At 35.8% G+C, this 54,936-nt stretch overlaps 1 protein-coding gene, 2 long non-coding RNA genes and 1 pseudogene across 6 annotated transcripts; 3 read left to right on the top strand and 1 right to left on the bottom strand.

Annotated features, from left to right (window-relative positions):
• The first annotated feature begins 223 nt into the window (after positions 1 to 223).
• On the top strand, positions 224 to 6,161 carry LOC101253828 (uncharacterized). 4 transcript variants are annotated; one of them, XM_004247311.5, is made up of 11 exons: positions 224 to 425; positions 1,165 to 1,259; positions 1,876 to 1,940; positions 2,317 to 2,360; positions 3,442 to 3,519; positions 3,620 to 3,773; positions 4,448 to 4,627; positions 4,966 to 5,025; positions 5,109 to 5,223; positions 5,408 to 5,453; positions 5,781 to 6,161. In XM_004247311.5, the coding sequence occupies exons 1-9, from the start codon at positions 283 to 285 to the stop codon at positions 5,217 to 5,219; spliced, it is 930 nt and encodes a 309-aa protein (XP_004247359.2). In that variant the 5' UTR covers positions 224 to 282; the 3' UTR covers positions 5,220 to 5,223; positions 5,408 to 5,453; positions 5,781 to 6,161. The 4 variants fall into 4 exon arrangements, with proteins under 4 accessions (XP_004247359.2, XP_025888557.2, XP_069145115.1 ...); XM_026032772.2 differs by having other exon boundaries at positions 226 to 425; positions 4,448 to 4,648; XM_069289014.1 differs by having other exon boundaries at positions 226 to 425; positions 3,427 to 3,519.
• A 286-nt stretch (positions 6,162 to 6,447) lies between these two features.
• Positions 6,448 to 7,685, bottom strand: LOC101254130 (uncharacterized). Its single transcript, XR_183130.5, has 2 exons — positions 7,411 to 7,685; positions 6,448 to 6,799 (listed from the first exon to the last, which is right to left on the bottom strand). It is a non-coding gene; the product is annotated as an uncharacterized lncRNA (long non-coding RNA).
• A 5,368-nt stretch (positions 7,686 to 13,053) lies between these two features.
• On the top strand, positions 13,054 to 14,313 carry LOC138338216 (uncharacterized). The gene is made up of 2 exons (XR_011211642.1): positions 13,054 to 13,876; positions 13,956 to 14,313. It is a non-coding gene; the product is annotated as an uncharacterized lncRNA (long non-coding RNA).
• Positions 14,314 to 24,733: 10,420 nt separating this feature from the next.
• On the top strand, positions 24,734 to 26,713 carry LOC138338660 (uncharacterized; annotated as a pseudogene).
• Positions 26,714 to 54,936: the final 28,223 nt, after the last annotated feature.

Below are 54,936 nucleotides of genomic sequence, written 5' to 3'. Positions count from 1 at the left end.
TAAAAGCATTTTAAAGCACGAATCAACTTTATTTCTTTTCTTAAATCCTATTCTTTAAATCTAGTAGGGAGTAGTTATAAGCTCATATATAAATACATCGAATCGAATTAAATAGTTAGTTACTCAAACTAATATATTTGTATTCCAAAATGGACCAAAATATAATCATTATCGATAAGGGGCTATTCAAGTAAATATGCCTTTTGCAGACGGTTATATAGAAGAGAAAAAAAATAATTAAAAAGTTGCATTTCAACTGAACCGAATACTTCGGGAAGCGAAATGGAGGCTAATTTCGTCGCCGGCGATCGGCCGACAATGTTAGTGACGAACGACGATGGAATCGATGCGCCGGGATTGAGAGCTCTAGTTAGTCTGCTTGTTTCCACCAATCGCTTTCACGTCCTCGTTTGTGCTCCTGACTCGTATGATCTCTCTCTCACACACATGTTCAGTCTTCTGCATCTAATTGCACCTGTTGATACTGTTTTTAGCTATTTAAATGTGGAAACTTCAGAGGTTTGAAATATTGTGTTGAGCTTAAGTTTACTTTCTTAGTTCGGTTTGCTCCATAGTGCAAATTTGTCTCTATGATCCAGTCCTTTTCTGGGCGGTATGGACAGTTAAACTAGGTAACTCTCAAATTTGAAGAGTGTATTAGGGAATTCGAACTTCTATTGGCGTGTAGGGAGTTCTACTACTCCATCCCAAATTTAGTGTTTTAGCATGATGACATAGCATGATATTTGAGGTGTGCATAGGAGTAGGTATGTAGATATTGATCTAAAGATGTGTGTCTGTAGCGCTTCTTTTTTATGGTTAAAGGGGAAGAGTGCAAACAAATATTAGTTTCTGTTGTCTAAAATTGCTCAATGTGGAATTGTGATGTATAATGGTTTTATTGATCGTAGTTTTGGAACATTCCTTAATTGAAAGAAGGATGTTGAAGTTATCATACTGTTAAGTTATAGTGATGAAGCATGAGATGCTTTATGTCCAGATACACTGTTGGTAATCTTAAAGTTGGGAGTTTTGACTGACTGTTAGTTGATTACTTATTCTTATAGTTTGTAATTTGTCGCCAAATCTGTTGCTTGCACACACACAATTTTGAATTAAGTAATCACGACATGCTATTTCTAATGTGCTTATTACTACTTCCAGTGAAAAGTCAGCTGTTAGTCATAGCATTACTTGGCGTAATGCCCTTTCTGTTAAGCAAGTTGACATCAGCGGAGCAACAGCATTTGCAGTTTCAGGTTGGTTGTTATCTTCAACAAATTACTAATTTAGATTTCTGGACTGACCTAGAGTACTTGACTTTAAGTTTATTGGATTATTAACTCTAATGTTATAGTGTCACAGCCTTCTGTTTTATTTACTGCTATGGCATGTTGGTCCTCAGGATTGAACGAAACAAGTACTGTACCTCTATACCAAACAATTATGGAATTGAAGTGACAAATATATGAAGAGATCTTACTGGCTTTATATATGAATTATGAGAAATCTTTTCTTTCTGAAATAAATGAGGTTTTATGATATTATGCCACATAATTTGGCATTCTATTTATTTTCTATTAGAATAGATGTTACACTGATGAATGTAACCTTTTGACTTTAGACAGAGAAATCTAATTCAGGAAAGTTGTAATATAGATTTTAGACAGTAGAGCTTCTCTGACAAGTCCTCTTAGAACCTTTCTTCAACAGGAATCTGTCATGTGATAGTGGACTAGAAATGGTCAACCAAATTCAACTGAGAGCATGATATTGCTTAAGGTGTCATCCTTCAAGATCCCTGATTTGAAGTAATAGAAGAAGATGTGAATGATGACCTCCCTTTCCTTTTCCTTTTTCTTTTCTTTCTTACAGGAACTCCAGCAGACTGTACTTCCCTGGGAATCTCTAAAGCTCTTTTCCCTTCAGTACCTGATCTGGTAGATTAACTTTTCTAAACTAAGATAATCCTTCTACTCACAAGTCTTCTAATTATATTTCTCTTTGGAAAAAAGAAGAACATCAGTAATATGTGTCCAGACATACACATAAAACTCTCTTTCCCTTAGCTTGTATCTTTAATATGCCCTTTTAAGTTATTGCTTCCGTTTTCCTCGTCATGACATCTTAGAGTTCAGTTATTGGCACCTTACAGGGAGATTTTCCAAATTCCCAATACTTCAAGTTTTTTATCTCCCTTATATCTCGATTACTAATTTATCTATGCAGGCTTTAGGTGACAATTCCTTGGGACGTTGCATAATTAGAAGTTATTGGTTAGAACACACTAGCAATAATCTTAATTTATGGTTTCAGGTTATGAGTGGTGTTAACATGGGTGACAACTGCGGCTATCACATGTTAGTAGATTTCCTTCATTAGATGCTCTTTTTGACCTATTATTCAGGTCTCACACTCTATAAAGAGAGTGAGACCACTCTCAATGCCACTTGCACTGCAGGGTTTTCTTAGATAAAAAATGTTAAAGTTCAGGAGGTAACATCAACACGCCATAGTTTACTAGCAAAATGTGGATAGTCTATGTTTTTTTGAGGTATTAACTTTAAATAAGACGACTTTTATCATCCTATGTTCTCTGAGTTTGTGTTTTTCACCTTTGGTCTAATAATTCTTCTCATCTCTAAATTATTCACAAGAACTTTAACTTTGGATTGTACCAACCAACAATAATTATTTTAAAAACTGAGCACATTATCTATCTATCTAGCTATCTATCTATCTATCTATATATATATATATGGGTCAAATGAATCCACAGTCAGCCTGCATTATTTTGTTGCTTTTTAGATGATTCCTAAATGTAAAAATTGAAGAATAATGTTTTATTCAAGTTAATTTAATTTTATGATTAAAACTCAAGCGAAGTCAAAATGTTAAATGTAAAAGAATTTTACAAATAAAATATATTGATTGTCCTAGATGGCGAGTCTCCATCAGCTGAGTGAATTCGGTTTGATTACTTAAACGGCTCATACAAAATAGTTTCATTTTCTTTCTTTTGCTCTTCTGGAGTTTTGGTACAGACCTGACTTAGGGACAGGAAGTTTAATACCTGAGGAGCAGTGACTAGTCCAAAAATATAAATGCTGAATAAATTAGAGTATCTTAATCTAATAAAGTTGCTGTGAATTTTAGCTTCTTAAACTTCATCTTAATATTATAATCTGAGTCTTAACATGAAATGTTAAAATTCTGCCTTGGATAAATAGGGACAGAGCCATTTCCAATACTGAATGTCAAAAAGCAAACCTCAGATCACATAGAATTGATAAAGAGCCATTATCATCAAAAGAAACTCTGAACATCAAGGACATATATTGGGATTCCCCACAGAATAGCAGCAACTATGGCTACTTTCCTAATATTACAACCATGTAATTTTGTAGTTGCTTACGTGTGAATTAGTTTGTGCCCTTTCAGAGTATACTCGGGTACAGTGGCTGGCGCTAGGGAGGCTTTCTTCAATGGTATTCCTGCTGTGTCTGTATCATATAATTGGTAAGCATTGGTGATGCTCCAGAAATTCTACAATTGTTTGGTGCATCATTGTTTTGTTCTTTGTTCCTTGTTCCTTATTCCTTGGGATTGCTAAATTCAGGATTCGTGGAAAAAGCAATGTTAATGACTTCACACTGGCTGCTAAGGCTTGCTTACCCATCATCAGTGCTATATTGGCTGAAATCAAGACAAAACACTATCCCAAGAATTGCTTTCTCAATATTGATGTGCCAACAGATGTCGTCAATCACAAGGTAAATTTTATGCTAGCTTGATTTTGTTATTTAGGATAGACAATCACCTAGAAAAGGGAACTTTAATGTAAACGTAGATCTTGGGATTTACTTCTTTCTTCACAATTGGCAAAAGTATCATGTAAAAGTTGGTCTTCACCTTGATGATTTTTTCATGTATGTAATCTCTTTGTGGCCCTGTCAGCAGTCAGGTTTTTTTGGCTTCATTCACTCACTGTTGGACTCTTGTTTCATTGAGATTTCTATTGACAGCTGAAGCTTGGCTAGATGAGTCATTTCAGGTCACTGAAGCGTGTCTCTGTATAAATGAAGTAGTTAAGGATTGACAAGGTAGTTTTGAACAAACTGCACCAAATGTCTCCTCTGTATAAACAAAAATGGAATAGTAGTCTCTTCATTGTTGTCTTTATTTGCTATACATTTCTATTAAATTGTACTTGTAAATAAATAGCTTCCCTAGGGTTGTGGTTTTCCTTGTTCGATGTACAAGTTATAAGACAAACTTGCAAGCCATCATAATGTGCCTGTCTCAACTTACTTTTGAACACTTGTCTATTTTTACTTGAGTTTTCCTTTGATGAAAGGTAGATCATCAAACTTGAATTCTTTATTATACAAATTGTTATCAGTGACCATTAACCATTTCATCAAAAGGTTTATCTTGGTTTTCGTAGGGATACCGTCTAACCCGACAAGGAAAAAGTTTTGTGAAAATGGGATGGAGGCAAGTTACTTCTGATAGAGAAGGAGGAAACGTTTTGTCCACAATGACTATGGAGACGAATTCATCAGAGAGTACACATGCTAAAGCCTTAAAAAATGCACCATTGGATCATCTACTGTTTAAGAGACGAGTATGATCCCTTTCACAATAGGTGCTTGCTCAATTGCTGTATCCTTAATCTCTCAGATTCCCCTCCCTCCCCCCCACCCTCTCCTCCCCATGGGGCCCTTTACAACAAATACAAGACAAGTGTTTATGAAACCAGGCAACTGTTCCTTACTAAAATAACCAGACAACCTTTGCAAATCGTAACTTCACTAAAATATCCCTTTGAATGATTCTACTCTGTTTTTGTATGACACCGGATTTTCGTTTTTCCTACTTCTTTGAGAGTTAAATAAAAAATATAGAAGTAATTTATACAGGTTTTAATGGAGTAATTTGTTGGTATTACTCTTGCCTTTCTAGGTTACAGGAGTTCTAGTGGGGAATGGTGATACAGACTACTGTTCTCTCCAAGAAGGATACGTATGTACTATTGTTTTATATGGTTGTTAGTTTTTCAATGAGAAAGACCTATGATTGTTATTTTTCACGGTCATTTATCACAGATTACTGTCACACCCCTTGGCGGCTTGTCTCCAGCAGAGCTAGATGCTGTTTCATTCTTTCGGAATTGGCTGCCCGGTGTTGTTGATCATCATCCTTCCTCTGCTTTGTAGTGCTGTAAGTTGGTCCTCCTAGTGAAATCAAATTCTGATGTTACCCTAAGGCTAGTTGTTATATCATCCGTTTTTATCTTAACAATAATATTCAATTGGCTACTGAAGCTGGTGTTTCTATGAGTTTGATTTTGCCGTAAAGTTTGACTAAGTGGGACAAAGTTATGATCGTTGTGATTCATTTGCAGGGAACTGAATATCTGAAAGCAGGAGGAAAGAAGTAATTAACATCAAGTATGGATGCATTTCTCTTTTGTTTTTGTGGTGTACCTTGGCAATTGCAAATGACACAAAAGACATGATTGATTTTTTGAGCTTGTTTCTTATTTTCTTGTAGTGTGGCTATCCCCCCTGTATACACTTGTAGCACTTCGCTGCACATCAATAAAATACCTTTCACTAATTAAAAATTTATAATCATCGTACTATCTTACTTATATACTCCTCCAAAATGAAAAGAAACTGTTTTTCATCGTTTCGATTATTTTTCGTCTTCATTTCTGGTGATTATATTCTTCATTGTGGTTAATCTGTGTCTGAACTTGCTCTATTATTATGTAGGTTATCATTGATCAATTTCCCAGATGAAAAGTTTTAGCGATGAAACGTTTCCTCAACAATTACAAAAAGTTTGTAGAGACCTTAATGATTTTGCATGGAATGGAATTGTGCATTTGCATGTCATTACAATGTGGGCATCCTCTCCCTGGTTAGAATCAGATGTATCTTTATTTCATTTTCTGCAAGATATCCTCTATGATGTTTCATAGACATTTACTAAGATCATTAAGTAAGTAATGTAGCCCTGTTTTTAAGTTTCATACGCAAGGGAGAAGTAAATATAAGTTGCCTGTTTTTAAGGAGATCAAATCTGGAATCAAATAATAAATGGTGTGGCTTACCATGTGTTTATTGTTTAATGATAAACCTGTTTGGTGGTTACAGACTTGTCCTTAGTCAATAGAGTATAATTGTTAAGTCAAAAGTATGAAGAAGTATGTCGAAATGGCAATCACATCTCAATCTAATATCCTTACTTTAGCCCTTAAGTCAACTTTATTTAATAATACTAGTAAGTATGTCGACTCATTAACTGTTGAAACTGACAGGGCAACAAATAGAAAATAAGATAATGAGACTTTACTTTAAAATAACTTTTCTATCCTCTTGGAATAGGTACTTTTGATTCTCTTATGAGCATGTAATATTGCAATTGCATTATGTATGATTTCTTTTTCTTCCTTCTTATCAATAAAAGTTACTTATAAATATTTACCACATCTTGAAGAATGTACAACTAAAATAAAGAGAAAGACATAAGTTTCAATAACTTAAAAACTTTTCAGATGGACCTCACTCACAAAAGATAGAAAATTTGAACAAAGAAAACCTAGGTTGGGACAAAAGTGGTGTGATATATATGTACATGTGACTGTAAATTAAATCTCCCCTCCCATAAGTCCCTCATTTTCGTGGTGGCAAAGAATGTGGATGAGACTCCACTAGTATGGACCAAAGCACTTGAACATCTTCACAAGGGCAAGATTTAACATCCTCGTAGAGTATATATATCCCTCTTCCTGAAACATCAAGAATAAGTAAGTTTAGTACAAGCAAAAAAGTTACATTTTTGTAGATCAATAGCTGAAGAATATACAAGTGGAAGTTTGCATTTTTCTTGAGCAAGACTAGAGTTTTGTAAAAGAAAACATGTAGGTATGCAAAGGAATCAACTCATCATTGATTCTCTATTGTGGGATGGATGGAATACGATACATAATTAGTTAGTAAAAGAATGGAAAAGGCTTCAATTGAAGAAGGCTGATTCCCCTAAGCAATTAAAGCGATATGGCTAATTAAACTATTCCAGTTCAAGAACGGTTAAATTTCAGCTATCAAAATAGGGTTGACATTGATTCAAGAAGGAAATGTTGATGCTATAGATGTGAGCTTTTGCCATTGAAGGAGCAGTGGCTGATCTTACAATGAGTTCCTATAGTCGACAGAATTTAATGTTTCTGTCGACTTGTACGGATGGACTAACACACCCCAAAACTCACAACATCTAGATTCTGGATCCTTCAGGTAAATGAGAGTTAGTTATCTATGTATACATACGAAATCTTTGACAAAAGAAAACTTCACTACATAAAAGTGGAGACAATATAACTAGAAGTAATAGAAAACATACTCTTCTTCGGAGCAGAGTGAAGACGAAACCAAAGCTTCTTCAATGGAGAGAAGAGGGATTGAAGCCATCCCATGATGAAAAGAGGGAGTAGATGATGTTCATGGTAGGTAAAAATGAATGGGGGGTGAGAAATAAGAGAGACACACACTAAGAGAAAAGGGGTGTTAGTTTGCTTAGACAAAGGGTGAAGTTAGGGTCACTATCCTTATAAACATTTGCTATATGCCTTGTAGACGATATCATGCATTCATTTCATTACATTTTATTACTTTCACAATTTTTTCACTTGGTGTTATGTCTCTATCATACCTCTCTCCTTGTAGAAGAAGTTGCTACTCTACCAATCACTTGTACTTTCTACACTTTCTATGACCCCCTCTTCTTTATTATCTCATTTCTTTCCCTAAATTGACATCCCTTATTCTTCAAGTTATTTATTTGTTAGAAAATTGCAGAATTTGGGAAAACAAAAAAGACGGGCTTTGATAGGGTAATCTTTGTCCTTGGGGAATTAAGCTTTCACTGTGTTGTTGCATGGATTTTGTGACACAATTCATCCAAGATTTTACAAAGCCAATGAAAATTCATAGGAGCCGTGGGCTTGTCTAGTGCGGGTTACTTCTACCTGTGGTTTGCAAGCTACTACATATGCACCTAAAGATTAGCGTCTACGGCCATTGAAAATTCAAGTTTTAACATGGTTGTGATTTTTAGAGTGCAGTAGGAGAGGTGATAGAATTCTGATTTGTTAGTATCAATGTTTGAGGCATGGTTTTTTACTTAGTGCAGGGCGTAACTCGTAAGCCTTATGAATTTTTGAAATTTAATCTATTATTCATAGTATAATAACAAGAAAATTATAAAAGGGCATTAATAGTTTAGAACAATTAACAAAATCCATAGAAAATGAAACGTCTAACATGATTTTTACAGGTACATAAATGATACTCTTGTGGTGTTCTCAAATAGTAAATATACAACACCGTGACTTGTTATTTGAGTTACTCTGAATAAAATTACGTTTTGGAGTATGTTAATAAAAAAAGAAGCAAATAACTTGCAAGTACATCGTGAATTATTGAAATTGGAATATTGTTTTTCCTGAAATAGTTAGCATAATTGTTACACTAGGGGACTTGGTATTAATGATGAAATAATAATTTTAAAGTTGAGAGCAACTTTATTCTAGATGGGTCCCTTAATTGCATTACAAGGAAATATTATTTTTCAAGAGTCTACTTCAAGTTTTAAGCTTCTATTGGTCCATTTGCTCCATTCAGAGTTTAGTCTTTGTCACAATAACAAGCTAAGTATTAGTTTTGATGACTCAAAAGTTTTGTTCATTAATTAAAGACTTGTCAATGGCTTAATCAAAGTCATTAAAGGGAACATAAAAGAATTAATTAGCAAAATGTACTATTTTGTTTTTTATATTTTGAATGGCAATGTGGGATGGTGCGTGTATTTTGACCTAAGTAATTAATAAAGGGAAAAAGGACAAGATATTTCACATTATTATCATAAATAGTATATAGATACTCTCTGTCATAGTTTTGGGATATTAATGGTCATGCAGTCCAAAAATTAGAGTATATATATATGTCATACTAATAATATGCACATGTTAAAATTTTATCTATTGACCTGACAGTTATTAAAGTCAATACATATGGGATCGTCAGATAAATGTGTCCCTGTTTAATCTTTCGTTAGAATGAAAGACATACATGTTTTAGTTTATTGACGGCAAATGCACTAATATCTCAAAAGTATGACAGAGGATATTGCATACCATATATTATAGTTTTAGGGTATATCTTTTTCTGCACTAATAAATAATAATAATAATAATAATAATAATAAGCTTAGGCTGTGTTTACAAATTAGAAGGAAATGAAATTTAAGATAGAAGAAAAAAGGGTAAGTGAAGTGAACCTTTCTTTCCCTTCTTTGGTTAGATAACAAATTAATGTATATAAATTTTGTTCGGACATGTAATTTAGATATCAAAAGTTATAATTTTCTCACTTTTTTAGCTATAAATATTTTGGTCCAATTTGATTGTTTGTTTCGTCCACGCTGACCAAACCAATTGTCAATCTTATGTTCTCTTGATCAAATTTAATAAACAATGAAATTTTTATATCTTTAAATTGAATATTAATTTATTTATTTTCTATTATTTAAATCTTCAAAATTGGAAGTAGTAAAAAATCACAGAGTTGTTTCATCTCCGCAAACAAAAAATAAAAACATTAAATTTCTTACGGTTGTTAGTATCATGTGTTCATAATAAAGAAAATCAAGAAAAAGATATGTTAGTTTAATAGAAATATAACAAAAAATAAAAATAAAAAAAATTCCGCGACCACAATTTTTGTGTCTTTAAAAAATTTGATCCCTATCAAAATAGAATTAAAAACTTTGTTATAAAAGTGATACTTCAATTTACAGAATCTTGGTAAACTTAAATGGTAAAACAAATCACACGACTTTTTGATCTTTTTTATTTTGAAAGCAAATGCAGAGAACAGTTTAGAAGAGTGAAAGAGTTAAGATTTGTGTGATTAACATCTAAGACGAGGTACGGATTTATTTATAATTTAATATTATTTAACATAGTAAGATGATCAACTAATATGACATAATTACTTTTTGTATAATGATCAACTAATAAAGGACAGAGAGACAACAATTGATGGAGATTTCAAGATCTTCTGTAACACATAAGTTTCCGATATTGCTTTTGTTTGACTGATATTTCGAGTTTGATGACATTAATAAATCTATTTTTCATTTATAATTGGTGCTGCATAAATATTTTTTTATTTTTTAAAAAACAATTGATTGAGAAAAGAACTTTTCCTAAAATCGCTGATGACAATTAAGTTTTGTTAATTGCAACATTAGATACATTTCTAAAATATTTATTATAGTAATATGGATGGATGAAACTTGTTTGTGAATATATTATTCAAATAATTTATTGATTTTCAAAAACAGAAAAATGTTGATCAAGTTGGATAGCTTATAGACTATGAGTATGTTATTAATTTTGTTACGTTTATAACCTAATTTTAATTGTAAGTGTTAGCATCACGTCACGCATATTTTAAATTGGTGTTTTTTTTTTTTAGTTAAAATGTATATTAGAAAATATCTTTTTTTAAAGGAATAGCACATCTAATAAAGATAATAAAATTACGTAGTAAATAGGCAGTAAAAATAAGAATGGCAATGTTGGTCAAAGAATATGCGGGTGCGGAGCAGATTCAAATAATATTTTTTAAAAATAATATGGGATAACACGAATTGCAGATCTATGTGAATATATGAATTTTATGTAGGTTTATATAAAAAATTAAAGAATTAATTAAGTGCATGATACAGACTACAGAAAATTATATGTAATTACTAAGAAATTTTAATTTAAAAACTGATATAATAAAGTGTAAAATTATATGCAAAGTTATACACAGATTGTAAAAATATGAAAGATAACCCTATTAACTTTTATATTATTAAAATAACGTTGAACAAAGACTTAATATTTGCGAAACATCGACTCAATTTTTTCATTCTTCGCTACATTCTTGATTGATCTAAAACTGATCTCTTTCTTTCTCAATCTCAATTAATATATCCACACATGGCACAACTAGTAATCTGTTGAAAAAAATACTTAGGAGTCTTTATTTTCATTTATAAAAAAAAAGGAAAATTACGCGGTTAAACAAATTTATACTACTTAATTACTTATCATAACTATAGTTTGCTATAATTACTACTCACGACCAACATTATGCATTAATTATATGGGTTGACTTCGAGTTTGTAAAATTAGCCACATGTGTATTAGTATATGTATAATTCATCAGAATATACAAATATATATGTATAATATACAATTATCTATCAATATACATATACAATTCACCTCTCTCCCATTCTCGGCCCTATTTCGCCCGCCTCTCTCCTTCCTCTCAAGATCCACTCGCCTCTCTCTTCCCTCTCCTGATCTCGCTTGATTTTTATACAAATGCATATGTATAATATACAATTATCTAACCGATATAAATATACTATTTACCTCTCTCTCACTCCATGCCCTCTTTCGCTCGCCTCTCTCAATATATCGCTCGCTTCTCTCCTCCCTCTCCCAATCTCGCTCGTATTTCTCTTCTCTCTCATAATCTTGCTTGTCATATATACAGATACATATTTATACTATACAATATCTAATCAATATACATATATAATTCACCTTTCTCCCATTTTTTGATCTCTCGCCTCTCTCCTTCCTGTAACATGTGGTTACGAATTGTAATTATCAAATCATAGCTATGGAGAGTAATAAGTCTATTTTTTAGTGGTTATATGTGAAAATTTTCCAAAAAGATAGTAATTATGTGAAGCGAATTTACGGGAGTTTAATTAATGCGGAGCAAGAGTGGAAAAAAATAAAAATAAGAAGTCAATTTATGTGGAGCGGAAGTGTAACGACATGATTGATAATCAAAAGGCATCTAATATGAAATTTTGAAATTTCTTGAAATACATTGTGAATTTAAAAGTTGGGTATGCAATGAAAATTTATTAATTTGAGTTGAGTCGGGCTGACTTCAAACTCTAAGAACGTGAATTCTTTTATTTTCCTCTCACTTTATATCGATAAAATAGACGATAGTTACTCTAAAAAACACTTAAGCAACTCTAAGATGGGGAACCATGTAAGGGAGAGATTTTAGTGCAAAGGAAAGTTAAAACTCATGAATTTTTGGTCAAGGATACGCCAAAAGTTCACAATCAGAGTTGTTCAGCAATTGCTTGGCTCTCAGATGTGCTTGACCTTTAACTGAATAGTTTGAACTACCTTTATTTACATGTTATCTTGTAGGTAGAGGGACTGCACGTGTAGGAATTCTTAAGGGTTCGAATTATCAGATAGCTATAAAGAATAATTTGGTTGGTAGTTACATTTTTGAACATGTCTTGAATGGTCGTTAAATCAAGATGTCAACATGAGAATTTAAGGGAAAGTAGTAGACTGATTAGCAGAGTCAGTAGTGATCTTGTATTCGAGAAATTTCTATATGCTAAAAAGGTTAGGCTATAATTTGTTATGAGGGTGGAATGACCAAGATGATTGAGTTTGTAGCAAAATGAGGTGGAGTGAATTGAGATAGAGAATATGAGTTCAAAGGTAATACTACTTGTAGTAAGAGTGGTGATTGAAGTGTTGTGGTCCTAATTATATCTCTAAGTGTCATGTTTCTTAATTATATGCATGATATTGTGTAGAGGATTCGAATCGTTCGATGATTTCTATCAATATATGTTGTTTGTACTGATACTATTTTTTCTATATCACATGACATAATCTGGTTGAAAGATCAATGACGTTTTATTAGTGAAGAAAAAAAATAATTGTTATGTTGTTGAACATGTTTCGAATGATTTTTAAACCATGATGTCAGCATGAGAACTTGAAGGTAAGTAGTAGACTGATAAACAGAGTTAGTAGTGATCCTGTATTCGAGAATTTCTACGTGGTAAAAGGTTAGGCTATTGATTTATTATGATGGTGGAATTGTCAAGATGATCTCTTACAACTTCTACTTGTTGTTTCTTATGGTGGAAGTTATTTTATATTTCTTTTATAAATCGTACACTTTAGAAACTCTACTACCTGTTTAGATTAATTCCTTGAGGGAGAATTAAGTGTATTTTCTTACAAAGAACTTTAATTTAAATTAAGTTACAAATACTCTTCTTATTATAACAGGGTTTTTCTATGTTTTAGAAAAAAATGTCCTCGCGGGTCAATGAGTCAAATCGTGATATAGAACATATTAAAGTTTTTTTGACTTTACCCACAACCGTTACGGCTCAGTTTTTCATTCCTAAATAAAAAGTGTGTCAAGAAAATTAAATATAATAATTTGACTGGCTGAATAGTCAATGCAACTGTACCACAAAATATTTTTCGGCAAATAAATCTGTTTATATCCGTTTCAATGAATAAACAATTAAGAAAAAATACCTTTTATGAAAACAATTATAGGTAATAATTTTATTAATAGATCACTCACTACTACTATAAATAGATACCTAGTTGTACAACTTTATCACACACAACTTCATATCAATTTTGCATTCACTATGGACTCAAGCAATGTTCCCAACGCTACTACCCCCCTTGGTTTCGCTCAAGAGGTTATTATGTAAAATTTACCTTTATTTTTGTGAACATATCTAATTAATACATCTATTAATATTTTGAGTTTTGTTGTAGATACAAAATACGATTTATATCGAAAAAGTTAAGCAGTATTTTGATGCTCTTAAGAAGAAACATGCTTGCGAGATGAATCTCCTCGTTGCTATCCAAGAGCTGGAAATTGCTGAGCAAAGTCTACTTCTGAATGTTCCCAACGCTACTACCCCCCTTGGTTTTGCTCAAGAGGTTATTATGTAAAATTTACCTTTATTTTTGTGAACATATCTAATTAATACATCTTTTAATATTTTGAATTTTGTTGTAGATACAAAATTCGATCTACATCGAAAAAGTTAAGCAGTATTATGATGCTCTTAAGAAAAAACATGCTTGCGAGATGAATTTCCTCGTTACTATCCAGGAGCTTGAAAGTGCTGAGCAAAGTCTACTTCTGAATGGCGTTACAAAGATCGAGTAATATTTGTTCATCTTTAGACTTTAAGAAGATGATTTTTTTCATCAATTGTTTGTTTTAATATTTAAGTTGTTGTTATTGTCATTCTGTTCGTTGTTATATTTGATGTTATGGTTGTGCTCATGGTTATTGTTGTTATAATAATAACTCTTATTACCTATTATTGTTTTTAAAGTTTTTTGTTCATAAATCTATTGCGTTTGAAATATATTGATTATTGACACATAGTAAATAACAAACATATTTGTAGTTATTTTTATTCAGAAGTGATTTTCTTGAATAATATTAGTAGTACTCCATTAAAAGTTGCAAAATAACTTTTTTCTTATTTATTAATAAAATTGACGGCGCCTTTACATTATGTGAAAATAGGAAAAAAGAACACTTCACATATCTATTTAAAGGTTAATATTACAATTTTTAGATCTATTCTTTTTAAATTGCTACTTATAATATTTTAATTACGAGTATTAACATATTAATTTTAGTTTATAAATTAACTAATTATATTTATTAATTAATTAATTATTGTACTAAATACATTAATGAGAGAGAATTAATTTGTAATTATTTATTACATCTTTCAAAGAGTTTTTTAACTCAATTACGTATTGTGTTTTTAGCTGGATACAAATTAAATACCAAATGCATGTATAGTTAGACTTAATATTTTCAATGAACACTACAATAGAAATAACTTTTAGCGGCATTAAATATTGACACTAATAAAGAGTACTAAAGTTTTTATCGGCATTAGTTAAGTGTCATTAAAACCAATGTCGCTAAAGGCTTTAGAGACATATACAAAGAATAACAAATGCCACTAAAAATATATATTTAGCGGCAATTAAAAATTAAATGCCGCTAATGGTCATTTTAGTTACAGTGGAGATATCGGTTGGACACCACTTGAATATCTATTGCATATTGATGAACTTAATTTTTCAGTAGATACCAATTGCATACGAACATTATCTTATTTTAATTTTTTGACTACATTTGAAAAACATTGCATACATAAAGGAGTATGCAGTATAATAATAAATGTTCTGAAATTAAAATTCAATAAGTCAAAATAAAATCAAAATGTGTGTTTGTCCCAATTAAATAACTAAATTAAAATAAAAACAAATTATGACTTTTTTTTTAACAGAATAATTTGAGCATTTCTTCGTGTTGTGTCTTTTCTGATGACTTGTACTACGCGTAATTGTAGATTTCTTCAAAAACATTTCAGCAAACCCCTTTTAGAATTCAAGTTATGGTCTCCCTACCTTTCTTTTAGAAACAGATGACAACAATTTAAGCTCTAACATATTGATATATTCATGTATTATCGCATGAGGGAGGGTTAACAAGAACATATATAATTCTCTCCATCTAAAATCAATATATTTTTATGTTCCATCATAAATTATTGTGTCGAAATTACAGAATACAAAAGTATAAATAATTTTTATACATATTTTATAACATTTTCATACAAATGAGTATACAGTTTATAACAAATTCATACTATCATTATGTAAATAATATATAATGGTCACTAGTAGTATACAAATTTTATACCATTTTTATGCATATTGCTATATGAATTTCATGCCAAAAGTAAACACTGATTCATAGTAAATTCATATAAAAAAGGAATATAAATCAAACCATTTCTAATTAGTATAATTGTCTTTAATTGTATATACAATATACCAAGTTCATTCAATTATTATGCACAATTCTATACCAATATAATGTCAAAATTAAAATTGAATCATATTAAATTTGTATAAAAAAAGATATCAATTTTCTACAAGTTTGCTATAATTAGTATATCAATTTCATACAAATTTATGTCAATTTTTGTATCAGAGTCAAAAAAAAATAAAATAATTCATACAAAGAATGAACAGATTTAATTATATATACTTTTTTTTTTGATGTTCATACAAAAAACTAAAGTATACATAAAATAATAACACCAAAAGTAAAAATACTCCAATAGAAGTTGTACAAAATCTACATTTAATAATATACACAAAAAATGAAATTAGATTTTTTGTCCAGTAACCATTTTCATATCATTTTTCAATGTTTTATTATTATACAATAAGAAATTTTCCATTCACAAATTCATTACATTTTCGTTAAAAAGAATTCAAATTCTTAAAAGTTTTTGTCATTTGTCAATCAAATCTCAAGTTTTGATGTCAAAATTCGTAATGATTAAATGAAACTGAAGTTTTAGATTACGAAGACTTTTTTTTGGTTACAAAGACTTACCAAATGTTTCATCACAAATAATCTCTTTAAAATCATCTCAATGAATTTTCCATAACACACAATGGTAAAATAAGGTAAAACCTAAAAATGATAAACATAAACCCTCTTAGATCTCGGAAAGCAAACACTAGTGATCAATCTATCGCAAACGCGAGGCACACCAGTTATAAGAAAAAACAACTAACTCCCGCAACATCAAAAAAGACTCTCAGAATTCGTTTCAGAATTCAGTCAACAAATCAATATGCAAATTGACTAAACTGATGTTCCAAACTCAATGGAACCATTAAAGCATGAATTTGGGGTCTTCTTGATCTAAAATATGTGAAAATCACAATAAATGAATATAACGTTTAAAAAGTCTATATCAAGTTCATGACCATTAAAAATTCAATCAATACCTCATCTAGGCCTAAAATCACCCCCTGAATCCAATGAAAATTATGAAACTTTAATCCAAGAGTCTAAATTTCGAATGTTGACCAAAGTTAACCCTAAGACATATAATTTCACAAATTTTCAACTGTAACGACTTGTTAAGTCGTTTTGAGCAGCAGATTTTATTTCTGGAAAAACAGGCTGAGATGACGGAACCCACGACGGACCGTCATGGCACATCAGACCATCGAGGGGTCTCGTTTCAAAACACTTAAAAATTCTGAAAAATGGGTCCTGAAATCGACTCTCTGAACTTCGTGACGGAATGGCAGGACGGACCGTCACAGATTCTTCAGTAAATTTCAGTCTCTGAATTCTGTGACGGAGCAGCAGGACGGACCGTCGCAGGCACGACGGCCCGTCACAGGCTGCGTAATCCCAGGCGAGGTCGGATTTCTGTAATTATTTTAAGGGGCGTTTTGGACTATTCCTGCTTTAATTATAAAGTTAGTGGGTTAATTTTAATAAGTCTAATTACTTGGGGGTTAAAAGAGGTAACCTGAAGTTAATTAGTGGGTTATTATTGCCATCTTTTCTTCTTAATTATATGCTAATTAGGATAAAAGAAAGAGGGTTTGAATAAGAAAAGTAGAAAGAACAAAGAGAGAGAGAGGATCGAACAAGGAAGAGAGAAAACGAAGAACAAAGCTTGGGGAAATTGCTTGCTTGATCACTAATCTTCGGTGGAGGTAGGTTATGGTTTTTACACTATTCGTAGTAAACTCTTAATAGCGAATGATATGTATTGGGTAGTGTTGTAAACCCTTCTATATGCTTAATTGTGTGTTTGCATGTTGTGGTTATATAATTGTGATGAAATAAGCATGATGAAGCTATTGAATCTTAAATCTTGAAAAAGAAACTCTAATCTACTTTGTTAATGATGATGCCTTAGTGTAAAAGAAGGCTTGATGAACGAAAGTAGTGAGATTAGGGGATCGGGTGCCACGTTCCGGTACCAGGATAGTATATGAGGATCGGAGTGTCACGTTCCGACACCAGGATAGTATATGGATCGGGTGCCACGTTCCGGTACCAGGATAAAATATGGATCGGGTGCCACGTTCCGGTACCAGGATAGTATATGAGGATCGGAGTGTCACGTTCCGACACCAGGATAGTATATGGATCGGGTGCCACGTTCCGGTACCAGGATAGAATATAGATCGGGTGTCACGTTCCGACACCAGGATAGAATGAGGATCGGAGTGTCACGTTTCGACACCAGGATAGTATATGAGGAGCGGAGTGTCACGTACCGACACGAGGGGAATAAAGATAATGAATCTTGAAAGATGATAATATATTGAATCTAATGAACCTAATTCCCAAATGAGTATGATGAGGAGGCGTGATTCCTCATTGATGTGCTTGGTGTTGTAACCAAGGGTTATGGTAACTGTAAATGCTGCATGCTAAGGATATTAGTTGATTTTATGATGTTATCTGATATATACTGTTTTCTATTTTGAGTTGGCCGATGATACCTACTCAGTACTTGTGTTTGTACTGACCCCCCTACTTTTATGTTTTCTTCTTTGTTATTTGTGGAATGCAGCAAACGTGCCATCGTCTTCAACTCAACCGCAACTCTAGCCAGTCTTCATTACTCCGGATTTCAGGGTGAGCTAATGCTTCTAGCTTGGACTGGATCTTCCTCTTCATGTCTTAATGCCTTGAACTTCCGGCATGGACTAGCTTTTACTTAATTTAGCTTCTAGATACTCTTAGCTTTAGTAATTTGAAGTAGATGTTCTTGTGATGATGACTTCCAGATTTTGGGGATAATAATAAATGTTTGAGTTTTAGAAGTTATTTGATTTATTTTGTTAATGAGTTTAAGTTTTCCGCATTACTTTCTGTTGATATTATATTGAAATGTTAATGTTTAGATTGGTTGGTTCGCTCACATAGGAGGGTAAGTGTGGGTGCCAGTCGCGGCCCGATTTGGGTCGTGACAAACTTGGTATCAGAGCATTAGGTTCGTTGGTCTCATCACACAAGAACGAGTCTAGTAGAGTCTTAAGGAACGGTAGGGGGTCGCCTTTACTTTTCTTTGAGAGGCTATAAGACTTTAGGAAAATTCCATTCTTTCTTTCTTTCGTGCTATTACTTGGATCCAATTGGTATCTAGGTGATACAAATTGGTATCTGACCATCTTCACTCTATTTCGCGGATGGTTAGAACTAGAGCAACAACCGCGCCAACATCAACACCGGCAAGACAAGATGCGTCTGAACCAGCCACTGAGGCTGTAGCTCGAAGAGTAGCAGTGGCAATAGTCCATGGTAGAGGTTGCGGGAGGACGTCCTCTAGAGAAAGAGGACAAGCACCTGGCCCATCTAGTACTAGGGCGGTGACTCCTCCACCGACTGAGGAAGTAGTAAGAGAGGGGGAGGAAGGGGAGAATGAGCAAGTACAGAATGAGGAATTACCACCCCAACCTACCCCAGAGATGATTAACCAGGTTCTTGCTTATCTTAGCGGGTTATTTGATCCTGGATCCACATTTTTTTCATATGTATCTTCCTCAATTGCTACTGGTCTTAATTTACATTGTGAATTGCTTGACATGCCTATCGTGTTTCTACTCCGGTGGGTGAGTCGGTGATAGTTGAAAAGGTATATAGGTTTTGTCTTGTGACTTTTATGGGAAGCAATACTTATGTAGACTTGGTTATCTTAGAAATGGTTGATTTTGATGTAATTCTAGGTATGACTTGGCTTTCTCCGAATTTTGCGATCTTGGATTGTAATGCTAAAACTGTGACGTTAGCCAAGCCTGGGACAGATCCGTTAGTGTGGGAGGGTGACTACACTTCCAATCCGGTTCGTATCATCTCCTTTCTTCGTGCTAAGAAAATGGTTAGTAAGGGTTGTTTAGCATTCTTGGCACATCTCAGGGATGATACTACCCAAGTACCTCCAATTGAGTCGGTCTCGATAGTTCGTGAGTTTTTAGATGTGTTTCCCGCAGACCTTCCGGGTATGCCACCGGATAGAGATATTGACTTCTGCATCGATCTTGAACCAGGTACTCGCCCCATTTCTATACCCCCTTATAGAATGGCTCCCGCGGAGTTAAGAGAGTTAAAGGCACAACTTCAAGAGTTGCTAAGCAAAGGCTTTATTAGACCAAGTGCATCTCCTTGGGGTGCTCCGGTATTATTTGTGAAGAAAAAGGATGGGAGTTTTATGATGTGCATAGACTACAGATAGTTGAATAAGGTAACTATTAAGAACAAGTATCCCATTCCTCGCATTGATGACTTGTTCGATCAGTTACAAGGTGCTTGTGTCTTCTCTAAGATTGACTTGAGATCCGGTTATCATCAATTGAAAATACAGGGGACGGATGTGCCAAAGACTGCTTTTCGAACTAGGTATGGGCATTACGAATTTGTAGTAATGTCTTTTGGTCTTACGAATGCCCCTGCTGCTTTCATGAGCTTGATGAACGGGATTTTTAAGCCATACTTGGATCTCTTTGTGATCGTATTTATTGATGATATACTGGTATACTCAAAGAGCAAGAAGGAACATGAAGAGCATTTGAGAATGGTACTGGAAATGTTAAGGAAGAAGAAGCTCTATGCCAAATTCTCCAAGTGTGAGTTTTGGCTAGATTCAGTGTCCTTCTTGGGGCACGTGGTGTCTAAGGAGGGCGTGATGGTGGATCCTTCTAAGATTGAGACAGTGAAGAATTGGGTAAGACCTACTAATGTGTCAGAAATAAGGAGCTTTGTTGGTTTAGCTAGCTATTACCGTCAATTTGTCAAGGGATTCTCTTCCATTGCTTCCCAATTGACGAACTTGACTAAGCAGAATGTTCCATTTGTATGGTCGGACGAGTGTGAAGAAAGCTTTCAGAAGCTCAAGACTTTGTTGACTACTGCACCAATTCTCACCTTGCCCGTGGAAGGTAAGGATATCATTGTCTATTGTGATACATCCTATTCGGGTTTGGATGCAGTACTAATACAAGAGAAGAACGTAATTGCTTATGCTTCAAGGCAATTAAAGGTGCACGAACGTAATTTATCCGACCCATGATTTGGAGTTGGCTGCGGTAGTGTTTGCATTAAAGCAATGGAGACACTATTTATATGGAGTTAAGTGTGAAGTCTACACGGATCATCGTAGCTTACAGTACGTCTTTACTCAGAAAGATTTGAACTTGAGACAGAGGAGATGGATGGAACTACTGAAGGACTACGACATCACTATCTTGTATCATCCGGGAAAGGCTAATGTTGTGGCAGATGCCTTAAGTAGAAAGGCAGGGAGCATGGGAAGTCTAGCCCACTTGCAAGTTTCAAGACGTCCATTGGCTAGAGAGGTTCAGACTCTGGCTAACGACCTGATGAGGTTAGAAGTAAATGAGAAGGGAGGATTGTTGGCTTGTGTGGAGGCAAGATCTTCTTTTCTTGACAAGATTAAGGGAAAACAGTTTGATGATGAGAAACTAAGCAGAATCCAAGATAAAGTATTGCGATGAGAGGCTAAGGAAGCACAAATCGATGAGGAAGGTGTTTTGAGAATCAAGGGAAGGGTATGTGTACCCCGCGTCAATGATTTGATCAACACTATTCTGACAGAGACTCATAGTTCAAGGTATTTTATACATCCTGGTGCAACCAAGATGTATCGTGACCTAAAGCAACACTTTTGGTGGAGTAGAATGAAGCGTGATATTGTTGATTTTATTGCCAAATGTCCAAACTGTCAGCAAGTAAAGTATGAACACCAGAGGCCCGGAGGAACACTTCAGAGAATGCCCATTCCTGAATGGAAGTGGGAAAGGATTGCAATGGATTTCGTGGTTGGTCTTCCAAAGACAATGGGTAAGTATGACTCTATTTGGGTGATTGTTGATAGGTTAACTAAGTCTACTCATTTCATTCCGGTCAAGGTGACTTACAATGCAGAGAAGTTAGCCAAAATCTATGTCTCAGAAATTGTTCAGTTGCGTGGGGTTCCACTCTCCATCATATCAGATAGAGGTACGCAGTTTACTTCTAAGTTTTGGAAAACATTGCATGCGGAATTAGGTACTAGGTTGGACCTTAGTACTGCGTTCCATCCTCAGACCGATGGTCAGTCAGCGCGAACGATTCAAGTGTTGGAGGATATGCTTCGTGCATGTGTGATAGAATTTGGTGGTCATTGGGATAGCTTCTTACCCTTAGCAGAGTTCTCCTACAATAATAGCTATCACTCAAGCATTGATATGGCCCCATTTGAGGCACTATATGGGAGAAGATGTATGTCTCCCATTGGGTGGTTTGATGCATTTGAGGTTAGACCTTGGGGTACTGACCTTTTGAGAGAATCGTTAGATAATGTGAAATCTATTCAAGAAAAGCTGTTAGCGGCGCAAAGTAGGCAAAAGGAATATGCAGATCGAAAGGTGAGAGACTTGGAGTTCATGGAGGGTGAACAAGTCTTACTGAAGGTTTCACCCATGAAAGGTGTGATGCGTTTTGGAAAAAGGGGTAAATTAAGCCCAAGGTATATTGGTCCCTTCGAAGTACTTAAGCGAGTAGGGGAGGTGACTTATGAGTTAGCCTTGCCTCCAGGGCTGTCCGGAGTGCATCCGGTATTTCATGTGTCTATGTTGAAAAGATACCATGGGGATGGAAACTACATTATCCGTTGGTATCCCAAGTGGCTTCTTCGACTGGTCGATTCTTCCATTGAACTTTGATGGATGTAATCTCCCTTGACCTCAACTTGCGAACTTCTCTATCTAAAATGGCAACAGGCTCCTCCTCATAAGACAAATTTTCATCAAGCAGAACTGAAAATACCGTGGTTTCACGGTATAATTAATACCTTTTCCTTAAGTTTATTGTGTCCGAAAGCCTTTTTGTGCTAATTTTGATATAATTTTTTCTTTGTTTTGCAGGAAATCTGTCTAAAACTGAATGCGGAGATTTTGAGCGAAAAATGCAGAAGAGACCACCTACGGAGCTTATGACGGTCCGTCGTGCTTGTGACGGTCCGTAGGTGGCAGCGTAGAGAAGCTGCTGAAGGAAGATGGGGAAGTCTTACCAAGTGTGGGATTACGAAGCTTGTGACGGTCCATCATGGATATGACGGTCCGTCCTGCAGGTTCGTCGCGAAGATCAGAGAAGTGATCCCAGTACCCAGATTCCAAGAGTTGAAGTATTTGGTAACGAAGACCCTCGACGGACCGTCGTGCCTGTGACGGTCCGTCACACTTTCCGTCGAGGGGAATGAAGAAAGCAGCAGAAGAATTGCACCAAGTATGGGGCGACGGAGCCCACGACGGTCCGTCATGACCACGACGTTCCGTCGCGTGGTCCGTCGACCCAGCCGCGTTTTGACAGATTTCCAGTAATTAGAATCCTTGTTCAATTAGGTTTTTATTTTTTTATAAATAGTTCGAAAAACCTCGTTTTTGAGGTTAGACTCTTGGAGATTAAACACCATATTAGTAGACTTTGTTTTTCTGAGTTTTTGATTGTTGGAGATTCTTACAAGTAACTCTTGTTGATTAATCAAGCAAATTTTCAGACTTTATTCTTTCTCATTAAAGTAAGTACATGACTTCTTGTTTAATATATTTGAATATTGTGTTTATGGATATGAGGAACTAAACTCTATAACTAGGGTTGTGGGAACCATAGGCAAATAATGAGATAAACCCTAGCTAAAATAACAATTCTAGAATAGTGTCTTGCATGTATTAATAATTCTTTCGCTTAGAAATCTTTTTAACGGATGATCAATGTTAGAACTCGCCTTAATGCTACTTGCCGGACCAAGGAGGTAGATAATAGGAAAAGAATTATTAACATAGATTTAGTGTATACTATCTAATAGGCTAGTATTGATTGGTACGAGGTAATAACTGAGTCAAATATCGAATATGATGCTTAATATGAGGTAAGGATAAGGGTTAGGAAAGCAACACACGCCGGACCAAGGTGCGGAGTGAGATTTTTTAGATGCCGGACCAAGGATTTAGAAATACATAGCTTATCACTTTGCATGCAAGATACTAGGAAAGAATTGTTATAGCTAGAATTATCAAGTTATGAACCTGTGGGGAACACGTAAACCCTAGTTACTTTGATTACTTGATTAAAACTCAACATTAAAAGCTGTTAAGTGTCTCTGTCAAGTTCGTTAGTTATTTTTTTTTATTTTATTAGGAAGAACAAAACCCCCCTTTTATGCTTTTACTTTTTAAGGAAGTCATCAACCGAACAATAGTAATAACAAGTTGGAGTTAAGTCTAGACTATTTTCCTCGTGGGAACGATCCCAACCTCACTAGTTGGGTTATTTACTTGACGCGACCGCTTTACTTCTCATTTGAGAAGTAAGTTTGAGCGTATCAAATTTTGGCGCCGTTGCCGGGGAATCTAGCTTTTAGATTAACTTGAACTTCTTACTATAGTTTAGTTGATATTTTCTTGATTTTACTTTGTTTTATTGTTTTTGATTTCTTTTCAGAATTATCCTCCTTGTATGTCAAATACACGGAGAGGAAGAGAACCGTTGTTCCCCTACGATCACGAGCTAGAACGTACACTGCGAAACATGAATCGTAACTTGGGAATCAATGATGAGGATCCAAACCAGAACATCCCAGCTCCGACTGATGTTCATGGTCAGATGTTACCCGATGCTCCGGGTGAACGTCAACAGAGGGGACAGAATCCCGCTCCACGGCCCCAAGCATACTACAGAGGCTATGATAACATAGCAGATTCGGACGGACCACTGGTTTTGCCTCCTCTACCTACAGGCCACACTTTTGTGGTAACTAGTAGTCTGATGCAAATGCTCACTGCCAGAGGTTTGTTTTCAGGGCTACCTTCTGAGGATCCACATGCCCATATAGCTAAGGTAAGGGCAGTGTGTAAAAGTTGTGTGGGGAGGCCTGATTTGGATCTAGATGTAATAGGTCTCAGAGTGTTTCCTCTCTCACTGACGGGAGAGGCTGCTATGTGGTTTACTGAACTCCCATACAACTCCATTTTCACTTGGAACCAACTACGGGATGTCTTCTTAGCACGCTACTATCCGGTCTCCAAGAAATTAAACCACAAAGACAGGGTGAATAACTTTGTGGCACTACCAGGAGAGTCAGTTAGTAGTTCTTGGGATAGATTCACCTCATTCTTGAGAAGTGTCCCAAATCACCGTATTGATGATGAGTCACTAAAGGAATACTTCTATAGGGGACAAGATGATAACAATAAAGCGGTGTTGGACACTATAGCAGGTGGATCTTATGGAGAATGCCCTTATGCTAAGATTGCTGAGAAATTAGAGAAAATCTCCCGTAACAACAAAGCTTGGAGTACTAGGAAGTCTGATACAAGGAGAAATACCTTCGCAGTGCAGTCCACTCACAACCCAGCCACAGATGATATTCGGGAAGAAATGGCTCAGATGAGAACTGAGCTTGGGTTGGTACTAAAACATGTCACTGGGGGTGCAGAAAAGATTAATGCAGTCAACTACTTGGCTAAACCACCACCCCCTAACGGTGAATGTTACTATGAGGAGGATTCCTATGCAGTCAATGAACAAATGGGGGGTTTCCGACCAAGCACCCAAGGCTCAAATCAGGATAATTGGCGCCAAGGTCAAGGTAACCAAGGTCGGAACTATGGTAACTACAACCGTGAGGGTCATTATGTCCGAGATGGTAACTACAACCGCGACAACAACTTTAACAGGAGTAACTATGGTAATAGAAACGACAGGAGTGGACCCTATGTTCCTCCTCAAAATCGTGAAGTTACTCCTAGGGATGGTGGAGATAGTATGGCGCGAGTTGAGGATATGTTGCATAAAATGATGAGGAGGTTCGATGCTAGTGATGAGCACATTAAAGAATTAGGGGTGATTTAGCTAGTATTGGGCAAAAAGTGGACACACACGCAATTTCGATTAAACAGATCGAATTGCAAGTGGCCCAATTATCTGCGACAGTGAACACACGGCAACCGGGCACTCTTCCTAGCAACACTGTCCAAAATCCAAAGAATGATGCACACTGTATGGCAATTACTACTCGGGGTGGTAGGCAAACCATAGACCCACCCATGCCATCTGCTGAGAAAAATGTAAGAAAGGATAATGATAAGGTGGTAAAGGGTAGTGGTGAAACAGATGAAAGTAATGGAACAGATGCAGAAGTACCCATCAAGGTAATCCCCATGCCTAGGCCACCACCACCCTTCCCTCAGAGATTAGTGAAAAAGACTGAGGATGGTAAATACTGGCGCTTCATAACAATGTTGAAGCAGCTTTCTATCAATGTCCCTTTGGTAGAAGCTCTAGAACAAATGCCCAGTTATGCCAAATTTATGAAAGATCTGGTCACCAAGAAAAGATCGGTCACGTTTGAGGATGATGATAGATTGCAGCATTGTAGTGCTATCGCTACAAGATCCCTAGTACAAAAGAAAGAAGATCCGGGTGCGTTCACTATTCCTTGCACAGTTGGGTCATTACATTTTGCGAAAGCATTATGTGATCTGGGGGCAAGCATAAATCTAATGCCCCTCTCAATTTACAAGAAGTTGGGTTTGGGGGATCCAAAACCCACTGCGATGCGGCTACTGATGGCCGATCGGACTGTGAAAAAGCCCATAGGGATACTCCATGATGTGCTAGTAAAAGTGGAGTCATTCATCTTTCCAGCAGATTTTGTGATTCTTGATTGCGAAGTCGATTTCGAGGTGCCCATTATTCTTGGGAGGCCATTTCTTGCTACAGGTGGAGCCTTAGTTGACATGGAGAAGGGACTGATGACATTTCGGTTGAATAATGAAGAAGTAACCTTCAACATTTGTAGGACCATGAGGCAGAGTGGTGAGCTTCAATCGGTATCTGCCATATCCCACAAAGAAAAGATGAAGAAGGGGACTGAACAAAAATTTGCAAAACAAGAGTTCGTGGTTGGGGATTTGGTACTTGTAGACAGTTCTGGGGTGCCTTGTCTTCCAGGTAGGCTCAAGTCCAAATGGACTGGCCCTTACTTGATTACCCAAGTATTCCCTCATGGGGCAGTTGAGTTAAAAGCCAAGGAGGGAGTGCGGTTTAAGAAGAATAGAGATAGAATGAAACTCTATTTTGGGCATAAAGCATCGGGGAATAAAGTGATAGAGGCATGCCATCTTGATGAAGTCTGAGTAATCAAGTGGCCCCAGTCGTGCCGCGACGTTAAATCTGGCGCTTGTTGGGAGGCAACCCAATACTTATCGTCTTTTTAATAATGGTAGCATTTTTCTATAAATGGGTTTTAAATTTGCAGGCACATCACCAGGAAATTCTGCAGAAAACTACTCCGCAGTAGCCACTGACGGATACAACGACGGACCGTCGCGAGTAAAACAGACCGTCGTATGCACCGTCACACCAGTTACTTGTCGGTGCTGCTGTTTTTGGTATCTACCTTGCCACCTGAATCATTCCCCACTTGTGTTTTCTCCATTTCCAAGGTACTATCGACTATGGCACCCAAGCAAGACCGCACTTATGCACGCGGGCGATCTAAGTCTGTCGCCCCGTCTGCACGCTTGATCATCAGGTCTGATGATGAGCCGGACCCTGAATACATGCCCCTAGGCACCTCCGCTCCTTCCCGTGCTACACGTGCCCCCAGAGCCACACCCAAGACGGTGGCGTCCGGCGTAGTCACTGCCTCCCAGTCTGATGAGGAGCGCACACTGACCGGCACACCCTCTGGGTCGGCCACAAACGAGGAAGGAGCGTCTGGCTCCTTGGGAGCATCCTGGTCCGAGGAAGCTTCAGGATCTGCTGAGGTTCCCGCACCTGCCACTGCTGCAGCGTCGGCCTCGTCTGATAAGGCTGACAGTTCAGACTCCACATCCGGCGCACCAGCCCCGGTCCCCACCCCAGCCTCTGACCAGCCAAACCGGTGGTGCGTTGAAGGCCAGTTTCAGGTTTACTCCGACGCGAAGTTCTTGACCGATAAAGGAGTAATGACTCGAACACTCACCCTGGAGCGGCGGGTACTTACAGGGAGTCTCCCCTCGATGCCGGAGATCCACAACATATTCACCAGACATCGCCTAGAGTGGACAGCCCGTCCCTTGGGACGATACAGTGAGGAGATGGTCCGAGAGTTCTACGCGTCCTACGTAGCGACTCTCCGATCACAGATCGACAGGCGGGTTGCTCCTGCGAAACAGGCCCCATTGGAGCAGGTTCTAGTCCGGGGCGTGCAGGTTGACATTTCCCTGCCCGCCATCCGCCGGTTCCTATACGGCGATAGTGCAGATACTACTCGGATCCCCATCACTGCCGAGTTTGACTACCGCTGGCAGGTAGTGAAGGATGGACAGTTCCTGCGAGAGCCAGCACTGAGGGAGACCACCAAGCGGTGGATGGCCCTACACTTATCAGTCGACGGAGAGGTGCAGATTGGGTCACCGAGCCGAAGGGGGCCATCAAGAAGGCCAACCTCACGTTCGTCGCCAAGTTCTTGTGGCTGCTCGTGCGTCACTGCCTTTCCCCCACAGCTGCTGATAACATAGTCACCTGGGATCGAGCAGTGCTGATGGCGGCGATGATAGCCGGCTTCGAGGTGGACTATGCATGGCTTCTCCAGGCAGTCATGCACGAGAGGGCATTCAAGGTCACCACCACCTACCCCTTTCCGTGCATGATCTTTGCCCTTTACAGGTCTGCAGGTGTGCCCATATGGCACATAGATCAGTTGAGGACCCCGCCGGGTACCGTTGACGTCGGCCTCATCAGAGACGAGGCCAATGAGTTGGCCCCACGTCGAGGGCCCCGTCCAGAGCTGCCACCACTATCTGATGACCTTGCGGATACGGTGGCCCAGGCTCACACAGCTACACAGGCATCCACGGACACTACCCCGGTTGAGTCTATCCCGGGCAGCAGCACAGCCCCTCTACCGACACCGGCCACGCTTGCCCGAGTCCAAAAACTGGAGGCACAAATGGCCACTCTTCTGCATCATATCCAGCCGTGGATGCAGAAGTCTATTGCTGAGTCTGAGGTGCATATGGAGAGGCAGATGCAGCGGAAGATTGTTGAGGTTAACCAGCGCCTCGATGCCTTTGAATTGAGAGTATTAGCTCGACCAGCCCCTCCGGTAGATGTGTCGACTCTCCAGGCTGCAGTCGCCAGTCTTCGTGCAGACATCGACACGATCCTAGCGGCAAGAGTGTCAGAGTCTGTCGAGCCTGCTGAGGATACTGTATTGGCGGCTCTGTTTCCTACTCCAGACATTCCCCCATCTTCCCCGAGAGAGAGTTCCAAGAGGCGGAGGGGTCGATCAGAGGATGAGGCGCGAGCAAGAAAGAAGGAGCGCCGAGAGATGGAGGCCGCGAGGAGAGCCTTACTTGCTGAGGCGGAGGCACACCAGATCAGAGCATCACAGATGGCGACTGGGGCGTCTAGCTCCCGCACTGTAGAGACAGCAGGAGGCACTACTAAGGGTGCAGTTTTTGCTGAGGACATCATAGAGGGTGTCCAGATTGCAGAGGATGTGGGTTCTGGGAAACCAGACCCACCAGCTTGTTGATCGACGGCGCTATGCGCCACAGGTTTGCTTCACCTACCCCTCTAATCTTTAGATTTTTTTATGCATTGGGGACAATTGCATGCTTTTTTGTTGGGGGTGGGGTAAATGGAAAGTGAGTGTTAGGGTGAAGTCTGAGTAGCCCAACTCACTATCCTCTTTTGGGGTTTTCTTGCCTGTGTTCTTTTTCCCCAAAAGACTGATTACTTTTTCTGTTGAACCGGCACGTTATATCTTTTGTACATAGTTTAACTCTGAAGCATGATGGCTGAAATGATATCCCGATAAAACTGGAAAAGGTTGCATGAAAAGGCGTAGTAACTGATAATTGTGTGGATCTAAACATGAAATAGAGTTACACCATTGCACTACCCTAAACCTTCAAGTCGAACTAGGTGTCTGATAATCTGGTATAGTGATGAGATGTCAAGTGAGTGTGAGGAAAGTTGAATAGTCCACTACTGATACTGAGCTAGAACTTGCCTGGTTAGTCCTGCTAAAAGTAAGCTGTAACATACAATTAGGAAAGGATCATAGGCCCTTATTCAATATAGCCCATTTCTAGCCTAAATAAAACAAACCAAATGAAAGTTATCCTTCGTTGATCCAAATAATTTGAGCTTAAAATTAGACCTTTCTTTTTCACCCCAACTGATCTTTTCTGGGAACAATATGTTGGCCCTGGTCCCTCCTTGGACATGTGCACCTCAGCTTATGCCAAAAGCATAAGTTGAGGGTGGCTAATGTATAAACAACCTTCGTTATGGCCCTGACCCGATTTTGGGTATTGTGTACCTTGACTCATGGCAAAGCCATGAGTTGAGGGTGGCTGTTTTGAGGAATGCTCTGGAAAGTGGGGTTGAAAGAACAAAGAGAGAGAAAGAACAAAAGTAAAGTGACTCAAGAACTCGTAAAAAAAAGAAATATTCAAGAATTACAAACAAGAAAAGAAAAGAGTCACTTACACAAATGAAGAAAGAAGGGAAACAGCAAGGTGAAAGAATAGGAGAAACTGGGCGAGATAAAGTGATATAGAGCGGAAGGTTTAGCCGATATGTCAAGGAGGGCAAAAAGTCACTAAAGTATACCTAAATATACCCTACCTGACTCTGAGCCTACGTTACAAGCTAAAAAAGTCCTATCGTGATCCTAAGGGTTGTATAGCGAACTTAAGGCAGTGAAAATAAGGGCAAGCTTATGGCAATAGGTATGAATGAGTGTGACTTTGTTCTGAGAGCGAGTGTTGAAATGTAATCCTTATACTCAAACTGAAATCATTGTGTGAAAAATGAGGATTTTGTTCTAAAGTGAGGACACTAGTTGCAATACCGGAATTATTAGCACCTCGGTGAGAAATTGAAGAGGATAGGTGTTAGTGCATGATGAGTCTGTGTCATGTTCGAATCCCACAAAAGTCAAGCCTAATAATGATAGCATGCATATATTTGATGGGATTAGTCGGGGTTGATAGCCAAATGATTGCAAAGGATAAAACATGAATACTATTGTACAAAGATTGTGTAGTGAGTCATAGTGCGTCGCTTGAGGACAAACAACGAATTTAAGTTGAGGGTGTTGATATACCGTGGTTTCACGGTATAATTAATACCTTTTCCTTAAGTTTATTGTGTCCGAAAGCCTTTTTGTGCTAATTTTGATATAAGTTTTTCTTTATTTTGCAGGAAATCTGTCTAAAACTGAATGCGGAGATTTTGAGCGAAAAATGCAGAAGAGACCACCTACGGAGCTTATGACGGTCCGTCGTGCTTGTGACGGTCCGTAGGTGGCAGCGTAGAGAAGCTGCTGAAGGAAGATGGGGAAGTCTTACCAAGTGTGGGATTACGAAGCTTGTGACGGTCCGTCATGGATATGACGGTCCGTCATGGATATGACAGTCCGTCCTGCAGGTTCGTCGCGAAGATCAGAGAAGTGATCCCAGTACCCAGATTCCAAGAGTTGAAGTATTTGGTAACGAAGACCCTCGACGGACCGTCGTGCCTGTGACGGTCCGTCACACTTTCCGTCGAGGGGAATGAAGAAAGCAGCAGAAGAATTGCACCAAGTATGGGGCGACGGAGCCCACGACGGTCCGTCATGACCACGACGTTCCGTCGCGTGGTCCGTCGACCCAGCCGCGTTTTGACAGATTTCCAGTAATTAGAATCCTTGTTCAATTAGGTTTTTATTTTTTTATAAATAGTTCGAAAAACCTCGTTTTTGAGGTTAGACTCTTGGAGATTAAACACCATATTAGTAGACTTTGTTTTTCTGAGTTTTTGATTGTTGGAGATTCTTACAAGTAACTCTTGTTGATTAATCAAGCAAATTTTCAGACTTTATTCTTTCTCATTAAAGTAAGTACATGACTTCTTGTTTAATATATTTGAATATTGTGTTTATGGATATGAGGAACTAAACTCTATAACTAGGGTTGTGGGAACCATAGGCAAATAATGAGATAAACCCTAGCTAAAATAACAATTCTAGAATAGTGTCTTGCATGTATTAATAATTCTTTCGCTTAGAAATCTTTTTAACGGATGATCAATGTTAGAACTCGCCTTAATGCTACTTGCCGGACCAAGGAGGTAGATAATAGGAAAAGAATTATTAACATAGATTTAGTGTATACTATCTAATAGGCTAGTATTGATTGGTACGAGGTAATAACTGAGTCAAATATCGAATATGATGCTTAATATGAGGTAAGGATAAGGGTTAGGAAAGCAACACACGTAGCCGGACCAAGGTGCGGAGTGAGATTTTTTAGATGCCGGACCAAGGATTTAGAAATACATAGCTTATCACTTTGCATGCAAGATACTAGGAAAGAAATGTTATAGCTAGAATTATCAAGTTATGAACCTGTGGGGAACACGTAAACCCTAGTTACTTTGATTACTTGATTAAAACTCAACATTAAAAGCTGTTAAGTGTCTCTGTCAAGTTCGTTAGTTATTTTTTTTTATTTTATTAGGAAGTACAAAACCCCCCTTTTATGCTTTTACTTTTTAAGGAAGTCATCAACCGAACAATAGTAATAACAAGTTGGAGTTAAGTCTAGACTATTTTCCTCGTGGGAACGATCCCAACCTCACTAGTTGGGTTATTTACTTGACGCGACCGCTTTACTTCTCATTTGAGAAGTAAGTTTGAGCGTATCATTCGCTCACATAGGAGGGTAAGTGTGGGTGCCAGTTCTACAATTATGTAAAAATCCCAGTTCAAATTTGTTTGGTGTTCTACATTTCGTTTGAATGGTCCAAATCTATATCTTAGAATTTTACTTTCCAAAGTGACAAGTAGAAAGGAGAATATTCACGAGAAATTAATCATTAGCCATATTTCACTATTACATATATTATTATTAATTATTATATATACTATTAAAATTTTAAAAATATTATGTATCTTATCATTAATTAAGAGTTTTCTACCATATATTGAGGAAGATATACGCAGATATATGTATTTTACTATCAGATACATTGAAATTGGGAGAGAGGCCAATGAGATAGAAAGGGAGGCAATCAAAATATGTTATGCATCACATATATATGTGGATCACACCTGGATACACGCCTTTCTCCTCCCTCTCCCGATCTTGCTCATCTTTCTCCTCTCTCTCACAATCTCGCTTGTCATATATACAAATACATATTTGTAATATACAATTATCTAAACAATATACATATACAATTCACCTTTCTCCCATTTTTTGCTCTCTCGCCTCTCTCCTTCTTATAACATGTAATTACGAAATGTAATTATCAAATCATAGCTGTGGAGAGTAATTAGTCTATTTTTTAGTGGTTATAAGTGAAAGTTCCCCAAAGAGATAGTAATTATGTGAAGCGAATTTACAGTAGTTTAATTAATGCGGAGCAAGAGTGGAAAAAATTAAAAATAATAAGTCAATTTATGTGGAGCGGAAGTGTAACAACATGATTCATAATCAAAAGGCATCTTATACGAAATTTTGAAATTTCATGAAATACATTGTGAATTTGAAAACTTGGGTATGCAATGAAAATTTATTAATTTGAGTTGAGTCGGGCTGACTTCAAACCCTAAGAACGTGAATTCTTTTATTTTCCTCCCACATTCTATTGATAAAATAGACGATAGTTACTCTAAAAAAAACACTTAAGCAACTCTAAGATGGGGAACCATGTAAGGGAGAGATTTTAGTGCAAAGGAAAGTTAAAACTCATGAATTTTCGATCAATGATATGCCAAAAGTTCATAGTCAGAGTTGTTCAGCAATTGCTTGGCTCTCAAATGTGCTTGACCTTTTAACTGAGTAGTTAGATCTACCTTTATTTACATGTTATCTTGTAGGTAGAGGGACTGCACGTGTAGGAATTCTTAAGGGTTCGAATTATCAGATAGTTGTAAATTATAATTTGGTTGGTGGTTACATTTTTGAACATGTCTCGAATGGTCGTTATATCAGGATGTTAACATGAGAATTTAAGGGAAAGTAGTAGACTGATTAGCAGAGTCAGTAGTGATCTTGTATTCGAGAAATTTCTATATGGTAAAAGGGTAGGCTATAATCTGTTATGAGGGTGGAATGACCAAGATGATTGAGTTTGTAGCAAAATGAGGTGGAGTGAATTGAGATAGAGAATATGAGTTCAAAGGTAATACTGCTTGTAGTAAGAGTGGTGATTGAAGTGTCGTGGTCCTAATAATATCTCTAAGTTTCATGTTTCTTAATTATATGCATCATATTGTGTAGAGGATTCGGATCGTTCGATGATTTCTATCAGTATGTGTTGTTTGTACTGATACTACTTTTTCTATGTCACTTGACATAATCTGGTTGAAGGATCAATGACGTTTTATAAGTGAAGACAAAAATAATTGTTACGTTGTTAAACATGTCTCTAATGATTTTTAAATCATGATGTCAGCATGAGAACTTGAAGGAAAGTAGTAGACTGATTAACAGAGTCAGTAGCTATCCTGTATTCGAGAATTTCTATGTGGTAAAAGGTTAGGCTATGATTTGTTATGAGGGTGGAATTGTAAAGATGATCTCTTACAACTTCTACTCTTTGTTTCTTATGGTGAAAGTTGTGTTATATGTCTTTCATAAATCGTACTCTTTAAAAACTCTACTACTTGTTTAGACTAATTCCTTGAGGGAGAATTAAGTGTTTTTTTCTTACAAAGAACTTTAATTTAAACTAAGTTACGAGTATCCTTTTATTTTAACAGGATTTTCCCATGTGTCAAAAAAAATGTTCTCGCAGGTCAATGAGTCAAATCATGATATAGGACATATTAAAGTTTTTTTTGACTTTACACACAACCGTTACTGCTCAGTTTTTCATTCCTTAATAAAAAGTGTGTCAAGAAAATTAAATATAATAATGTGACTGGCTGAATAGTCAATGCAACTATTCCACAAAATATTTTTCGGTAAATAAATCTTTTTATATACGATACGAAGAATAAACAATTAAGAAAAAATATCTTTTATGAAAATAATTATAGGTAATAATTTTATTAACAAACCACTCACTGCTACTATAAATAGATACTTAGTGGTACAACTTTGTCACACACAACTTCATATCAATTTTACATTCACTATGGACTCAAGCAATGTTCCCAACACTACTACCCCCCTTGGTTTTGCTCAACAGGTTATTATATAAAATTTACCTTTATTTTTGTGATTATATCTAACTAGTTCTCGAACACGTACGTTGCACGTGTATCCCATGTTATTTAATACCAAATATTTCAAATGATATAATTATTTTAGAATAATTGATGCATTATATAATATTTAAAGGGTAAAAATGATATTTCTGGTAAAACATTCAACTAAGGTTGCTAGATCAAAAGAATCTAGAGAATTTCTGATTCTATTGATAAAACCTTTTTCTTTAATCATGTGGGATACACTATATTTATTGGTAAAAAAAAGATTACTACTTCAATTATATAATTTGTCAAGATTGTTAAATATCTAACACTATATTTCCATACAAAATGAAAGAAGTTAATTAAACAAAGCAATATATCAATAAGAAAAAAAATGATCAATGAATAAAAGATTACATAAGAACTATAAGATGTGAAAATATAAAGTGTAATGGACTAATATTTTCTATTCAATTGTGACATCTAACCATGTATTTACCTACAGTTAATTTAGCCCTCTCCATTTTTCAGCTCTAAACAAAAGCGTGTCAAGTAAATTAAATATAATAATTTGACTGATTGAAAAATCAATTCAACAAAATATTTTTTAATATTTAAAACATGATAAAATATATTTGATTTGAAAAACAAACAAATAAAAGAAATACCTTTTATTAAATTAATACTATAGGTAACTATTTAATTAATTATCACTCACTACTTACTATAAATACATCCCTAGTTGTACAACTTTGTCACACTACAACTTTATATCAATTTTTACATTTACTATTGACTTAAACAGGTTATTATTTAAAATTCATCTTTGTTTTTATGAACATATTTAATTAATTATATATCGATTAATATTTCAAATGACAACATTTCACGTCATGTGAAAATAACATAAGATTTACAAAATATGTTTATATATATATACATATATATATATATATATATATGTGTGTGTGTGTGTGTGAAATTGAAATATTAAGAATGCTTAGGTCAAATAAGTAAGAATTTCAAATTCTAAAATTAGTCCTGAAATATTGATCTTATCCAAAGAAAAAAAAGATTTTTTTTGAATTAGCACTATTTAATTTTTATTCTTTTATGCTAGAGTTGTAATAATTGAAAATTGATGGCTTTATTATTTATTTGGATATGTTCTTTACAGAGTTATGGCATGGTAATAATTAGTAAGTACAAAAAATAATAGAATAATCATAACAAAGAAAAAGGACCAATAATCAACAATACAAACTTGAAAAGAACCAAAATAAATTGTCATGTCTTATCTTTGTATTATTAAATATATATATACACACAATATTATACAAAAACTTCTATATTTATCTTAATAAGAATAACAAAAACACTGATATACAATATAATATACTCAATATACAATATTTTACAAAATTATTAAAGGTATTTCATAATTTTATACATTCCTATACAAAAACTAAATTCGTCTTCTTTCTTGAATTAAATTTGAAGTACCAAATTCATTCAGAAAACACCTCATATCCTCAATTCAATCTAACTACATATTTAGTAAGGTTTAAGTCTTAGCCAAATAAAAATTAAGATATATTAAATATACATACGACTATTTTGTTGAAAAAATTGTAACCTCTACAATTATGTAAAAAGCCCAAATACTAAGGGACTCATGGTCCATGGATCTTGCATAAGGCTAAATTTTAGGCCCAGTTCAAATTTGTTTGGTGTTCTACATTTCGTTTGAATGGTCCAAATCTATATCTTAGAATTGTACTTTCCAAAGTGACAAGTAGAAAGGAGAATATTCACGAGAAATTAATCATTAGCCATATTTCACTATTACATATATTATTATTAATTATTATATATACTATTAAAATTTAAAAATATTATGTATCTTATCATTAATTAAGAGTTTTCTACCATATATTGAGGAAGATATACGCAGATATATGTATTTTACTATCAGATACATTGAAATTGGGAGAGAGGCCAATGAGATAGAAAGGGAGGCAATCAAAATATGTTATGCATCACATATATATGTGGATCACACATGGATACACGCCTTTCTCCTCCCTCTCCCGATCTTGCTCATCTTTCTCCTCTCTCTCACAATCTCGCTTGTCATATATACAAATACATATTTGTAATATACAATTATCTAAACAATATACATATACAATTCACCTTTCTCCCATTTTTTGCTCTCTCGCCTCTCTCCTTCTTATAACATGTAATTACGAAATGTAATTATCAAATCATAGTTGTGGAGAGTAATTAGTCTATTTTTTAGTGGTTATAAGTGAAAGTTCCCCAAAGAGATAGTAATTATGTGAAGCGAATTTACAGTAGTTTAATTAATGCGGAGCAAGAGTGGAAAAAATTAAAAATAATAAGTCAATTTATGTGGAGCGGAAGTGTAACAACATGATTCATAATCAAAAGGCATCTTATACGAAATTTTGAAATTTCATGAAACACATTGTGAATTTGAAAACTTGGGTATGCAATGAAAATTTATTAATTTGAGTTGAGTCGGGCTGACTTCAAACCTAAGAACGTGAATTCTTTTATTTTCCTCCCACATTCTATTGATAAAATAGACGATAGTTACTCTAAAAAAAACACTTAAGCAACTCTAAGATGGGGAACCATGTAAGGGAGAGATTTTAGTGCAAAGGAAAGTTAAAACTCATGAATTTTCGATCAATGATATGCCAAAAGTTCATAGTCAGAGTTGTTCAGCAATTGCTTGGCTCTCAAATGTGCTTGACCTTTTAACTGAGTAGTTAGATCTACCTTTATTTACATGTTATCTTGTAGGTAGAGGGACTGCACGTGTAGGAATTCTTAAGGGTTCGAATTATCAGATAGTTGTAAATTATAATTTGGTTGGTGGTTACATTTTTGAACATGTCTCGAATGGTCGTTATATCAGGATGTTAACATGAGAATTTAAGGGAAAGTAGTAGACTGATTAGCAGAGTCAGTAGTGATCTTGTACTCGAGAAATTTCTATATGGTAAAAGGGTAGGCTATAATCTGTTATGAGGGTGGAATGACCAAGATGATTGAGTTTGTAGCAAAATGAGGTGGAGTGAATTGAGATAGAGAATATGAGTTCAAAGGTAATACTGCTTGTAGTAAGAGTGGTGATTGAAGTGTCGTGGTCCTAATAATATCTCTAAGTTTCATGTTTCTTAATTATATGCATCATATTGTGTAGAGGATTCGGATCGTTCGATGATTTCTATCAGTATGTGTTGTTTGTACTGATACTACTTTTTCTATGTCACTTGACATAATCTGGTTGAAGGATCAATGACGTTTTATAAGTGAAGACAAAAATAATTGTTACGTTGTTAGACATGTCTCTAATGATTTTTAAATCATGATGTCAGCATGAGAATGTAACGACCTGTTTAGTCGTTTTGAGCAGCAGATTTTATTTCTGGAAAAAAACAGGCTGAGACGACGGAACCCACGACGGAACGTCATGGGCACGACGGACCGTCGAGGGTGTCTCGTCCCAAAACACTTAGAAATTCTGAAATTTGGGTGCTGAAATCGACTCTCTAAACTCTGTGACAGACCTGCAGGACGGACTGTCACAGGCACGACGAACCGTCGTGATCCACCGTTTCAAAACACTTCAACTCTTGAGAATTTGGTACAGGGAACGATTCTCTGAACGTCGTGACGGAAGTGCAGGACGGACCGTCGTAGGTACAACGGGCCGTCACAGACTCCTTAAGGAAATCGAGTCTCTGACGAACCTGCATGACGGACCGTCGCAGGCGCGACGGGCCGTCACAGGTTGCGTAATCCCAGTTGAATTCTGGTTAAGTTTTAAAGGGGCGTTTTGGACTATTCCTGCTATAATTATATATTTTGTGGGTCTATATTAATAACTCAATTTCTTGGGGATAAAAGAGGTAACCTTAAGTTAATTAGTGGGCTATTATTGCCATCTTTTATTCTTAATTATATACTAATTAGGGTAAAAGAATGAGGGTTTGAATAAGAAAGAATAAGAAAGAACAAAGAGAGAGAGAGAAACGAAGAGAATAGCAAGGATTCTGAGAAGATAGCTTGTTGATCGCAATTCTTCGGTGGAGGTAGGTTATGGTTTTCATGCTTTCATAGTAAACTCTTAATAGAGAATGATATGTATTGGTAGTATTGTAAAACCCTGCTATGTGCTTAATTGTATGCATGCATGAACGTGATTATATAATTGTGATTATATTAAGCATGATGAAGCTATTGAATCCCAAATCTTGATAAATACCTAATCTCTTGTTAATGATGATGTCTTGATATAAAAGAAGGTTTGATGAACTAAAGTAATGGGATTCATGATGCCTTGGTAAGAAAGAAGGCTTGATGAATTGATGGAAGGAGATTAGGGGATCGGGTGTCACGAACCGACACGTAGAATTAGGGGATCGGGTGTCACGAACCGACACGTAGTATTAGGGGATCGGGTGTCATGAACCGACACGTAGAATTAGGGGATCGGGTGTCACGAACCGACACGTAGTATTAGGGGATCGGGTGTCACGAATCGACACGTAGTATTAGGGGATCGGGTGTCACGAACCGACACGTAGATTTAGGGGATCGGGTGTCACGAACCGACACGTAGATTTAGGGGATCGGGTGTCACGAACCGACACATAGATTTAGGGGATCGGGTGTCACAAACCGACACATAGATTTAGGGGATCGGAGTGTCACGTACCGACACAAGAGGATTAATGAATATTGAGGAAGCGGAGTGTCACGTACCGACACAAGAGAAATAAAGATAATGAATCTTGAAAGATGTTAATATACTCAATCTAATGAACATGATTCCCAAATGAGTATGGTATCGAGGCTTGAGTCCTCATGTGTGAACTTGACGGTAATTGTTAATGATATACTATTTATTGTTGCTACATGTTAAGTATCATAGTTGATTTTATGATATTACTCGGTATATATTGATTTCTATTTTGAGTTGGCCGATGATATCTACTCAGTACCCGTGTTTTGTACTGACCCCTACTTTTATGTTCTCTTCTTGTTTATTTGTGGAGTGCAGCAAACGTGCCATCGTCTTCAACTCAACAGTAATTCAAGCCAGTCTTACTACATCGGAAATTCAGGGTGAGCTAATTCTTCTAGCTTGGACTGGATCTTCTTCTTCAGGTCTTGATGCCTTGAACTTCCGGCATGGACTAGCTTCTTATGTATTTTTAGCTTTTAAAATACTCTTAGTTTAGTCATTTGATCGTAGATGTTCTTGTGATGATGACTTCCAGATTTTGGGGAATAATAGATGTTGAATTTTAGAAGTTAATAAATTGGTCTTTATTTAATGAGTTTAAGTCTTCCGCATTACTTTCTGTTGATATTATATTGAAATGTTAAGGTTAGATTGGTTGGTTCGCTCACATAGGAGGGTAAGTGTGGGTGCCAATCGCAACCCGGTTTGGGTCGTGACAAACTTGGTATCAGAGCATTAGGTTCGTTGGTCTCATCACACAAGAACGAGTCTAGTAGAGTCTTAAGGAACGGTAGGGGGACGCCTTTACTTTTTCTTTGAGAGGCTATAAGGCTTTAGAAAAATTCCATTCGTTCTTTCTTTCTTTCGTGCTACTACTTGAATCCAATTGGTATGTAGGTGATACAAATTGGTATCTGACCATCTTCACTCTCTTCCGCAGATGGTTAGAACTAGAGCAACGACTACGCCAACACCAACACCAACACCGGCGGGACAGGGTGCGTCTGAGCCAGCCACTGGGGCTGTAGCTCGAGGAAGAGCAGCGGCAAGAGGTCGTGGTAGAGGTCGTGGGAGGCCGTCCTCTAGGGGAATAGGACGAGCACCTAGTCCATCTGATACTAGGGCAGTGACTCCTCCACCGATTGAGGAAGTAATAAGAGAAGGGGAGGATGGGGAAACTGAACAAGTGCAGAATGAGGGATTGCCACCCCAACCTACCTCAGAGATGATCAATCAGGTTCTCGCCTATCTCAGTGGGTTGTCTGATCAAGGTCAGGCACCTCTAGTGTTTTCTGCGCCAACACCTCCGGTTTCAGAAGTACAACATGCAGCCACTATGGCTCCTCGTATGGATGCCTCATTGGACATAGGCACATTTCCACGTCTGACTACTGGGCCTATAATGACAAATGATCAGCATGAACTTTTCAATAAGTTCTTGAAACTCAAACCTCCGGTCTTCAAGGGTGCTGAATCGGAGGATGCTTATGATTTTCTGGTTGACTGTCACGAGCTACTACACAAGATGGGTATAGTAGAACGGTTTGGTGTGGAGTTTGTGACTTATCAGTTTCAAGGGAACGCCAAAATGTGGTGGCGGTCACATATTGAGTGTCAACCAACAGAGGCACCACCTATGACTTGGGCCTCATTCTCTAGCTTGTTTATGGAGAAGTATATCCCCCGAACTTTGAGAGATAGGAAAAGGGATGAGTTCTTGAGCCTAGAGCAAGGTAGGATGTCGGTCAATGCATATGAGGCTAAGTTTCGTGCATTATCCCGGTATGCCACCCAACTATGTTTCAGTCCACAAGAGCGAATTCGCCGTTTTGTGAAGGGGTTGAGGTCAGAGTTGCGGATTTCAGCCTTACAGGTAGCGGCTACGGCAAAATCCTTCCAAGAGGTGGTAGACTTCGTGATAGAGGTGGAAGGAGTGAAGCCAGATGACTTCACCACGACATCGACATCAAAGAGGTTTCAAAAAGGAGGTGAGTTTAATGGTTCTTACTCTAGAGGACAATGTTCCGGAGGTTACTCAGTTCGACCCATTCAGTCTTCACTACAGACTGTAGTTGGGGGTCCACCTCAGACCGGTCAACACTTCTCTGAGAGACCTATGCTTGACTCCAGAGAGTGTTATGGGTGTGGGGAGACTGGGCATATTAGGAGAAATTGTCCAAAACAGAGTTATAGACCCCCAATGGCTAGAAGTAGAGGTGGTCATGGTAGAGGCCGTCATTCTGGAGGACGTGGTGGTCGAGGTAATGGTGGTCACCAAAATGGCTGAGGTGATGGGCAAACTGGAGCCGCTACATCACAACATGGTAGGGGCAACGGACAGATGAACGATAGGGCCCATTGTTACGCTTTCCCTGGGCGGTCTGAAGCGGAGGCATCTGATGCTGTCATCACAGGTAATCTTCTGGTTTGTGATTGCATGGCTTCTGTATTGTTTGATCCTGGATCCACATTTTCTTATGTATCTTCCTCATTTGCTAATGGTCTAAATTTACATTGTGAATTACTTGATATGCCTATTCGTGTTTCTACTCCGGTGGGTGAGTCTGTGGTAGTTGAAAAGGTATATAGGTCTTGTTTGGTGAACTTTGTGGGGAGCAACACTTATGTAGATTTGGTTATCTTAGAAATGGATGATTTTGATGTAATTCTGGGTATGACTTGGCTTTCTCCGCAATTTGCGATCTTGGATTGTAATGCTAAAACGGTGACGTTAGCCAAGCCTGGGACAGATCCGTTAGTGTGGGAGGGTGACTACACTTCCAATCCGGTGCATATCATCTCCTTTCTTCGTGCTAAGAAAATGGTTAGTAAAGTGTGTTTAGCTTTCTTGGCACATCTCAAGGATGACACTACCCAAGTACCTTCGATTGAGTCGGTTTCGGTGGTCCGTGAGTTTCTGGATGTGTTCCCTGCAGATCTTCCTGGTATGCCACCAGATAGGGATATTGATTTCTGTATTGACCTTGAACCGGGTACTCGCCCCATTTCGATACCCCCTTATAGAATGGCTACCGCGGAGTTAAGAGAGTTAAAAGCCCAACTTCAAGAGTTGTTAAACAAAGGCTTTATTAGACCAAGTGCATCTCCTTGGGGTGCTCCGGTTTTGTTTGTAAAGAAGAAGGATGGGAGTTTTCGAATGTGTATAGACTACAGACAACTAAACAAAGTAACCATAAAGAACAAGTATCCTCTTCCCCGCATTGATGACTTGTTCGATCAGTTACAAGGTGCTTGTGTCTTCTCTAAGATTGACTTGAGATCCGGTTATCATCAATTGAAAATACGGGCAACGAATGTGCCAAAGACTGCTTTTCGAACGAGGTATGGGCATTACGAATTTGTAGTGATGTCTTTTGGTCTTACGAATGCCCCTGCTGCGTTCATGAGCTTGATGAACGGGATTTTTAAACCATATTTGGACCTCTTCGTGATCGTATTTATTGATGATATATTGGTATACTCAAAGAGCAAGAAGGAACATGAAGAGCATTTGAGAATGGTATTGGAAATGTTGAGGGAGAAAAAGCTTTATGCCAAGTTCTCTAAGTGTGAGTTTTGGCTAGATGCAGTGTCCTTCTTGGGGCACGTGGTTTCTAAGGATGGAGTGATGGTGGATCCTTCTAAGATTGAGACAATGAAGAATTGGGTAAGACCTACTAATGTGTCAGAAATAAGGAGCTTTGTTGGGTTAGCTAGATACTACCGTCGATTTGTCAAGGGATTCTCTTCTATTGCTTCCCAATTGACGAACTTGACTAAGCAAAATGTTCCATTTGTATGGTCGGACGAATGTGAGGAAAGCTTTCAGAAGCTCAAGACTTTGTTGACTACCGCACCTATCCTTACCTTGCCAGTAGAGGGTAAGAACTTCATTGTTTATTGTGATGCATCCTATTCGGGTTTGGGTGCAGTGCTAATGCAAGAGAAGAATGTGATTGCTTATGCTTCAAGACAATTAAAAGTGCATGAACGTAACTATCCAATTCATGATTTGGAATTGGCTGCGGTAGTGTTTGCATTAAAGCAATGGAGACACTATTTATATGGGGTTAAGTGTGAGGTCTACACGGATCATCGTAGCCTTCAGTATGTCTTTACTCAGAAGGATTTGAACTTGAGGCAACGGAGATGGATGGAGCTACTAAAGGACTACGATATCACTATCTTGTATCATCCGGGAAAAGCGAATGTTGTAGCGGATGCTTTAAGTAGAAAGGCGGGAAGCATGGGAAGTCTAGCTCACTTGCAAGCTTCTAGACACCCATTGGCTAGAGAGGTTCAGACTCTAGCTAATGACTTGATGAGATTAGAAGTAAATGAGAAGGGAGGATTGTTGGCTTCTGTGGAGGCAAGATCTTCCTTTCTTGACAAGATTAAGGGAAGACAATCTGATGATGAGAAACTAAGCAGAATCCAAGATAAAGTATTGCGAGGAGAGGCTAAGGAAGCACAAATCGATGAGGAAGGTGTTTTGAGGATCAAGGGAAGGTATGTGTACCCCGCGTCGATGATTTGATCAACACTATTCTGACAGAGGCTCATAGTTCAAGGTATTCTATACATCCGGGTGCAACCAAGATGTATCGTGACCTAAAGCAACACTTTTGGTGGAGTAGAATGAAGCGTGATATTGTTGACTTTATTGCCAAGTGTCCAAACTGTCAACAAGTAAAGTACGAACACCAAAGGCCCGGAGGAACACTTCAGAGAATGCCCATTCCGGAATGGAAATGGGAGAGAATCGCAATGGATTTCGTGGTTGGTCTTCCAAAGACAATGGGTAGGTATGACTCTATTTGGGTGATTGTTGATAGGTTAACTAAGTCTGCTCATTTTATTCCGGTTAAGCTGACTTACAATGTCGAGAAGTTAGCGAAGATCTATATCTCAAAAATCGTTCGATTGCATGGGGTTCCACTATCCATCATATCAGATAGAGGTACGCAGTTTAGTTCTAAGTTTTGGAAAACATTGCATGCGGAATTGGGTACTAGGTTGGACCTTAGTACTGCGTTCCATCCTCAGACCGATGGTCAGTCTGAGCGAACGATTCAAGTGTTGGAGGATATGCTTCGTGCGTGTGTGTGGCCATTGGGATAGCTTCTTACCCTTAGCGGAATTTTCATACAATAATAGCTATCACTCGAGCATTGATATGGCTCCATTTGAAGCATTATATGGTAGGAGATGTAGGTCCCCCATTGGTTGGTTTGATGCGTTCGAGGTTAGACCTTGGGGTACGGATCTCTTGAGGGATTCGATGGAGAAGGTGAAATCTATTCAAGAAAAGCTTCTAGCGGCGCAAAGTAGACAAAAAGAATATGCAGATCGAAAGGTTAGAGACTTAGAGTTCATGGAGGGAGAACAAGTCTTGCTGAAGGTTTCGCCCATGAAAGGGGTGATGCGGTTTGGAAAAAGGGGTAAGCTAAGTCCAAGGTATATTGGACCATTTGAAGTACTCAAGCGAGTGGGGGAGGTGGCTTATGAGTTAGCCTTGCCTCCAGGGCTGTCCGGGGTACATCCGGTATTCCATGTGTCGATATTGAAAAGATACCATGGGGATGGAAACTATATTATCCGTTGGGATTCAGTTTTGCTTGATGGGAATTTGTCCTATGAGGAAGAGCCTGTTGCTATTCTAGATAGAGAAATTCGCAAGTTGAGATCGAGGGAGATTGCATCCATCAAAGTTCAATGGAAGAATCGACCCGCTGAAGAAGCCACTTGGGAGAAGGAGGTTGATATGCGAGAAAGATATCCACACCTGTTCACAGATTCAGGTACCCCTTTTCGCCCTTATTCTCCTTCTAGTGATCGTTCGGGGACGAACGATGGGTAAATTGGTATCTAATGTAACGACCTGTTTAGTCGTTTTGAGCAGCAGATTTTATTTCTGGAAAAAATAGGCTGAGACGACGGAACCCACGACGGAACGTCATGGGCACGACGGACCGTCGAGGGTGTCTCGTCCCAAAACACTTAGAAATTCTGAAATTTGGGTGCTGAAATCAACTCTCTGAACTCTGTGACGGACCTGCAGGATGGACCGTCACAGGCACGACGAACCGTCGTGATCCACCGTTTCAAAACACTTCAACTCTTGAGAATTTGGTACAGGGAACGATTCTCTGAACGTCGTGACGGAAGTGCAGGACGGACCGTCGTAGGTACGACGGGCCGTCACAGACTCCTTAAGGAAATCGAGTCTCTGACGAACCTGCATAACGGACCGTCGCAGGCGCGACGGGCCGTCACAGGTTGCGTAATCCCAGTTGAAGTCGGAATTCTGGTTAAGTTTTAAAGGGGCGTTTTGGACTATTCCTGCTATAATTATATATTTCGTGGGTCTATATTAATAACTCAATTTCTTGGGGGATAAAAGAGGTAACCTTAAGTTAATTAGTGGGCTATTATTGCCATCTTTTATTCTTAATTATATACTAATTAGGGTAAAAGAAAGAGGGTTTGAATAAGAAAGAATAAGAAAGAACAAAGAGAGAGAGAGAAACGAAGAGGATAGCAAGGATTCTGAGAAGATAGCTTGTTGATCGCAATTCTTCGGTGGAGGTAGGTTATGGTTTTCATGCTTTCATAGTAAACTCTTAATAGAGAATGATATGTATTGGTAGTATTGTAAAACCCTGCTATGTGCTTAATTGTATGCATGCATGAACGTGATTATATAATTGTGATTATATTAAGCATGATGAAGCTATTGAATCCCAAATCTTGATAAAAAACCTAATCTCTTGTTAATGATGATGTCTTGATATAAAAGAAGGCTTGATGAACTAAAGTAATGGGATTGATGATGCCTTGGTAAGAAAGAAGGCTTGATGAATTGATGGAAGGAGATTAGGGGATCGGGTGTCACGAACCGACACGTAGAATTAGGGGATCGGGTGTCACGAACCGACACGTAGTATTAGGGGATCGGGTGTCACGAACCGACATGTAGAATTAGGGGATCGGGTGTCACGAACCGACACGTAGTATTAGGGGATCGGGTGTCACGAACCGACACGTAGTATTAGGGGATCGGGTGTCACGAACCGATACGTAGTATTAGGGAATCGGGTGTCACGAACCGACACGTAGATTTAGGGGATCGGGTGTCACGAACCGACACATAGATTTAGGGGATCGGGTGTCACGAACCGACACATAGATTTAGGGGATCGGAGTGTCACGTACCGACACAAGAGGATTAATGAATATTGAGGGAGCGGAGTGTCACGTACCGACACAAGAGAAATAAAGATAATGAATCTTGAAAGATGTTAATATACTCAATCTAATGAACATGATTCCCAAATGAGTATGGTATCGAGGCTTGAGTCCTCATGTGTGAACTTGACGGTAATTGTTAATGATATAGTATTTGTTGTTGCTACATGTTGAGTATCATAGTTGATTTTATGATATTACTCGGTATATATTGATTTCTATTTTGAGTTGGCCGATGATATCTACTCAGTACCCGTGTTTTGTACTGACCCCTACTTTTATGTTCTCTTCTTGTTTATTTGTGGAGTGCAGCAAACGTGCCATCGTCTTCAACTCAACAGTAATTCAAGCCAGTCTTACTACATCGGAAATTCAGGGTGAGCTAATGCTTCTAGCTTGGACTGGATCTTCTTCTTCAGGTCTTGATGCCTTGAACTTCCGGCATGGACTAGCTTCTTATGTATTTTTAGCTTTTAGAATACTCTTAGTTTAGTCATTTGATCGTAGATGTTCTTGTGATGATGACTTCCAGATTTTGGGGAATAATAGATGTTGAATTTTAGAAGTTAATGAATTGGTCTTTATTTAATGAGTTTAAGTCTTCCGCATTACTTTCTGTTGATATTATATTGAAATGTTAAGGTTAGATTGGTTGGTTCGCTCACATAGGAGGGTAAGTGTGGGTGCCAGTCGCAACCCGGTTTGGGTCGTGACAGAGAACTTGAAGGAAAGTAGTAGACTGATTAACAGAGTCAGTAGCTATCCTGTATTCGAGAATTTCTATGTGGTAAAAGGTTAGGCTATGATTTGTTATGAGGGTGGAATTGTAAAGATGATCTCTTACAACTTCTACTCTTTGTTTCTTATGGTGAAAGTTGTGTTATATGTCTTTCATAAATCGTACTCTTTAAAAACTCTACTACTTGTTTAGACTAATTCCTTGAGGGAGAATTAAGTGTTTTTTTCTTACAAAGAACTTTAATTTAAACTAAGTTACGAGTATCCTTTTATTTTAACAGGATTTTCCCATGTGTCAGAAAAAATGTTCTCGCAGGTCAATGAGTCAAATCATGATATAGGACATATTAAAGTTTTTTTTGACTTTACACACAACCGTTACTGCTCAGTTTTTCATTCCTAAATAAAAAGTGTGTCAAGAAAATTAAATATAATAATGTGACTGGCTGAATAGTCAATGCAACTATTCCACAAAATATTTTTCGATAAATAAATCTTTTTATATACGATACGAAGAATAAACAATTAAGAAAAAATACCTTTTATGAAAATAATTATAGGTAATAATTTTATTAACAAACCACTCACTGCTACTATAAATAGATACTTAGTGGTACAACTTTGTCACACACAACTTCATATCAATTTTACATTCACTATGGACTCAAGCAATGTTCCCAACACTACTACCCCCCTTGGTTTTGCTCAACAGGTTATTATATAAAATTTACCTTTATTTTTGTGATTATATCTAACTAGTTCTCGAACACGTACGTTGCACGTGTATCCCATGTTATTTAATACCAAATATTTCAAGTGATATAATTATTTTAGAATAATTGATGCATTATATAATATTTAAAGGGTAAAAATGATATTTCTGATAAAACATTCAACTAAGGTTGCTAGATCAAAAGAATCTAGAGAATTTCTGATTCTATTGATAAAACCTTTTTCTTTAATCATGTGGGATACACTATATTTATTGGTAAAAAAAAGATTACTACTTCAATTATATAATTTGTCAAGATTGTTAAATATCTAACACTATATTTCCATACAAAATGAAAGAAGTTAATTAAACAAAGCAATATATCAATAAGAAAAAAAATGATCAATGAATAAAAGATTACATAAGAACTATAAGATGTGAAAATATAAAGTGTAATGGACTAATATTTTCTATTCAATTGTGACATCTAACCATGTATTTACCTACAGTTAATTTAGCCCTCTCCATTTTTCAGCTCTAAACAAAAGCGTGTCAAGTAAATTAAATATAATAATTTGACTGATTGAAAAATCAATTCAACAAAATATTTTTTAATATTTAAAACATGATAAAATATATTTGATTTGAAAAACAAACAAATAAAAGAAATACCTTTTATTAAATTAATACTATAGGTAACTATTTAATTAATTATCACTCACTACTTACTATAAATACATCCCTAGTTGTACAACTTTGTCACACTACAACTTTATATCAATTTTTACATTTACTATTGACTTAAACAGGTTATTATTTAAAATTCATCTTTGTTTTTATGAACATATTTAATTAATTATATATCGATTAATATTTCAAATGACAACATTTCACGTCATGTGAAAATAACATAAGATTTACAAAATATGTTTATATATATATACATATATATATATATATATATATATATATATATATATATATATATATATATATATATGTGAAATTGAAATATTAAGAATGCTTAGGTCAAATAAGTAAGAATTTCAAATTCTAAAATTAGTCCTGAAATATTGATCTTATCCAAAGAAAAAAAAAGATTTTTTTTGAATTAGCACTATTTAATTTTTATTCTTTTATGCTAGAGTTGTAATAATTGAAAATTGATGGCTTTATTATTTATTTGGATATGTTCTTTACAGAGTTATGGCATGGTAATAATTAGTAAGTACAAAAAATAATAGAATAATCATAACAAAGAAAAAGGACCAATAATCAACAATACAAACTTGAAAAGAACCAAAATAAATTGTCATGTCTTATCTTTGTATTATTAAATATATATATACACACAATATTATACAAAAACTTCTATATTTATCTTAATAAGAATAACAAAAACACTGATATACAATATAATATACTCAATATACAATATTTTACAAAATTATTAAAGGTATTTCATAATTTTATACATTCCTATACAAAAACTAAATTCGTCTTCTTTCTTGAATTAAATTTGAAGTACCAAATTCATTCAGAAAACACCTCATATCCTCAATTCAATCTAACTACATATTTAGTAAGGTTTAAGTCTTAGCCAAATAAAAATTAAGATATATTTTATTATATATACATACGACTATTTTGTTGAAAAAATTGTAACCTCTACAATTATGTAAAAAGCCCAAATACTAAGGGACTCATGGTCCATGGATCTTGCATAAGGCTAAATTTTAGGCCCAGTTCAAATTTGTTTGGTGTTCTACATTTCGTTTGAATGGTCCAAATCTATATCTTAGAATTGTACTTTCCAAAGTGACAAGTAGAAAGGAGAATATTCACGAGAAATTAATCATTAGCGATATTTCACTATTACATATATTATTATTAATTATTATATATACTATTAAAATTTAAAAATATTATGTATCTCATCATTAATTCAGAGTTTTCTACCATATATTGAGGAAGATATACGCAGATATATGTATTTTACTATCAGATACATTGAAATTGGGAGAGAGGCCAATGAGATAGAAAGGGAGGCAATCAAAATTTTGTATGCATCACAGATTTATGTGGATCACACCAGATACACGCCTTTTTTACACCATATACACTAGATAGATGTATCTAATTTGTATCTAGTACAATTCACATGAATTTGGTATCACAAATACATGAAAAAGTAGGAGGGAGGCGAGCAGGGTCTGTTATGTATTCCATATACATGTGAATCCACTTGGATATAGTGTTTTAAAACGGATTACACTTAATTTTAACCTGGTATATTCTGAGATATATTATTTATAAATATCTGAATATATCTGGATGCACCAAAATATAGTAAACTTTGCAATATTATAAATTATGATATATCTAAGTAATTAGCTCCTAAATATAGTGAGAGTTATGTAAATTTTTCTTTTTTCGACTTCACTTAGCAAAGCGAAAAATTTCAATAAAAATAGTGATTTTTTAGTAGCACCGAAACCAAACTTCACATGATGTACACAATTATTGTAAAATTGACAAAAAAATATCACAAGTCATCAACTGTCGAATTCCCTACAAAATATTTCAATTAATTAATAGAATTATCTAATGTGGTGTCTAATCGCACCCAAAAAGACACTCTAGTACCTTTGTTTGTTAAAAGGGGTTCTTAATTAATTACCTTGACTAATAAGTAGTATGATTTAACATCAACACTTTTGTTTTATTTACAACTTTTTGTTTTTGGACCCACAAAATTTGTGTTTACTATCCTTTGAGTGTCATTTTTATGCAATAACTCTTAATTATCACATATGAGATTTAAATTGCACCAGACAAGTCTGATACAAAGAGCTAGCTCAACTTAGAAAGTATTGATTAAATAAATCGATTTTTATAATCTCTCTTATGAAATATATACCACATATTACATCAACTTAGTCAGTATTTCGATATTTAAAACTTAATACAATCAATTGTTTATTCTTTAAAAAATATGTCTATAGCTTTATGAACCATACTGATCACTAATTTTTTTTGTTTCTTTATTAATTCGAGACAACTAATTAGGATTGTCTCTTTTAACTACCCTCTTTCATGCAACGGCCAAATGCCTCTTATAAGATTGTCTACTTTAAATAAATATAATTACGTTAGGTGGCTTTTAAAATATGATGTTAGTGGTAATTACTTTTATAAAAAAAAAAAAGTTGCTAACATGAGGAAACAAAGAATTCACTTGTTTATATTTTATATTACTTGATTATTGTTACTTGGTAAAAGAGATATTTAGTAATAATAGACATTATTATAAAAATATTTAATAACAATTGAGTTAATATCGTTGCAATCAGAAACTTTTAAGCCCTTAGCGAGATTTATGTAAAATGGTAATTATAAATGCTCATATTATATTATAGCTATATGAATCTTTAATTTGTTATAGTGTGTCTAAAGAACTAAAGTTTTTAAAAAATCTTTGATTATAAACTTTTAAGAATTATATAATATATAACAGTAAAAGTTTAAGTTTGTACTACTCTTGTTTATGGTTCCGAAATATTTGAATTTGATTTAACTAGATCGATATATATAATATTTGAATGAGATAAGAGGTGGATCAAGAATTGTTAGTTAAATTTTGAATCATAATTATTTTTCTACTTGTTATCAATAAGTATATACTCACAATAGCAGACCCATGTATACAAGTGCATACCATATACATGATACACCTATTAACTTGATATATGTATATATAAAGTGCGATTAAATTAAATTTATAGCACCTGCTATCTTTCACGAGCACTAGGTCAATACATATTCTAAAAGGGGCAAAACATGAAATTGGATTAGGATTTGAATTGTATCAAGTCTTAAAAGAACACAAACTTTTATTGAGTATTAAGAGTCAGTAGTACAGTAGAAAAGATATAAAAGACATCATAACATAACAAAAATTTAATGGCAGAAAAAAAAAGATTAAAAGACAATTATATAATATATTTATGAAGAATTTCAATGGGCCCATTATTGGTGGAACCATAGTTGACAGAGATTTTGGGTCCTATACAACATGTGAACTAAGAAAGCCCAAAAAAGTGAGGCTATTTTTTCTAGTATGTATAGGGTCAACCCCATCATCCAAAATATATTCAGAAATGTAGGGACATATAAGTGGAAAATACTTTATGACATAGAACATAACTACATATTAAATCATAATCTTTTTTCGAAGTTCGGTGTTCGAAATTCGTATTAAATCCTCGAATTTAGTTCTTATCGTGCATTGCAGGATCCATTTTGAAGGAGGTATTCAGACATTTCCAAAAAAAATTTCTCTATATCAAGAGTCATAACCATAACTTTAATATATTGTGATCTTTCGCAAGATAATTTCATGAAAATGTGTATACTATGGACTATAGTGCATCAATTGAGCTTCCCCTTTAACTAACTTGGTAGGGTAACTAACGTGAATTGTAGTAGCAATTCATTTTTAATAAAAAATTTCAAATTTTGCATATGAAACAAGATAGTAAGTTTCGTATTAATTTGAAATTTTATGACATTGATTTTTTTTCGAATCTCTAGGAATGTAAAAATTGTTGGGAGTCTGGTCCTCCAAAATGAACTCTTGTAATGCACAAATTGAGTTCAGTGATTCCTCAATGTGGGTATTAAACATCGTGAGAAACTCTCTTAAAAATATTTTTCAACCCCTATAACTGATAAATAATTATTATATTTATCGTCACGAAATTTCAAATTTTTTATATAAATCGTGAAAATATTATCACATTAATTTGCATGCATGGCATTGAATATTTTTTTTAGAGAGAAAAAAAAAATTGCCAGTTAACGCTGGTAGGAAAATAATTAATGTATCCAAATTTTAACTTTAATCAGCTATATGCTTATCAATAATCAAACAAGAAGACAAAATCTTTTCATTATTCCATATGTATCATTTTTTATGACACTGTTTTTATTAGACAATTTAAAATAATATTTTTTTAAATTAATTTTAAATAATTTAACTCAAATTGTTTTATTAAACCTTGATTACGAATTTTAGGAGTCATCTTAATCTAAGATATGATTTAAGATTATAGATTTCCGTTTAAAAAAAAAAAAAAAACTTCATGTTTATTAAAATTTTCAAATGAACAGAAAAGAAAATACTTTAAATTTAGCTAATAAATTTATATCAACATGCTTTTAAAGTTTGCATGCGTTTAAACTTTAATCCCTTTATTTATTTATTTTTCTTTTATTTATTTCTTTTTTACAACGGTTGTGTTTAGGTAGTTCATCTTCAAACATAAAAGTTATGTTTCTGAATTTTGTTACAAAAACTCTTATAATACAAAATAATTGAAAAAAATGGTCCTTTGACACGTTTGATGTTACTTTATCCAACGTTAACAGATCATGTCAATTCACTTCACTTTTTTTTTAAAAAAAAAAATATTTTTATTTTCCCTTTAATAATGCATGACAGTCAACTATATTATCCTAACTAATTATAATTAACTCAGATTCAAAAAAACTGCTGAATTATTGAAATATTTGACTTTGAGGATACATAAATATCCAAGCATAAGTTATTTTAAACTTAAGAATATGCTTGTATTAAAATACTCCTATTCTGTTCATATTGTTTTAGCATATCACATAAATATACTTTTTATTTGGTATCGACTTATATTTATTTCCTCTAAAAAAAATTATGTGAATAAATTAATACTTAAATTTATATAATATCGAATAATAAATTCATGTGATATTCTACGTGATAATTTACGTCTTATAAATTTATTTATTCAATTTTATATAAATTTAAATATCTACATATATACATCTAAAATTAAAGGACACAAATTTAAAATAAAGCCAAATTAAATGATACCTTTATGTATAATGACTTATTCATGTTTAAGTACTTAACACACTTTCTAGGAAATAATAAATCAAAAGTAACAAGATATTTCAACTATGTCACTCTTTATTATTATATGTTGGAAAATAATTATAATACTAAACAATACGGGTAAAGATAGGTATAAAATGATGAATAATTTTCTGAATTTTCAAAGTAGACATTTATTTTTTATGAAAAGAATATATGTTATATTTTTATATATTTAAACTTTAAACTTTTATTTTAATCTTTATGAAATGATTTATAGTCACATAAATATTTAAAAAAATTCGTTGTAGATCCATTTCAAATGTAATCAATTTCTTCTTAATTTTTATAGTTAATTAAAGGACAATTTTCACATATAGCAAACAAAAAATTCATATTTGTATGTTATAGCAAAGTTTGCATAATTGCGTTCCATAGCAAACATAAAACTGTATGATTCGCTTTACATATACAGTTGTATAATTCGCTGGCCTATTTCGC

Source organism: Solanum lycopersicum, chromosome 9 (genome assembly GCF_036512215.1).
Source record: "Solanum lycopersicum chromosome 9, SLM_r2.1".
In the NCBI taxonomy this organism is placed as follows: domain Eukaryota; kingdom Viridiplantae; phylum Streptophyta; class Magnoliopsida; order Solanales; family Solanaceae; genus Solanum; species Solanum lycopersicum.
Note: the sequence above shows the minus strand (reverse complement) of the source record. Positions and strands in the feature narration are given on the sequence as shown.

Coding starts and splice junctions, on each gene's coding strand:
- LOC101253828 (XM_069289014.1), top strand. CDS start 283: ATGGAGGCTAATTTCGTCGCCGGCGATCGGCCGACAATGTTAGTGACG. Junction 426..1,164: donor CTCGTTTGTGCTCCTGACTC/GTATGATCTCTC, acceptor TACTACTTCCAG/TGAAAAGTCAGCTGTTAGTC. Junction 3,774..4,447: donor CAGATGTCGTCAATCACAAG/GTAAATTTTATG, acceptor TGGTTTTCGTAG/GGATACCGTCTAACCCGACA.